Below are 72,089 nucleotides of genomic sequence, written 5' to 3'. Positions count from 1 at the left end.
TAAGAGTTCAGATTTTCCCCTTGTTTGTTTTGTAGGCAGAGTTAAACTAAAATTTATTGGCAGCACATGGTATGTATATGTAGTTTGTAAGAGTCTAGGAGCAAGGACTGTATCTTATCTTCTCATTACCAAGCACACCAATAATCTGTATATATTGCAATACTATAGCATATAATATAATATTTCAATATAAATGTGTAATTGCTGTATATGCAGTCTATTGGTGTGCATTGTGATAGGCAGATGAAAAAGAAGATGCTGTCATTGCTCCAAGAACCTGACAATTGTAACTCTACCTGTAAAGAGATTTTCAAATTAGTAGCTAGATATTATAAGACCAGTCTGTTTACTTTATCCAAGAGAAAGGTAAGACACGACTTGATCATGGTGTTAAGTACCTACATGGTGAGAAGACACCAAAGCACAGAGCTTTTTAGCAAACAAAGGCAGAACAAGATCCAATGACTGGAAACTGAAGCCGGACAAATTCAGACTGGAAATAAAGTGACCGTTTTTACAGTGGGGGTAACTAACCATTGGTACAGTTTACTGAAGGATCTGATGGATTCTCCACCAACCAAAGTATTAAAATTAAGACTGGATGAAATTCTACTTCCTGTGATATGAAGGAGGTCAGCCTAGATGGATCAGAATGGTCCCTTCTGGCCTTAAATTCTGTTAATCTATTTTAAGGCAGTAAATACCGTAACTACCTCATTTGTATGAAGAAAAAACATTAATCACCATTGTAATGTTTTCACAACCCCCTCCCCCCAGCCTCCTTCAAGGATAGAAATCCTGGAAATCACATATTAAAGTGACAATTAAAGCAGGGGAAATTAGAAAGCTCTCCTGATGTGGAATGATCAACACTGCATAACAAATTACATCTTCAGTAGGGTAAAACACAGGGCACAAAAAAGCATGATTCTTGCTGGTATCTTTACAGCAAGTATCTACGCTGTGTTTTGGCCAGACAGCTTGGCAGAAATCTGAATAGCTGGTGAGAGGTGGCTGTACACATACATCATCACTATCGTGTTATAATGTTATTCCTTCTTTTATTTACAAAGTTGCCACACTCAGAACTCCTTAGCAAAAGTATTTCCAGTCAGAGCCAAAAATGCTTCTTCTCTCTCGTCTAAGCCACTTAATTTCTCTCTGCCTCTGCCCTTGTTTATTCTTTGCTCTGCAAAGTGTTTGGGATGATGCAGTTATGTCTACACAAGATAAAATTGTGTAATATTGCTTGTTTTTTAAACTTTCTGTCATGAGATTGATGACTGCTGGCACCAGAGGGCGCCAATGACACATGAAATGTATGTGACACAAAGGCCATGGCTTTTGAGAGAATCAGTTTAGATGCCAATCAAATTCTGTCACTATTTATATAAATTCTCATAACTCATAAATAAACATAACTCACCCAAACTGAAGGCTGACTGAGGGCTGAGTGAATGTAGTGGATTGTTCCCCGGTATCCTCAGCAATGATTTCTGCTTGGTCATTAACATCAGCCCCAAATAGGAGACTGCAGCAAGAGAAGAGAAAACAGCCCTACTCCCTTACATTTCCCTTTTCTTGTTTCATTTCAGTGCCGGTTTCCATCCCGCCCTCTATGCCGACCAGATGGGGAGTGCAATTCATTGTGCCCTGGACCAGAGGCTCCCTTCCATAGGCACTGGCCAGTGGGCAGATAAGGGCACTGGACTGGCCTGCTTCCTGTGATTCACACTGGCTGGTGCAGACCCAGATTCGCGTGATAGAACACCAGGCAGGAGAGCTGCACAAGCCCAGCAGTTTTTGAGATTTGCTTAGATTAATCCTAAAAGTCTGATTCCTAGGCCAGGTCTCCACTACAGACCTATATCGGTATAAGTACGTCGCTCAGGGGTGTGAAAAATCCATTTCTGAGTGACATAGTTATAGGACCTAACCCCCTGTGTAGACAGCGCTATGTTGACGGGAGAGCTTCTCCTCACACAGCTACTCCTCTCAGGGAGGTGTATTATCTACACCAATGGGAGAACTCCCTCCCGTTGGTTTACAGCATCTTCTTTAAAGTGCTACAGAGGGGCAGCTGCACTGATGCAGCGTTTTAAATGTAGACTTGCCCCTCGAAGCCTTTTCTGGTCTCCTTTCTCATCCCCAGATCCTCAGCAGGGCTCACAACTCCCTGACCATTTAATTCCCTCCCTCCTCCCCCCACATAACACAGGCCCCATAATTAACACATTTCCCTTTGGCAACAGTCACATACCTTGTCAGACCAATAAAATTGATTTAGACTGAAACTGTAGATCACAAGTCTGGGACTTTCTCTGCTTAGCTTTGGTCAACTGCATACTGGGCCAGAAATACCCCAGAGTTCACTGCTCCCTGCATCCCAGCACTCACAAGATTAGAAAACAGCACCAACCATAAAAGACTGCTGCTCTTCCTAAAGCCCAAGGTAGATTTCAGCCAAGGATGCACTAAAGATGCTGCAGGGTGGAGGATCTTTCATGTGATGGATGCATTGGTCGCTGGGGGTTGCAGTTTTGTTTAGCTTTATATAGCATGTACACTAACATCTCCCACAGCAGGATCTTTGCTGCAGGACACAATTATCAGGGATCAGATATGTGGGGCAGTTACCTCACTCCTTTGCTTTCCAATGGGAATGTCACACCTACACCACAGAGTCTGCTTCTGGACCTGCGTTTCCTTTTATCAGCACTGTGTTGCAATGAACATCAGAGCTGATGCCAAGAATGTGGCTGATGACTCCCCAAGCTGGATTTCTATTTGTTTGGAGCCCAGGATGCTGCGGGGTTTGCTCCTGGCTATGCTAGTGCACTGTGTATGGAAACTCCAGGACTGTAAACGTGGGCAACTATCAAATATTCTTGTGTAAATAGCTGCTTAAATAAAACCTAAAAAATTGTGAACTCTGCTGTGGAAGCAGAATGCAATATTTGTATTTGAACCATGATAGTAAATTCCAGCATATTTGTATCTGTTACATGTGGGAGGTGATGCTTTGATGTTATTGATTCAAATAGTTAATTCTGGAAATTCAACAAAATAGTCTACTTTAGTATTCCCTGAGCTTTGTTCTGTTCATGGCTAGTACCCCTACCTCAGTTCAGAGCCTCTGTTCCAAGACACAGTACAATTGCAGCTATAAGGAGTAGAGCAATGGGACTACATTAATGTGTTTCATGTTGAAGTTTTTAGGTTAAGCGCTGCTGAAGTAGGATGTTCGGTGACTTCCTGCTGGGCTACTTTGAATATGGTTTAGACCGAGAATGCTGCAAAAATGGCTTAATCATCACATTTCATGAAATGACTTGGAAGAAAAATAATTGTAAGAGGATTGCACTAAATCCACATCAAATCATCTCTAACAAACTTTGCTAATATTTTCTAAAGGCCAAATATCAAAGATATTGTAGCTCTTGTGGCCAAGTATGTTACTGATCCTTCTGGACGCAATAAAAGTATTGACATAAAATAATTTGCAATAAATGATTGAGAAAAGCTGCCACACAGAAGAGAAGAGTATTAAACTGGAGCAGCATGTTGGCCACACTTATTTGGAGTAGTTAATTGGAATGTTAATAACAGAGCACAACTTTCATGTTATATTTAAAACCTGTTCAGCCAGATTTCAGCCACTGTTAGAATTATGTAACAAGAAGGGTTATTTTTTTAATTAGGACTGAAAGCCCAGGTCCTAAAGCATTAGAGGGAAAGGACAAGAGTTCACACAATGTGACAGAAGCTAGAGGTGTAAAATTCTCATTAAGGAATATCCATTCTGTCCTCTTTCAGCCAATACAAGATTGTTCCAAGATTTGCTGCTGGTTTAGGTGTCCAAAGGGGCATTCAGTTCCCTTGAAGGGCTTATTCTACTGCCTAATCCATCTAACTGTCAGGAAGATTTTCTTAATATTCAAACTAATTTACCTTTTATAAATTAAATGCCTATTTGGCAGAATCATGATAAGCATATATTGAGGCTTTCTAAACAAATGATTATTTTTTACATGATACATTATTGGGGTAAATGCCATTTCTGTGGACACTATTAGCCAGGATGGGTAAGGAATGGTGTCCCTAGACTCTGTTTGTCAGAGGGTGGAGATGGACGGCAGGAGAGAGATCACTTGATCATTACCTGTTAGGTTCACACCCTCTGGGGCACCTGGCATTGGCCACTGTCGGTAGACAGGATATTGGGCTAGATGGACCTTTGGTCTGACACAGTACTGCCGTTCTTATGTTCTTACATAACACAATGGACCTGGTAGGCCAAAAGAATTTAGCAAAGAGGAAGGCAATGTTGTTCTCTACAGTGATACTGAAAGCATACATTCTTCAGCACCAAAACACTGTTCTTCATGATGCAAAGCTGTGATGAGGAGCTCATTAATAAACAGTTTTGGACTCAGTCACACACATCTTCAGAAGTGCCTGATCTGGAGATGAAATGAGGCAGTATGCAATAAATATCCTTAATCCTGCGAAGATCAGTCAGAGTGATTGTATCACCTACATTCACTGACCCTTTTTTCCATTGCATCACATTCAAACTTCTTGTTCTCAAAGTCCTTCATAACTTTGCCTCTCCTTAGTTATCCATTCTTGTCTTGTTACATTAACCCCACACCCTCTCCTCTCTACCAGCGGTGTCAGCCTCATTGGCCCATTGTCTGCTTTTCCCAAAAGTGTCTTCATAGTTTCTTCCCATGCCATCCTTTACATATGGAACGCCTTTCCTGAATTAATCTACATGGCCACTACTCGTTCCCTCAAATTTTTCCTCAAGACCCATTTCTGCCATGATGCTTATGGGAACTCTGCTAACTATGGCTAGGGTGAGAGGCAATCCACGATCGCTTATATTTATTATGATTCAGAGCCATCAAGTTGTGCACAAAGCTGTGTGCTGTGTGTTACTCTCATCCTCCCTCCTCCTTCCCTACTGTTGGTTGTATCACTCACTCATCATGGCTTGTCTTAAATTAGGTCCTGATCCGAAGCTCACTGTAGTCAATGAGAGTCTTTCTCTTGACTTCAGTGGCCACTAGATCAGGATGTTAGACTGTAAGTTCTTGGGGGCTGGGGCTGTGTCTTCCTGTTTGTCCTGATTGGGGCATCCTAAATTATATATATGTCCTAAATTATAATAACATAAACTTGATCTAAAAACATGCCTCTAAGCTCAACCTTTGTGCATCCACTTAAAACGTGCCTCTAAGATCAACCTTTGTGCATCCACTTATCAAGCTGGCAAAATTTGACATTCAAAAGCAGCCCTTACAGAAGACAGACATACTGCAGTGCTGGGAGGTGCCTCTCTAGGGTGCACAGTATCAGAGCTTAACAAATAAATAAGTACAAACAATAATGTCCTTTGTACAGACTGCATCTTTCTAGTGGCAGGACATGCTCCCTCTTGCTCTATTAGACCTTTCAGGAGACAGGTGTCTAGTCTTCCTTCTGCAAGGAAAAACTTGGGAAAATTAGAGAAAGAAAGGCAGTTGTTGTAGCAGCAAACGCAATAAAGAACAGAACTGCTGTGAGTTCAGACTGTAAGATAGAGACATTAGCTTTTTTTCATTGCTCGCCTGAGCAATCCACCAGGTGTGTTGCTATGAAACACTGGGCCCTAGGACTGTTTTCCAACATCAGCTTCTTCTCAGCATATTCATAGCTTAGAGGCAGCTCTCTGCTCAAGCCAAGTAAATACAACTCAGCTGAGAAGTGTGGTGTAATTGCTAACATCCAAAGTATCAAAGCCAAAGACTTAGTTATAGTCACTGAAAAGGAGTTTCCTATTATGACTCAAAAAGTGCATCCCTGACTTGTAACAATGAATAAAGACACAAAGCACTCTGGGTATGTTTAAATTTAGTGCTGTCGACCAGACTGCAATGGAATCTGTTCTATAAATATCAGATAAAGGATCTTGTCGAACGCATGTGTTAACTGTAAACAATCTACAGCCAGAGGAAAATGAGGCTTTCCTCCTCGAGGAAATCATGAACCTTATCATTTCATCTGGATGTTTCTCTTCCTCAGCCTGTGTTTGAGTGGGATGGGTATGATCTCTCTCTCAGAATACAGGAAACTAGCCCAAGCAAACCTTTGGCAAACAATGGAACAAGGAAGAAAATGAAAATAGAGCCAGTTGTTGGTAGTGTCCTTTTCATTAGTGAGATGGGTATGAGCCCTGCATCAGACCAGAATTACCACTCATCCTGCAGCAGCAAAAACTGTGGCTGCACAGGATTAAAATTCTCCAGGGCAATGGAATTGGGCCCACAAAATCAGAGCTGAATGTGGCCCCACCTTTCCATCTTGTATAGCGTGCAGCAGTATTACTAGGTGCTGAATCTTTGGGCTTGTCTACACTTGCCAGAGGATCAACATTGCGGCGATTGGCGCATCGGCAGTCGATTTAGTGGGTCTAGTGAAGACCTGCTAAATCAACTGCCGATTGCTCTCCCGTCGACTTCTGTACTCCATCTGAGGAGAAGAATAAGGGCAGTCGATGGGAGAGCGTCTCCTGTCGACGTCACGTAGTGTGGACCCCGTGGTAAGTAGATATAACCTATGTTGATATGAGTTACGCTGTTCACATAACTCAAATTGCGTAGCTTAGATCGACTTTTCCCTTTAGTGTAGACAAGGCCTAGGTCTAAACAAGAAAGATGTGACATTTCCATTAGTTCCCATCAGGACTGGTAGCACAAAGGAGACGCTGGTTTTACCCAGCAGAAGCTCCCGTCTGCTCAGGTCCTTCCTTGCTCATATATAGGGCCCTACCAAATTCATGGTCATGAAAAACATGTCATAGACCATGAAATCTGGTCTTCCCCTATGAAATCTGGTCTTTTCTGTGCTTTTACCTTATACTATACAGATTTCACAAAGGAGACCAGCATTTCTCAAATTGGGGGTCCTGACCCAAAAGGGAATTGCAGGGGGGGGTCACAAGGTTATTTTAGGCTGCTATATATTAGCCACCACTCTCCAGCTGCCCAGCTCTGAAGGCAGTGCCGCCTCCAGCAGCAGCACAGAAGTAAGGGTAGCAGTACCACAACCCCCCCTACAATAACCTTGCAAGTTGCAATCCCACACACACAACTCTTTTTTGGGTCAGGTCCCCTACAATTTCAACACTGTGAAATTTCAGATTTAAATAGCTGAAATCATGAATTTACGATTTTTAAAATCCTATGACCATGAAATTGACCAAAATGGACCATGAATTTAGTAGGGCCCTACTCATATGTGCTGTTTGTGCCACTCCTTGAGGCAGCAGCTGAGTATTCTTCCAGAGTTGAGAACCCTGAGTTGGGGTAGGGTTGGCATAGCCTCTCCTATCCCCTTCCTCTGGTGTTCTGGGTTAGGCTGGGGTCTTGTCAGAAGTGAGGGGGGGCAGGCTGCAATGTAATGTGCTCCAGTGACCCTTGACAGCACAATAGCCTCTTGTCAGCTGATATTTGCTGGCTCAAGTTATGAAGCTACTCGAACTTGTGCCAAGGGCGGGTACAGCCTCCAGGATTGGGAAGTCCAAAAGATGGTGTGAAGCACTCGTGCCTCCCGCACAAGGCATGCACCACAGAGCCACCTATGGTCCCCTCCCCAGCATGCATCGTAAAGATACCTCTGGCCCCAGAGGCACATTTGGGGATCTAGCCCTCGGCCACAAGCTTTAACCTGAGGAGAGAATTTTATTTTAGCCATTACTTCTCCCAGTCCAATATCAGTGCCAGAGGGATGTTCCTGGACCGCGGGTGAGCTGATAACCGAGGGATTCTGGAGTCTATGGAGCTGGGAACATTTTACTACTTGTATTGCATAGCATGATGCAGAGCTGCTAGCACAGGCAGTAGCTCTTATGTTACTGTTTCAGAACTGTGCTGAAGAGCTGGCTGCATGGAATGAGACCTGCCTTTGTTGCAATATATTTACCACATAAGCCTTTCACCACTGTCTTGGTCACAAGTTAAATGAGTTTGCTGGCTCTCATCCTATCCCTACCTGTGCACATCACAAAACCATCAGACAATGTGGTGCCTTCAAGGCTGCTTCCCCACTCTGAACTTTAGGGTACAGATGTGGGGGCCTGCATGAAAACTTCTAAGCTTAACTACCAGCTTAGATCTGGTCCGCTGCCACCACTCTCGATGCTAATTCCCTTCCCTGGGTAGCCTTGAGAGACTCTTCACCAATTCCCTGGTGAATACAGATCCAAACCCCTTGGATCTTAAAACAAGGAGAAATTAACCATCCCCCCTCCTCCCTTCCACCAACTCCTGGTGGATCAAGATCCAACCCCCTTGGATCTAAAAACAAGGAAAATCAATCAGGTTCTTAAAAAGAAGGCTTTTAATTAAAGAAAAAGGTAAAAAATCATCTCTGTAAAATCAGGATGGAAAATAACTTTACAGGGTAATCAAACTTAAAGAGCCCAGAGGACCCCCCTCTAGCCTTAGGTTCAAAGTTACAGCAAACAGAGGTAAACACCCTAGTAAAAGGTACATTTACAAGTTGAGAAAACAAAGGTAAACTAACACGCCTTGCCTGGCTGTTTACTTACAAGTTTGAAATATGACAGACTTATTCAGAAAGATGTGGAGAGCCTGGATTGATGTCTGGTCCCTCTTAGTCCCAAGAGCGAACAACCCCCAAAACAAAGAGCACAAACAAAAGCCTTCCCCCCCCCCAAGATTTGAAAGTATCTTGTCCCCTTATTGGTCCTTTGGGTCAGGTGTCAGCCAGGTTACCTGAGCTTCTTAACCCTTTACAGGTAAAAGGATTTTGGAGTCTCTGGCCAGGAGGGATTTTATAGTACTGTACACAGGAGAGCTGTTACCCTTCCCTTTATAGTTATGACAGGTGCATATGGCAGAAGGCTAGGACAGAAACAGCTGGAGGGTTGATGCATGGGAAAAGCAGTGCAGGGTAGATTGGGTTCCAGAATTGAAATACGAAAGGGGGACTGCAGGTCAGGATCTACGTGTGATGGCAAAGCTGTGGGGGGATACAAGGATTGGCGTAAAGGATTTATATGGAATGGGACAAGTATCTTTTCTTTTTGCAAAGGGAGAGGAGATGAAAATACAAGATTCGTCCCAAATAAAAATTCAAGAAAAACTCCAAAAGGAGCATTATCCTTCCGAAGCCGTATGACAGCTGCAGGACCCTCCCCCACTGGCAGTAACACCACAATGCTTGCCTGATAGCTGTAGTAAAGTGTAAACTACAGAGGCTTTGATTTAAAGGCATTGATTCTTTAATCCAGGTCCTTCTCCTATATCACAGAGCCCCTCTTTAATGTACCATGTGTTCAATTTTTCAGTATTGTTCCATTAAATTTGCAGATATTGCACAAAATAAATTAAGCTTTTATTCATACTTCAGATGCTATTTTATTAATCCTCTCACCCAGCCTGCGCTTCAAGGAGAAAATCCAAGCCCCAGTGGGAAACTTCTGGGTAGGAAAGTGGACATTGAGTTCTAAGCATCAACATTACAATCACCACACAAGACTGTATGCAGCACACAGTGAGAACTGTGTTATTAGCTGGCAGCTGCCTTGATAGCTTTACTCTTGATGCCTATTAAGGTAAAGTGTAACTGACTTAGTTCATGGAAAGTTTTCAGCACAACCTTCTTTCACAATATTTTTTTAGAGAAACAAGTATTAGTCTTTCTGCTGTGCACGACTTAATTCTTTCACGAAGCTGAAACATGGAGCATTTATCACCAGAATGATTTTATATTTATGTTTTCATTTATGCATTGCTTAAGCAGACAGAATCATCCTGTATAACTGAGTCTTTTTTACTATCTGAAAGGCTTCTGCTTCTCTACATCAGAATGGAAATGAATGATGACAAGCTGAATTAAGGCAGCAAATCACTTAAGCACATGCTTAATTTTGAGCACGAGTAGTCCCGTAGGCTTCAATGGGGCTATTCACATGCTCAACATTAAGCCCATGCTGGAGTGCTTTGCTGGATCAGGTCATAAGATATGTCTAGGGTCAGACTCAATCGAAAAGAAGGAAAGTTGTGAGTAAGACTGAAGCTTCCTCCTTAATTGCCTTGTTTTTAATAGTGACAGAAACACTCCTGGACCAACCCCGCCATGGGTCACTTCTTGGTCACTTAGAGCAGCAGAGGGAGGTAATGTGTTTTTTTTCTTTTTGTGTCACAAACTATATTGGATGTTTTTATGAGATTTTGTTTTAATTCTGTGTCTGCTTCATTGCTAATGAAACAGCAGATCCCTGATCAAATGTCTGCAGTCACAATTCAAATCAGAGGAAGGGTTTCCCTAGATAGTTGCCAGGCTCTAAAGTAGCCAAAAATAAACACTGAAAAATAGTAAAAACAGAAACCAAACCCCAGAATCCATCCCTAGGTTGTCATGTCACAAAATAGGTTTATTGCATTCAGTACACACACAAGTAAACAGGCCCTTGTTTCCCCCTTTATCTCTCATTTGTACATAAGTTCCATATCTCTCTGTCTTGAGAAGCTACACTACATTAACCTCTCGAGGGATCTCAGCAGGGAGGCATCTCAGAAATGGAGGCACTAAATGCAAAAGCAAACTAGATGGGTGAAGTCTCCAAATAAAGCTATTTTATTACAACATGAAATGGAAAATAAACACTTGACACATTAAATGTTTGGATAAAATGTTTAATATTAAGGATCCTATTCTCAAAAACGTCTACCTCACCTTGTGGCCTCCGGCAGAGGTCCACAAAGCAGTCTCAGTCTCTGACATGTTCCTTCTCAAAGCTGCTGTGGGTGACGGAAGAGCTGCTGAAAAGCCTGTCAGAGCCACATGGAAGAGACTTGAACAATATACCATACATGCACTGTAATCAGAGGAGAACCACACATGCAGGGCCGGCTCTAGGCACCAGCCCTCCAAGCATGTGCTTGGGGCGGCACTTTCAAAGAGGCGGCACTCCAGCCCTCTTTTTTTTTTTTTTTTTTTTTTGCAGTGAGCTGCGGTGGGGCGGGGCAGGGCAGGGGAGGGCTGCAGGAAGTAACCCGCGGGGGGGGGCAGAGGAAACAGCTCCCCCCCAGCTCACCTCTGCTCCACTGCCGCCTGCTCCCCCGGGCGCGCTGCCGCTCCGCTTCTCCCCGCTCCCTCCCAGGCTTGCCATGCGAATCAGCTGTTTTGCGGCAAGCCTGGGGAGGAGCGGAGCGGCAGCGCGCTCGGGGCAGGAGGCGGCGGTGAGCTGGGGGGGGGGGGAGCGGTTCCTCTGGCCCCCCCCCCAGGGTTACTTCCTCGCCCTCCCCGCGCCCCCCTGAGCGCGCCGCTGCTGCTCCACTTCTCCCCCCTCCCTCCCAGGCTTGCCGCAAAACAGCTGATTCGCGCGGCAAGCCTGGGAGGGAGGGGGAAGAAGCGGAGCGGCGGTGGCAGGCTCAGGGGAGCAGGCGGAGCGGAGGTGAGCTGCGGCAGTGGGGGGCACGGGCAGGGCCGGCTCCAGGCACCAGGCAACCAAGCTGGTGCTTGGGGCGGCACCTGGAGGGGGGCGGCGCGGCGCTCGGGCCTCCGGGGAGAGCGGGGCCACAGCCGGGCTCGCCGCCCTCCTCCCAGGGCTCCGGCCGCCCTCCCCCCGGCCGCCGGGGGGAGAGCGGAGCCCCCGCCGGGGCTCGCCGCCCTCCCCCCCGGCGCCCTGCCCCCGGCCGCCGGGGCTCGCCACCCTCGCCCCGGGGCTCCGGCCGCCCTCCCCCCGGCGGGAGAGCGGAGCCCCCGCCGGGGCTCGCCGCCCCCCCCCGGGCTCCGCCCCCCCCCCGCGGAGGGGGGGGGCGGCGGAGGCTTTTTTGCCTGGGGCGGCAAAAAAGCCAGAGCCGGCCCTGGGCACGGGGAGGGCCGCAGGAAGTAACGGGGGGTAGAGGAATTGCTCCCCACCAGCTTACCTCCACCTCCTCCCCCGAGCGCACCCCCGCTCCACTTCAGCCCTTGCCTGGGAGGGAGGGGTAGGAGGGGAAATGCAGCGCGCCCTGGGGAGGAGGCAGGGCTGGGGATTTGGGAAAGGGGTTGGAATGGGGCGGGGAAGGGGCGGAGCCGGGGGGCGCCGGAAATGTTTTTTTGCTTGGGGCAGCAAAAAACTTGGAGCCGGCCCTGCACACATGTATTACACTTAGGAAGGAATAAGCAATTGCACAAAAATACAAAAATGGGAAATGATTGCCTTGGAAGGAATACTGCAGAAAAGGATCTAGAGTTATAACGGCTCATCACAAACAGTGTCAAGAATGTAATACTGCTCAAAAAAAGCACTTCATTCTGGGATGTATTAGCAGGAGTGTTGTAAGCCAAGCAGAAGTAATTATTCTACCCTACTCACTGATAAGGCCTCAACTAGAGTACTGTGTCCAGTTCTGTGCACCACACTGTGGGAAAGATGTGGACAAACTGGAGAAAGTCCAGAAGAGAGCAACAAAAATGATTGACGTTCTAGAAAACGTGATTCATGAGGAAAGATTGAAAAAAATGGGTTTGTTTAGTCTGGAGAAGAGAAGACTGAGGGGAGACACGATAACAGTCTTCAAGTATATAAAGGGAAGGGTGATAAATTGTTCTCCTTATCCAATGAGGCCAGGGCAAGAAGTAATGGATTTAAATTGCAGCAAGGGAGATTGAGGACAGACATTAGGAAAAATTTTCTGTCAGGGTAGTTAAACACTGGAACAAATTACCTAAGAAGGTTGTGGAATCTCCATCATTGGAGGTTTTTAAGACTAGGTTAGACAAACACCTGTCAAGGATAGTCAAGATCAGAAGTTCTCAAACTAGGGGTAGGCCCCCCTGGGGGGGCACGGAATGTATTCTGGGAGGGCATAAGACACTTTAGGGGAAAAAACCTTATTCTCCCTTTTTACCCACAGCAATGAATAACTAGCAAAGTGGATTCCTCCGGACGTATCAGGTCCTCAGCGCTGTGTATTTTGATGGATTTCTGCTAAGCTTGTGTAGCATTATTCAAAGTTGTTGCCATCTATATTTTGATGCAGTTGCTATGACGAAGTGTGCAAATTTACTTGTAAGCATCGACCACAATCGCAGTTTTGCTTTTGCTCTTATTACAATTGATAATTGGCTCCGTTTGAATCAATGCCTTATTGTTTTTAATATTTAGTAATAGCTGCATGTTGATTTTTTTAACTGGTATATTTACTTATGTGGCAGGTGGGGGCATTAACTCCTACAGTTGCAAAGAAGGAAGGGTGAGAACCACTGGTCTAGATCGGGGTAGGCAACTTATGGCATGCGTGCTGCTGATTTTCAGTGACACTCACACTACCTGGGTCCTGGCCACCGGTCCGGGGGACTCTGCATTTTAATTTAATTTTAAATGAAGCATCTTAAACATTTTAAAAAACTTATTTACTTTACATACAACAATAGTGTCGTTATATATTATAGACTTATAGAAAGAGACCTTCTAAAAACGTTAAGTGTATTACTGGCACGCGAAACCTTAAATCAGAGTGAATAAATGAAAACTCGACACATCACTTCTGAAAGGTTGCCGACCCCTGGTCTAGATAATAGTTTGAGACTGGACTAGATGACCTACTGAGGTCCCTTCCAGTCCTACATTTCTATGACTCTATGTCATGGCCCATTAAGGCTCCATCCCTATATAAGCCTCTTCTTTCCCCCTTACTATGTGTACAACTCCTGGATCCTTGACACTGAACGTTGCATTTTCATGCAAATCCCAGAAAGCAAAAGTCTGAGCAGCTAGGATTGGGAAAGTATCTTTAACATTTCCCCCTTTAGAAATGTTCTGTTCTTGAGTTTCATGGCGTGAACTCCCCCAGCAACAAAGCACAACCACCCCCCTCACCATCTCTGCTCCAAGTGCGGGGCACCCTTCTCTGCGTGCCCTCTCTGCTAGGAACACAGAGCAGCGTATGTATTAAAAACAAAACCCCCTCCCTGCCTAACCACCATCTGGGGCGCACACACTGCTCCCCCGGAGGTCAGACGGCATTAAGGACATGCACAAGCTCCGGCCACCGCCAGGCTATGTCAGGGAGGTGCTGGGATCCTGCAGTGAAGGAGGGAGGGGCAGCAGCCTAGAGAGAACCGGGGAGAAGGAAGGGGGCTGCTCAGGGAGTCCCTGGGAGCGTCCCCCAGCTGCCCGCCCGGACAGGCCAGTGGCTGAGAGGATGCAGATGGGAAGCTAGAGCCTTTTCTTTGCAATCCACCCCAAACGGCTGCCGAGGAGCCCGGCCCAGGGCGGCCCCGGCTGCGGGCCAGGCTGGCTGTAGCCGCCGCGCACCGGCAGGGGGGAGTCGCGGCAAAGCCCTAACCAGCCCCAGCACCGCCGCCGGCTGCACGGCACCAGGGGCGGGGTCTGCTCCTGCCCGCCCCCGCCGGGCCAGGCCCCCTCCTCCTTCCCCTGCACCTGCCTCCCGCCGCGCCCCGACTCGCCGGCAGCTCCCGGGGCGCGGAGCCGGAGCCCACCATGGGCCACCTGCGGGGCGGGATGCGCTGCATCAAGTTCCTGCTCTTCGCCTTCAACTTCGTCTTCTGGGTCAGTGGGGCCGGGGCCGGGGCCGGGCCGGGGGCCGCGCTGCCGCCAGAGCCTGGGGCTGCTCCGCGCTCCCCTGATGGCCACAGCAGGTTGGGGCGGGTGGGGGCCCTGCGGAGCTGGGGGCCGGGGTCTCTGTGGGGCGGGAGCTGGGAGGCTCTTGCGGGGCTCGCTTGTCTCGTGCTGCTCGCCCTGCGGGCAGGACTGGCACCCACCTCGGCTCGTCTGCTTCTCACAAACCCCCGGACCCGGGGAACCCCTTCCCGAGCTGCTCCCTCCCAACACCCCCTTCTCCAGGGACACCTACAAGCCATCAGCCAGGCGGGGAGGGGGTCGCTGGGCGGCGCCCGCTGGAGCCTGCTGGATCGCTGACCTCCAGGTGGTTAATCAGAATGAAAAGGGAATGTACATTTGACTGTTATATGTTCTACTTGGTTTTGGGGGGGGATCCCTTTCCTCCACCCTTCACATGGTTTTCACCGCCCCAGTCCCCAGGAGCAGATGCCACAGCTGTGCACCCATTGGGACACATTTCAGCCTGGCCTTACCCTGGATTTTGGTTTGGTGCTTGCAATTTTGCAGGCACAAATAATTATGGATGCTGTTTACATCACTTATGGATGCTGTTTACAGGTATTTAGGCATCTACAGATCAGGAGGAAATCTTGCCCATTCTATTTAAAGCATGCACTTGCACAGTAACAATATTTGTAGGTATGTTCATTGGGGGTGCTAAAATGTTGTCTTTTAGAATGCAGTCTTCCTTCATAGAAACAACCCTTAATTTCAGCATCCCCACAATCACATGCTGAGGGAGTAGTCACCAAGCCCTAGGTGCAGTTTTGGGTACACAAGTTGACTAATAGGCTTGCATAGTGTCGTTAGCAGTTTGGCTTAAGCTTCTCAAACTCTGCTCTTGATCTTGTAAACATTCTGTTCTGTGAGGCTCATTAGCAAGAATATTTCTTCGGGAGTGATGTTAATCGCTGAACTCCAAAAAAAAAAAAAAAGCCAAATTAATTTCTGATACTCTTTGCTTTTGACATAAAGCACACACACTCTGCTCCCCCAGTTCTAAATACCTACCAATGTTACCAGCAGCTAGAACAAAATAGCTAGTGATCTGTAGTGAAAGAGTATATGTGGGGTTTTGCCCAACCATACAGCAATAGAAATAAATAACTTCATCTATACAGTAACTCCTCGCTTAACGTTGTAGTTATGTTCCTGAAAAATGCAACTTTAAGCAAAAGGATGTTAAGCGAATCCAATTTCCCCATAAGAATTAATGTAAATAGGGGGGGTTAGGTTCCAGGGAAATTTTTTTCACCAGACAAAAGACATACATATATACATACACACACAGTATAAGTTTTAAACAATTTAATACTGTACACCGCGATGATGATTGTGAAGCTTGGTTGAGGTGGTGAAGTCAGAGGGTGGAAGAGGGTGGGATATTTCCCAGGGAATGCCTCACTGCTAAATGATGAACTTGCTTTTGGCTGAGCCCTCAGGGGTTAACCCACTGTTGTTAATGTAGCCTCACACTCTACAAGGCAGCAGGAATGGAGGGAGGGGAGACAGCATGGCAGACAGAGACACATACCCTGTGTGAGAGAGAGAGAGATGGGCATTGCTCCTTTAAGTACGCTGGCCGCACTCTAAGTACATTGCCTTGTTAAGTAGATCAGCAAGTTGAGACAGCAGCTGCTCCCAGGAAGCTCCCTCCATCCTGAGCCCTGTCGTGTCGTCCCCGCCCCCCCCCCCCCCCGGAGATGGGATAAGCAGGGTGCAGGAGCAGTGGAGAGGGGGACACACTGACATTAGCCTCCCCTTCCCCCCCCCCCCCCCCCCCAGCAAGCAGGAGGCTCCCAGGAGCAGCTCCAGGCAGAGGGCAGGAGCAGCACAGGGCAGTGGGGGGAGGGAGGGACAGCTGAACTGCTGGACAACTGGTAGCCTGCTGGGTGGCTGCTGCACAGGGAACTGAGGGGAGCAGGGAGCTGATGGGGGGCTGCCGGTCCACCCTGGTTCCAAGCCCCCACCAGCTAGCTGCAAAGGGCTGCTCTTCCTGCAAGCAGTGGACAAAGCAGGCGGCTGTGACGTTATAAGGGAGCATTGCACAACCTTAAACAAGCGTGTTCCCTAATTGATCAGCAACGTAACAATGAAACAACATTAACCGGGACGACTTTAAGTGAGGAGTTACTGTACATATTGGTTTAACAAAAATCATAGGAGCTGTTTATTCCTTGGCATCTGGAAATTGGTATTTTCCCAGTACTGTGCTGGTATCTGGGCTTGGGCAGTGCCGATAATCATGAATCGAAAGGGAAACAAAACCATCCATTGTTGGAAACCATGGTTCTAAATGTGGAAATATTTCCACAATTATGTAAAATTGCTTATTTGGATGTTTTGTCCAGTGTAGTTCTCATGTGGAGCTTTATTAAGCCTCCATGTTAGACTGTGAGAGCGTGGACCTGTGGCCTTCCAGCTGATACACCTTGTCTTGGTGATGTGGTAATAGGAGATGCTCTTGTTTTACACATAACCAAGACAGGAAAGAAGGATAAGTATCTCACCCAGTTGCAACAGTCACAGGATATGTTTGTTTCAGCACTGTGACTTTGCTCTAACATTGTGGGAAGCAAACTTCTTGGCAGTGCACATATATATCAAAAGAAAGCTATATAATTTATGTATTACTTCAAATTTAACTTTTAAAATACAGTATGCCTATCCAGTGCCCTGGGCTGCTTCCTTTTTGTTGTTGTTGTTTTGTTTTTTATAAACCTTAGGAAACGCCTCATCACGGAACAAAAAAATTCTTGATACAAAGAGAGGCAGAACTCAGCTGAGACAGCATCTTTCTTTAAAAATATAAAAGGGACATAGTGAACTTTCAGAGGTGCCCAGTTCTCCCCAGTCAACCAGTAAATCCACAAGCCAAGACATCCCACGCATTCCAGCAGCAAGCTCTCGTGACCCGAGCCTATGAACCTGGCATCTGCTGCTTTTTCAAGTTCACCTTATGCAGTGATGAGCTCCCAAAATCCTAATAACTGGTTCCCTACCGGGTCCTCGGCGGCACTTCGGCAGCGGGGGGGGCCTTCACTCGCTCCGGGATTTCGGCGGCTGGTCCTTCACCCGGAGTGAGTGAAGACACACACACACACATCCCGCCGCCGAAGACCCGGTAGGGAGCCGCGCGGTGAGTACAAGCCCCACGTGCCTGTCTCTTCCCCCCCCCATCCGACCCCAACCCACTTCCTGCCCCCGACTGCCCCCCTCAGAACCTGCAACCCATCAACCCCCCCGCTCCTTGTCCCCTGACCACCCCCTCCCGAGATCCCCCAACCCTAACTGCCCCCCAGGACCCTACCCCCTACCCAACTCGCCCCGCTCCCTGTCCCCTGACTGCCCCGACCCCATCCACCACCACCCCGACAGACCCCCGGAACTCCCACGCCTACCCAACCCCCCCGTTCCCCATCCCCTGACCGCCCTCCCAGAACCTCCGCCCCCTCCAACTGCTCCCTGCCCCTTATCCAACCCCTCCTCCCAGCCCCAGCCCCCTTACCATGCTGCTCAAAGCCGCAGGAGCTGCCGAGCTGCCCAGAGCACTGGCGCCAGAGGTGCGGCGTGCTGGGGCTCTGCGGGGGGGGGGGAGCGGGGGAGGGGCCGGGGGAGCCTCCACAGTTGGGAGCTCAGGCGGGCCGGACAGGACGGTCCTGCGGGCCGGAGTTTGCCCACCCACTGGCCCCTTTACAACCGGTTCTACACCGGCTTGTAAATTTAACAACCGGTTCTTGCGAACCAGCTCCAGCTCACCACTGACCTTATGAGACAAATGCTTTCCATCACAGTGTGGTCAGTTCATTGAACAACATCCTGATATGGTGATGAAACATCATTCCATTGCAGCACCATACTGATATGGGATGATGTTGCACCAGCCCTCAAAACTTGAGACCCTCTAATGGTCACTGGAAGGAAAGCGTAGCACAGTCTGTATTCTCGGGGCCTGCTCAAAATTAGAAGGCCCAGCTGTGAGCAGGCTCCTTCAGTGTACAGATATGTGTACATACCTACCGTGTTTGCTCACTAGGGGTGACTAGGCATTCAGGGACTTCTCTACATGCACACACAAACACGCTCTGTGTATCATCAATGAGAGTAACTGGGCTTCCCACACATACATTCCATTTCATATAGGTACTTTTTAGTGCCCTCATCACCATAGTATGTGAGTGCCTTCCAGTAGTGCATTAGATGGTGAGACTAGTATCCGTCATCCGTGCTTCATTCCATCTCCCCATCACACAGCACAAAGAATAAATAATAATAATGTGTGTCAGGGCAGGGCCCAGGAGCCCCCGGCATGGACCAGGACCCCATCGAGCTAGGTGCTGTACAAAGACAGAACCAAAAAAGGTCCCTTCCCCAAGGAGCTTACTGCCTAAGTAAAAGACAGGAGACAACAGGTGGATACAGACCGATGTGAATAAAAGGAAACAATGAGACAGTATTGGTCAGTATGACAAGCAGTGGTCTCAGCACATCTGCATGAGAGCGACCTGATGCTCTTCAGATGCACACTCAGTTCACACCATATGCTGCCAGTTGAGTTTTGGTCACTTCCGATAGTAATCAAAACATCAGATGGTTCATCTAAAGTTATAGAAGATAAATATGTTCCCTTAGCACTTGTGTGTACTTTAAACATCACTGGCTTTGTAAGTGCTTTATTGAGTGGCTTGTAAGTTTCTAGCAAAATTATCTTTGGGGCTGAATTTTCTCATTTTTCTTTTCAGTGGTTCTTTTAAAATTATTATGCAGGTATTTTGAAATGGAGTGAGGGGGATTTCTGCTCTTTTAAAGATAAAATCCTACTTGTGCCTTTCTCTGCCTGGATAACTCAAAGCCAGTTTGGACAAAAGTTGCCATCTATGTCATCCTGTGCACCCACATGGCACAAGTGCAGATGTTCTAGAGATGCAGTAGATACATAGATTAGATAGAGAGGGGTGTGGGTTTGCTAAGTCTGCAAAAAAACAAAAACAGCTTCAAAGATAAAGAAGTTACAAACAGGTGAAAACAGCATCCCTCATGTACCAGTGGGTGGTATGTCATTTGCCTACCAGAAAAGGCAGCGCAGTTTTCCACATACAGTCAAACATTGCAAGAGACTTAAAGTACCCCAAAGTACTGCCAAACATACTAATAAAATTCTGCTCCCCATGTATTACTAAGACCTTCTGTTTAGCAACAGATCGTTGTCAGTCACTGGAGTGGTCTTTTCAGGCAGGGTATGTACAGGGTCCTCGAGAGTCTTTGCATACACCAGACGTGGCAAGAGTTCCCCTGTCTTTGAGATGGCCGTGTAAGGAGCACGATTGTGTTTGGAGTCTTTCTGGATGTCAGTGCTCTAGAGGTCATGGAGTGGGACTCCGAAGCAAACGTGCAATGTAACAATGCATGTTGGGGCTTGCTGTTAGTACCGCTTCCAAGGCTGAGGTTTTATTTGCGCAGAAGTCAGGAAATACAAGGAGCTGGTTCCCACAAATGTACTTCAGCTGCGAGGGGGCTTAGTTATTGTTGCTGTGGGAGCCGTCACCTCGAATCCCTGCCTTTAGTGTGTTTAATATCTTATCCTTATTGCATCAGTCTAGTTTTTGCCTTTTAATATAATTTTCTTAGCAGGAGTTTGTGCAGGGTGCCAGTGCACAATTTAAGACACACAGTGAGGTATCTATCATAGTTTTAACAACAGGGCCAGTTCTGGTGATGTCTAGTTGAATACGAGCTAAAGGAAACTCTGTAATAATACAGCTATTAGCGATAGTATTAGGCTGAAAGGCCCTTTCCCAGGGCACCCTTTGACCTCTCAGCCGGAATCACACCTGTTGCTCATTGCCCCAGTGTCCAATAGCCCAGGGGCCACACCTCTCACTCACTCCCCCAGTGCCCAGGTCCTGCCCTGCTTGGGGGCTGCACCTGTCACTTATCCTAGGCACATCCTGGCCTGTTGGCTGTGCAGGGAGCCAGTAGCCCATTTCCTTTCTCAGTGCTAATCCTCCTTGGAGCTGCCACTTGAGCAGAAGGAGGTTAGTGGTAGGATTGCTTTGATATTTACAAACACAAGATGGCTTAGATTTTCCACTGCTGGAAAGCAGGGAGAGGAATCAAAGTCTGCTAACCAACACCATGGCTTAACAACTTCTGACAGCCCCTGGAGATGTTGGCTATACACACAGGACCTCAGCTCCCATAATTGCAAAACAATACAGCAGGGTTTAATGGTGGTGTTAATAGGGATGTAAATACCGTTTAAAAAGTTAACCATTTAAACAAAATATTTTTAACCGTTTAACGGTTAACCAATTAAAGCATCGGTGGCTGGGGCTGATCCGGTCGCTGGGATTGGGGCCGCTCCGGCTGGCGCGGGGCTGCTGGGGCCAGCCAGCCAGCCTGGGGGTTAACGGTTAGGCACATTAACTGGTAAGACTAATGTTAACATTTTACATCCCTAGTTGTTATCAACAGTGTAGTTACAGCTCTTTGCCAGATATCCAAGCTCTCAGGGAGAGCTGCTCTAGATAAAATTGCCTGGGGTAATATTTATTTTCCAGTTTGATTAGTGATAATATAAAAGGATTTCTTTGCCATCAGCAATTTCTGTCTCTTGTAGGCAAATGATTTCCTAGAATTATACCATTAGCATGACCTGCATGTTGTAAAAGTGTTCAGTACGACAGGGCAGGGCCATTGGGTACCTAGAGAAGTGATTTTAGGAAGCTGTTGTATATTTGTAGCCTTTAATGTGAGAAGTGTTTGTCCATTTAAAAAAAAATAGTCACAGAGGCTGGTCCAGCTCCGCATTTCATCTCTCCTCACATCCACTATGTTTCTCAGCTGGAAACAAGAAGGAGAACCAGCACCAGGTCACCAGGCAGCTCTCTGTGCACTTTGAATAATTAAACCCAAGTTACATTCTCAGCAGAAAGTATGTGATATTGTAACACTGACCCTATATAAAACCCATTCATAGCTCCCTGCCTCTGTACACCAGGGGAGAGAATGCTAAATAGGACACAATTCTCTATGTTCTCGCCCACTGCTAACTCTCCAAGTCTGCAGAGCTTTCTTGCGACTGAAGTTCTAGCCAGTATGAAACATGCCATTGTCAGTACGGAAAATATTTGATCTCATTCAAACAGCCTTCTGCCTCTTTAGCAGTTCAGTGGGGCTTGCCCAGAGCTACCTCCATCAGTACCTAGTAGAAAATGTGTATATATAATACTTTGGATTCAGAATACCTGTAATTTTCCCCATGAATTTATGTTGTAAATAACCCCTCCTAGGTTATTCTGACAGAAGGGCTGTAACCTGTTAGTCAGCTGATCGGTATGTATCCTTGTACCTTCTCCTCTGGTACTGCTTAAAAGCCTTCTGGAAACACAGACTTGCTCTGATCGCTGCTTTGTATCCTGAGCAGGGAGATTCAGACTAAATATGGTCAGAAGGGTGCAGACTATGGAACCCAAACTTGTTAAACAACTAAAGGATGATAAAGGCATTTTCTTTCATAGTATCACTTTTGGGGGGGCAGTCTTGCTATCACTGTATTTACGTCTCACACCTAACAGTCCCCCTTCGGCGAGGTTTCCCATAAAGGAAGGAAAGAAGAAATCTGTTGTGACTGATGGAGCCACACTGGCAACTAAATGATACAGCTTTGGCTGGCAGGCACGCTTAAAGGGAATATCTGAGTTTGCCTGTAGTAGCTCTCCTATTGAAATTGCTTCTCAGTTAAGAGCCTTTACAGTCGTACTCAATGAAAGACATGCAACCCAGTCTGACTGGATGAATGTTTCCTAGGCAAGTCTGGGGTCCCTTCAGCCAGCTATGGGTCATTTAGGAAAAGTTGATTCCATAGAGACATTTCTACCATATATGCCATTTGCAGTTTCATACTCTGCAGTTTTCCTGAAGTATGTTTAACTACTGAAAGTCTAGCAGGCCCAATTCATGGCATAAATGACACCGAAAACACACATTTCCAGGGCAATACATTAACATCTTAATAGAATTATTTAAAAGGACACACATACTTTTTAAATAGCTTTTCACTCTTTCCCCCTTCTTTTGCATACTCTGTCAGAAGCTGACCGTTTCAGCCTTTTCTTTTAGGCAAATGTAGGTGGGGTATTTTCCCCTTTACCTTGTAGGTTTTGAATAAGGTTAAACTGAACACAGCTCCTTTTTTGTTTAAGTGCCACAGTTCCAATGGATACAGTGCCAATGTGCACAGTGCACTGGGAGTGCTGGCACTCAGCTGCAGCTGTGAATCCAACAGGACCAGGACAAAGCTTTGTGTTCTGTGATTTCATGAAAATAATGGCTATTGTGTCTTGTTTAATGTATTGAGAAAGAAGACAGGTTTCAATCGCTCTGTTCCTGATTGGCTGGGAAGTTGCTTTACATGCACACAGCTCTGACACTATCAAAACTTGGCTGAACCTAGAAGGCACATGTAGCCCAAGTAAACCTGAATTTCCCAATAACTCCTACTGGTGACCCTAATAATCCTAAGGCTAGCCCATGAGTCTGGCTCAGGAGTCTCTGGCAGTATGATCGGGGCACTGGGGGACACTTGGCTTGTGTACAATGATGAAGTTCACTCCAGTCCATTTGCTTAGGGAAGGCTGTCACTGTGTAGGTAGAGTTAAGCCAGGCCCCAGAGCCAGGCCAACAGTTTGCTTTCTTCCCTGTTGCTCCCTTTCAGCCCATCCCCTCAAGTGCTGCTTCCAGTTTGTGCTGAATTCACTTGCACCAGTACTGAACAGGTGCCCAGTAGGACGAGAGAGACCCAGACAGACCCATCTTTGGCATCTACTGTCAGATAGATGCCAAAGATGTGATGAAGCAGTGGGCTTCCCCACCCTCCTCCAGGTTGGGCAGCGGCTGCAGATTTTGGCTCTGGACTCGGTCAACAGCGTTTGTTCTGTTCTGTGTTGGCTTCATCTTTACCTAAATTAGCTTTGTGGGATGAAAGCTGTTGGTATTGGCCCTGAGCTCTGGTTTGCAGGGTCATTCTGAAGCAGCCTCCAGTCCCCACATTGGTGGAGCCCTGGCAGAATTTCCCTTAACAGCCAGGCTGATGTCTATGGTTTTCATGGTCCTCTTTGAAGTGTCTGGATTTGATCCATGCTGATGTGACCGGTTCAGACAGATAACCTAGAAGGTATTTTTGCCCTTATCTACCATAGGAGTGTCCTTTGCGGAGCACCAGGAAATCGGCCATTTCTGCATTGACAGTGCACTTAAATGCTCTGCACTCAATTCCTCTAGGGGAGGATTGGGTCTGATCCTGCAAAGTGCTGAACACCTCTACCCCAATAACATTAGTGGGAGCTGGGGGACTCCTCAGCTCCCAGAAGAGGCTTAGCACTTTGCAGAACTGGGCTCATTATCTAAACATTTCTCCTGAGCTGACATTCCATTGCACTGGGTTTGTATTTGTATCAAATGGGATTCTTCTTGATGTTTGAAAAAACGGATACCTTCTTTGCTAGACACGCGTATGGTCAGAGTGTCCCTCATTGGGACAGTGCCCCTAACTCCCTGCTGGGGCTCTTGGTTCAGTAGTGAAGACTGTCCTGTACTAAAAGGCCACTATTACTCCCTGAAGCACTAGGGTTGTCCTTGGTGGCATCCCCTCCAAGGGCTGATCAGGCCTAGCCCTGCTTAACTTCAGCACATTCCCCCCAGTGAAGTATGATCCTTTTTCTGAATCTTTTTTTCCTGGTTTGAACGTGCCCCTAATCAGAATCTGGCGTGTCTCATGTGGACAATGCCATTTGGCAGCTTGACCTCCTGAAACAGAGAGACCCTCATTTATAACGGAGGTGGGGGAGGAGTGTGTGCCCTGGCCTCATCTTCCTCAGAGATTCAGAGCAGCCACAGGCTGGGCCCATTGCATCCGTGCTCCTCCTGACCATGCAGCAGGGCCAGCGACACACTGGCAGGGGACTCGCCCGGCTCTAGTGTCTGTTTATTCAGCTTCACAACGGCCACAAGATTTTGGTTGAAAAACAGTCAGTGAAGTTATTCCTCTCCCAGTAGCTCTGTCTGTGTGAAGCCAGCGTGGGCCGGCACCACCATCTCAGCTCCTGGACATGCACCAATTCCAGAGACCTCAGACTTATGTTCTGGGCTTAGAGTAAGCTGGGTTGGCCTGCCTTCAAATTACCTCGGTTGGGTAACTGTGGTGGTCAGGAGCGGAATGGGGAGTGGCTGTGGGGCTAGGAGGGAATGAAGACACAAGAGAGGAAAATGAGATTTTCCCATTAGGGAACTTTCCAATCGGTGTTTGAACACCACCAGGATACACCCAAGTAACAGCACATTGGGCGAATTCTCCAAATTCTGCCTGTTTGGACTTGCGGGAACTAGCTGTGGTAGCCTGAGCACTGGCGCCCTTCCCCTATGCCTCTGGTTGGGCCCTATCATTTTGTGTGGCACTCAGAACCTACAAGGCTGTTTGGGGCCATTTTGATGAATGGATGAGGTTGGTTCTTTATAATGTTTGAAAGTCATGTTTGAAATGGGTTGAAAAGCACTGTGGTGTTAAAGAGTCAGAGGAGAGGATAAGGCCAGTTGTTCTGTAACAGAAATTCATTGGTATCCAATATTGGGAGGGGCCTGCTGAGTTCTGCGACTTTATAATCCTGCAGTTTTGGAGTTTCCAGGAAGCACAAGGAGTCACCCGTTGCAACTCTTTGGCATGTTCCAGCTCTTTCCGGCCCTTTGCAGTTCAGTTATTAACTGGCCTGTTTGCTTTCCAGCTGGCAGGGTTGGCTGTCATTGCCTTTGGACTATGGCTGCGATTTGGTGGGGTCCTGGGAGACTTAACTTCGGAGGAAAAATCCCCAGAGTACTTCTACATGGGTAAGTTAAGGCGCTTAGACTTTGGCTGTATCTCCAACCTCAGTTTCACCAGCAGGTACGATCCCAAACACTACTTTACACGACACATACAAAAATGGTGCTTAAAAGGTCTGACAGGTGAATGGCACGAACCTTGTCTCCTGCCCTTCCATGCCACATCAAGTGACAGCCTCTCTCAATTCTCTCCTTGGCAACAACTTTTGCAGACCTGAATTAATTCCTAAATATGATTTCATAGTTGAATTTTTCTGTAATGCTGGTGCTTATGAAACAGAAACTGGGAAGGATTGCGCACTCATTCAGGTCTGCCCACCACAGCACCCTTTGAGGCCTTTCCTTTCCGGTGCTAGCCAGCAGCGTGGTGAAATTGGAGTGATCCATATCCTGCCACATTAGAAACAGTGGCAAGAACATGTTTCCATGAGGTTGCCACAAGATCATTTCTGCATATTTCTGGTACAGCTCCAAACACAAGGGGAGGACTTACTGCTCATCGCTTCTTCTTGCCCCTGCACACACAGACCCCCAGTGTTGTCTCAGTGGAATTGGAACAAATCCTGCCATGATTGAAAAGTAGAATTGCACTGTCGTCACCTCCAGAATTGTTCCCCCAACCTGAGCAGTGACTAGCCCAGCTCCTCAGCCCTAGGGCACTTTACTTGGTCTTATGTAAATGTAAAGATGTAATTTTTCCAGAGTTCCAGATGTGCTTTTCAAGCGCTGTTGGGGTGTTCTGGGGGCTCCAGATGTTACATGTATATTATGTGCCTAATTGGTTATTGTGCATTGGCTGCCTGTGGTTTCATACTTCCCATTTCTTCATCCATCCATTGTCAATTGTGAGACGTCTCCCATGCCCTTGATTTGTTTCCCCTTTCCTCTGTGATCATATTAGGAGAAGTCAGATTCAGTCTATTTTAAGCTTTAAGCGGGTTCATTCAGTGCAATCTGATTATCACAGTCATTTCATCCTTGTCCAATGCCAAGTGCAGAACAGCAGCTGAGGAGCTCCAGAGAGAGAGAAAATCCTGGCTGCTAGTGTAAGAGTATTAAATATGAATCACTGGAGGAGTTGAATGCCTGCCAGAAGTGAAAGCTGACCCAGAGGCAGTGCACGGCACCAGTTATTTCTACCCTGGAATCTTAGTCCAAGTTTAACCCTTTCGCCAGTTACCTTTAAATGTCCATTGTACAGTTAAGAATTGACCCTAACCCCAGTCTCTTGGTGGGTCAAATGACACTATATCTGTCATTTAGAAGTTGTTATTTGACCGTAGTGCTCCTGCAAGTGAGGGCCTCAAGGTTTTGCCTACAGCCTGGCATCTTGCAAACTTCACTTGCTCAACTCTCCTAATGCACATCCATCCTGGCCTGTAGAACTCTTGCTACTCCAGTCCTGGGCCCCATTCATCTCAGTTCTGATCCATAGCAATTCTGTCTTAAACAATGCAGCCAGAGGCTCACAGCTCACTATGCAATAGTTTAGAAACAGGAAGGGAGGAATACTATGTCCCGTTAAAACTGAAGTGGACATTTAAGGAGGCAGACTGCAATTATTCAGATTGGAATTTGGCCAGGACACCAGGTCAACACCCCTTCACTGCAAAATGTCCCACAGGATTTTTAATGAATTGATCTCTCCTACAAAAGATGTTACCTCCAGCAGAACATACTCTTTGCAGCATGCTGGGGCATCATTCTGAGCCCGTTGTGAAATGATACCTGGTGAATTGCCCACACCATGTCCTGGAGGTCTTCCCCTCCCCATGTGTTTCTGAAAGGCCTAAGAGACCTGAGGAGACACAAAGTTATTCTGTTCATCACAATCAATTACTGCTGGTTCATTTATAGCCAGTATGAAATGGATAGATGGCTAAACCCTGACAAACAGCCTGTGATATGCATTAAGGGATGCAGTGATGTTCACAACCTCTTAATATCAGAGGGGTAGCCGTGTTAGTCTGTATCCACAAAAACAACGAGGAGTCCAGTGGCACCTGAAAGACTAACAGATTTATTTGGGCATAAGCTTCCTTGGGTTAAAAACCCACTTCAGATGCGTGGAGTGAAAATTACAGATACAGGCATAAATATATATTGACACATGAAGTAGAGTGCCTGGCTCACTACAAAGGCAATTTTCTCTCTCTTGGTATTGACACTTCCTCATCAATTATTGGGAATGAACCACATCCACCCTGACTAAATTGGCCTTCAACATTGGTTCTCCACTTGTAAGGTAACTCCCTTCCCTTCATGTGCCAAAATAAACCTCTTAATGTAGATTCCATCATCCTTGCTATGCAAAAAGTCGTTTCCTCTGGCGAATGTCTAATGGGATCTCTGAAAAGTTTAAGCTGCTGCTGTAGCCTTAAATGGAAATGCCGAGTGTTTAGATTTTGATCTTTTGAACAGAGGCTTTGAGAATGTCCTTGTAAAAGTTCAGCCGTATCTCCTGATCCAAAACTGGATTTAATTTCTGCCATGCTAATTTTCTTTGTCTGGGTATCTGTAGAACCCTGACACTGCAGAACCTATCTGCTAAGAGGGGAAGTTGAGGAACAGGACAGAAATGTACTGGGAAACCCTTTGAACCTACACTGTTGACTACACAGTGTCCAGTCAAATCCCAGCTGAATAGTACTGTGGCCTTTGGGCAGTTTGGCAGGACTGTGCTATTAGCAAAGATGTTAGCACCTTCTACATCATGAAGAGCTAGGAAGAGAGTCAGTGTTTCTCTGTGCAGCAGGTTGTTCTGTTCAGGTGCTTGAACCTCACCCATTGCTGAGGTGCCCCAAGCACTTGACTCTCATAACTGTCAGGTATGAGTCACCCCTCCCATTTTGTCCACTGGGGCCTATTCAGAGAGTCCAGGAGTCTCATTTTTCCAGGGAGTGCACAGGAGCTGTGTATGTATCTTCTGTTCCAGACAAACTGGCCCCTTCGTGCTGACAGCCAGGATTTTACAGCACCGAGTCCTAGTGCAGTGTGTGTTTGTGCGATGGAAGGGGCTGCCGCTCAAGGGCACTGCTGTCATCAATGTGACAGGGAGATATAAATATGTTTGGTTATATTAAAAATCTTTCCTCCAGCCTGTTTATAATGGCAGCTCTGCAGCCACTTTCTCCAAGCCTGAGGATCCAGATCCTCACGTGTAATCATATCCACTCCGAGGCAGTGCTGGGACCTGCATTAGAGCTGCTTTCAGAGTCTGCTTTGTAGCTATGTTGGAGGTAGCTTTTGCACCATTCTGTCCTTTTGGCATGCTCCACGTGGCTGGGAAAGGTGAGCAGCAAGGAACAGCTTAGCAATATGCACACTTGACATAGGGGAGACTCTAGAGAACCAGGAAGAGAAAACAATCTATTCTACTGAAAAGGATAACAAAACCAAGAGGAAAGCATTAGAGCAGTGAGTGTAACATCTGCTGTGGGACATCCTGGGAGAGCTCCTGGGGACTCCAGTCTGATCAGCATAGGACTGTTCTACACTCCTTTTTTGTACCACTAAAACTATATCAGTTTAGAAAGAGGGATGGCTAAAGCGGTGCAACTCGCTAGTGTGGACAGTCATACTGGCATAAAGGTGCTTCAAAATGAACTATACTGATAAAAGGACCTTTACACTTGTATAACTGCATCCACACTAGGGAGCTACACTGCTTTCAACCATTTCCAAACCAGTTTATAGAAGTAAAAAAATGGGGTGTAGACCAGCTCATAAACTCAGTCATGGAATTCATGTTGAACTTGGCTGCGTGAGGCTTGTTCTCTGAGGAGATATCTGCCACAGAAGAGAAGGGTTGTGCAGAGGGAGTGTTACACTTAGTTTTAGGGCACTGGCCGTAATCTCCTTCTGGAGGAGCATGGATTGAAGGACATGGTTAAAACCGGGCAGATGGAATGTAGTTAACAGGCCGAATGGACTGTGCTGTGGTGGGTTCTAAGGCCACTCAGACTGGCCTTCAACATTGGTTCTCCACTTGTAAGGTAACTCCCTTCTCTTCATGTGCCAAAGGGAGACACATTCTGCTCATATGGTACCTGATTTGAACTGGTTTCCCTCTCACACTTATTTATGGTGGGGTTTTTTTCCTGCATCTGAAATATTTTTTACTTTAACATGATTGATAATATACCCCTGTATTTTCCATTTGGCTGGCATGAACCACCCCAATAGCCTTGTCCCTCACCAGCAATCAGGCATCTTCTTTGCCCCCTGGATTTAGTCCTGGCTGCACTTGCCAAGCAGTCCAGCCAACTTTTCCACTCACTGAAATATTCCTCTTGGTTGGAGACCGACTGGGAATTTTGACATAGGCCGATTTCTGTGTCAGAGGCTCAGGGCCATCTCTGGTTTGGCTTTTTGTTGGTGGTCTCATTACAGTTCACAAGAGCAGGATTGGCAGGAAGGGTATATTTTAGCACCATAGTAATCAAATCCTTTGACCCCTGCAGTCTCTCACCCCATATCAGTGGGCGTGACACATGCTGAAATTGAGGTTAAGGTTCCAACTGTTTATAAATGTATACACAGAGCAAGAGGAGGCGAGGCAGCCATCCTAAGCCTTAGCGAACTGCACACACTGCCTAAACTGAGGTTCTCGCACCTGATAGCAGAAATGCCAGTGCCTCTGTTTTACACCATTTAACAGCATGTGTTTTATGTCTCTGCTGTAAGCAGTGAGATATAATGGCAGCATTTGTGCCAGCTGTGATTATGCTCTCAAACAGTGATTTTTTTCCCATTAGATTTCATGATGAATCTTCAAAGTCTCTTTCCTTTAATTATCTTCTTTCTGGGATATGGTTACAGTGCTGGGCCACTACTATGCAGACACATCTCGTTTGTGTTGTCTGCACTGGTCGAAGGGAACAAAGATCTGCAGGAAGAGGGAACTCCTTTTGATTGTTTCTTTCCTGGGACCATCATGCCAAGAAATCTGAAATTAAGTGGCTTGCTTTCTTTGGGAAGGAAAGTGAGCCTGGTTCATGTGCGCCACACTAAAGGGGATAGTGACACCTGGGTGAACCCAAGATTTTAGTTGAGTGCATTTCATTGTCTCTGTTTGGTAATTTCCCATTCCTGAATGAACTTCTCATGCTGGTAGGGATGTTACCTGTGGGGCCACTGCTTTTAAATTTAAAATGCTAAAGCCCAAAATGAAGACAATATGATCCTGTCAAACAGGACGTTAAGTTTGTGATGTGAGAACTGACATGGGGAAGCTTCTATAGCAGGGAGTTAAAGCAACAATACGTGACACTCCAGCACAAGGGCTCCCAGACCAGCCCTCTCATCCGCCCGCAGAGTCAAGTTAGAATTCCCTGTGTGGCGCTCTGAGGAATCTCTCTTCCCTGTGGCAGTTGGGGTGTTCAGCCCCACGGGTCCTAGACTTTCCCAGGTGGGGGCTGGGAACAAAGCCTTCTCCTAGGCTCTGGACGTCACTTTTCCACTTGTCTGTTAGAACTTGAGTCTGTTGGTGTTTATGGGCCAGTTCAAGACCCAGCTCTTTCCTCCAGCGTTGGCTGGGCAGAAGGGGAAGGTCTGTGTTCTGGCCCCACAGAGCAGGCTGAAGGGCACTCACTGTATATCTCCTAGCAAGTAAAATATTAAACCACAGCATTGTCAGTTTCAGTTTATATTTTACTGTATGTATCCAGTCCATGTTGCCTTGAAATGTACTAGGAAAACTGATCTGTGTGAATGAATCAGCCTGGATGATAGCTCCCTGCAGCACACTCGGCTCAGAAGCGCAGCACTCCCTTCACATTACAAGTTCTTCACCACTTTATGACGTTGTACTTTCTCCACCCCAGTTATATAATCTGATCGTTTGTGGGGGCTAGAGTGGCTGTGGTTGGAAATACAGTGAAGGCTGGGGCTCTCCTTTCAGATCACTGAGGAGGCTGAATGATCCTGCTAGCTTTGAGTGGCTATAACGAGACAGTGCATGCTTTAGGATATGAAGTCATGTCTGCAGCAGAAGGATATTAGCAGCTTTTCTCCATAGTGGTGGGTGCCCACGCAAACAGGAGCAGCCCAGCAGCATGACACCATATGAACTGCAGCTGTCTACTCCTGTGCTCAGACCATTTTCAGTGCCACCTAGATGTGTGTTTTGGGTCAGGCACCATATCCTGAGTCAGCACTTTAAAAAGTCCTGTTCAGTCTCTTCCGAATCCACAAGCCCATCAAATTCCAGCAGGCCTTTAAAATTAGAACTGGAGGCAAAAGCAGCGTCTGCACAGAGAGGCACAATTCCACACCTGACACCTTCTGCCCAGGGACTGGGAATTGCTGGTGGCAATCATGCCATTGCACATCAACTCTTACCTTGCAGATACTTTTAACCCCCACCTTAGATTCAGGTGGTAAACTCGACTCTCTCTTCTCCTGCAGTCAGAGGAAGGTTTGTATAGAAAGGACCCTGAGTGGAAAATGAAAGCTACTGTACTGAAAGCCATTAAAGGAAAAACTGATTCAAAACTGAAACTGTTAGACGCTCCTCACCTTGCACTGGCTTTTATCACCTTCCGAGCGCTCCTGAGAGCCAGGACCCTTCCTGTGCTGGCATGGGGAGGTCAGGTAACCATGCAATAAGAGTTCAGACAACAAAAAGCTGTTTAAATACACTGATCATAGAATCATGGAACTGTAGGGCTGGAAGATCATCAAGTCCATCCCCCTGTGATGGGGCAGGACCAAGTAAACCTAGACCATCGCTGACCGATGTTTGTCTAATGTGTTCTTAAAAACCTCCTGTGATGAGGATTTTGCAACCACCCTTGGAACCTATTCTAGAACTTAATACCTTTATAGTTGGAAAGTTCTTCCTAATCTCTAATTTAAATCTCCCTTGCTGCAGATTAAGCCCCATTACTTCATATCCTTCCTCCAGTAGACCTGGAGAACAATTGATCCCCATCCTTTTTATAACAGCCCTTAACATATTTGAAGACTGTTCTCAGATCCCCCCTCAGCCTTCTGTTCTCAAGGCTAAACATGTCCAATCTTTTTAACCTTTCTTCAGAGGTCAGGTTTTCTAAACCTTTGATCATTTTTGTTGCTCTCCTCTGGACTGTATCAATTTATCCACCTTTTTGCCAGGAATTGTATGCAGTACTCCAGCTGAGGCTTCCCCAGTGCCAAGGGGAGTGAGACAATTACCTCCTCTGTCTTGCATGGGATATTTCAGTTAATACACCCCAGAATGATGATAGTCCTTTTTTTTGCAACTGCATCACCTACTCGACTCATTCAATTTATGATCCACTCTAATCCCCAGGTCCTTTTCACCAGTACTGCTAGGCAGTTATTCCCTATTTTGTAGTTGTGCATTTGATTTTTTTCCTTCTAAGTGTCGTACTTTGCACTTACCTTTTATTGAATTTTGTCTTGTTGATTTCAGACCTATTCTCCAATTTGTCAAGGTCATTTTGAATTCTAATCCTGTTCTCCAAAGTGCTTGCAACCACTTCCAGTTCGGTATCATCTGCCAATTTTATAAGCATACTCTCCACTCCATTATCCAAGTCATTAAGGAAAATATTGAAAAGTACCAGACCCAGAACTGACCATGTGTGACCCCACGTAGATACACCCCCAAGCTTGACGGTGCTGTATCTTCTCGGGTTTTACATTTTCCATATCCTCCGAATCGGGAGGCATTTAATGAGTATAATGAGCCCTTTAACCAAGAAAATACATTTTAAACTGATTTCTTTGTCTCTTGAAGAGATGCTGGGTGATGAATCTGCCTTCACTTTTCTTCTCTTTCCTTGCGTGGAGTTGCCATTTCTTGTAGGTCTCCCCCCTGCAGCAGCAGCTGTTTAACTTAGTTTCATTAATGCACCTGCTCTTTAACTCTGTAACTATGAATGACACATTTCCCTCCCCAGGCCTATGATTCTTTTATATAAAGCACTTACAGATCACCTTGGCACCTGCCATTGTGATTGTTGCTCTCCCCTATGACAACACCATTTAGCAACAGGCTGTCTGGGTCCCAGCTGCCCTACCCCCCTGTGATTCACTGAGCTGATTGAAAACTGATTCTGGGGTCAGGATCTAGTCAGACTACCAGAAGTTAGACTCCTAGCTGTACGGTTGTTCCTAGTCCAGACCCTGTCATCAAGACAATACTTGCCTTAATTCTAGAAGCAGACACCCTAAAGCACGTAATTCAGTTGACTGGGGATAATAAATTCCTGGTTGGCTATTAACAAATGAAGAACATTTTGCTGTGACCTTGCATGACAATACCTAAAGCCCAGGCACATATAGGTTTCTTAAATTAGATCCCTTATACGTCACACACCCTCTTCTATTTAGAATATCCCAGTTTTAGAATCAGCTCTCTAAAAAGGGATAGAAAATGGCTTATAGAAAAAGGAACAGCACAAAAAAACTGATTGTATCATGTGGAAAGTGTCCTACCATGTGTTACACTCTAACAGAGCTGGAAACACTCGCAATGGGACTATGCACTGGGAGTATCAAGAGGAGATTTTAATGGACACTTTAAAGAAGCCAGGATCCTCTCTAGCTTCTGCCCCATCTCAAATGACTCTGAGCACCAGGAGTGGCGCCAGAGTTTTTGCCGCCCTAGGCGGCAGCACTCCTCTGAGCATTCGGCGGCGGGGGTCCTTCTGCTCCGCATCTTCAGGGCCCTTTGGCGGCGGGTCTTGGAGCGAGTGAAGGACCCGCCGCCGAATTTCCGCCGAAGACCCGGAGCGGAAGGATCCCCCGCTGCCGAATTTCCGCCGAGGACGGCAAAATGCCGTCCCCCAAATCCTACCTAGGACCGCCTAGGGTCGCCTAGTGGAAGCGCCGGCCCTGCTGAGCACAGATGATAAGACAGATTTGGAGCAGAGACATGTTACGGCTGCAGATATTAAACTAGCAATTTATGCCAAAATCTTATAATTTCTCATCTGCCCAGTATGAGCTGTACTGCCAAGTTTATTAATGGACTGTATATACCAACAGTTTTACATGTGCTCCAAAAGCCAAGGTTGAGGCAGTTGATTTAAACAACCTGGAAGGGATGGTCCTCATTATTCTCTTCACTGTTGTGCACTTGCACCCAGAAATTCTCCATGTTTGCATTCAAACATCACAAGGGCAGTACACTTCGTAGTGCTGACATAACTACAGGTGCTGGGAGATAAACCTTTGAAGAGATTTACACAGCGGTAGGGAATATAACTTTTCTGTCACTAATCAAGCCGCATGTAATCTTGAAGTCTACTGGGACTGTTGAAGCTCCATTAAAAATTGTCTATCAGGTCTAATAGACTAGCATACACTGGTATCTTATTTAGATATTAGCTCAGTGTTTTATAGCACATGCGCCCTGCATACTACCTCCATGTTCTGGCATAGACAATGGCTGCACTATGTTAGTTTGTACATTCTTGCAACGTAATTATTTAGGGTTGTGAAAGTGATTTAAGATGGGGGAATAAGCAACAGTCAGGGTGGTTAAACACTGGAATAAATTGCCTAGGGAGGTTGTGGAATCTCCATCTCTGGAGATATTTAAGAGTAGGTTAGATAAATGTGTATCAGGGATGGTCTAGACAGTATTTGGTCCTGCCATGCGGGCAGGGGACTGGACTCGATGACCTCTCGAGGTCCCTTCCAGTCCTAGAATCTATGAATCTATGAACAGTAGTAGGCTAATTCTACTCTGAGCGTGTGTTGTACAGTGCCTAGCCAATGGGCCTCTAGACTCTAATGCAAATAAAAGAAACAAAGATTCTGTTTTCATGGAAATATCCTAACTAAGGGGGCGGAAATGCAGGATGGGCGGTTACATTGTAGTGGTGCTTACATTATAATTTCTGAATTTAATCCTAAAATATCAACAGAAGTACATGTACTGGTTGCTATGTGGAACACTCAAGTGATTCTGAAATCAGCAGCTCTCCAGTGCAACTTGAAATCACCATTTGGAGTGTGATCATCTCTTGTCAGTTACTCTCAACAATATCACAAAAAGCTTCATTTGCTTTAAATCGCTGTCTAAATATAACCTATTTGACAGTTACATTTTAAAAAGTTACAGGAAGGAAAAAAGGTAAATTAGGCAAATATTATAAAGAAGTAGTCAAATCTGTCATATCACTTTGTCAGTTGAAAGCAAACCTCATAACCACAAAGTAACTATTAACTTCACAGTAGTTACAGGGTGTGCTTATGGTTATCTGCTGTGCTCATAGGAAGTTGTGAGTGCCATCTCCCTCTGTTTGTAAATCCATAACTTCATTTCTCTCCAGTTGCTAACAGCAGTTGGTTGCTCTCCAGTTTTGTAAACCTATTGGATAGGAATATTTATAGTAAAAATCTGTGCACACCGAATAATGGGGCCAGATCCTCAGCTGTTGTAAATCGGTGTAGCTCTTTTGGAGACAATGGCACTTTGCCAGTTTACACCAGCTGAGAATATGGCCCATGATTTCCAACAACTCAAGCTTTGTGGCGGAAAAATTAGAAACACAAATGTGCACCTTTGGTTTCTCGGTGTCACCAAATGAAGCCTTGGGGTCTGAGAGCCCCTGTCACAGTTGTCAGCCCTTGCCAGGGAGAATAGGCAATTGCCTATGGGACTGTAGTTACTTGCAGTACCATAATAAGCCAGTAGCCATTCCCAGGAGTTTACTGAGAAGTTCAGTGGAAATCTCTTCCAGTCAAGTCTGGATGCTGGGATCTTCTGCCATCGCTGTCTCTGGCTGCATTATGCCAAGAATGGGGCTACTTGTTTTCTCAGTTAGTGGAGGCTGAACACTTGGCTGTGTGTGCAGTGTTGGCTTCTCAGCCCGGGAGAGAGAGGAGACCTATTTAAAATGGAAAAAATGCCCATGAAAATACAGAGAGCCAGGTAAATAAGAAACCCATGTGAAATAAGGCCACACAGAGACACTGTGCCCTTATCTCCCACTGCTCCATAGTGATGGACCTCGGACATGGGTCCATGTCTCAAAGCTGTGAGCAGGATTTTGGAGAAAACAGACCCTATGAATGAGTTTAACTCCTGGCAGGAGATGCTGCACAGAACTCGTGTGTACTCAAATCCCCAGTAAAACTTTGTCATGGGAAAGTAGTTGAGGAAGGCCATTGGTATGCATTATCTGGGAAGAGGCTTGCTTTATTACACAGACTAATGGGTTCCTGGTTCACTGGCTTGTGTTTTAATGTTTCTTCTCTACCTAGAACAGAATTTGAATTCCTATCCCTATCCATTGTGTGATCCTTCACAATGGAAGCAGAGATCAAGACTGGTTCTGAGGGTGCATTTTGTTACTTTGTCAACAGCTGGGATGTTTCTGGTACTGTGGGATTTCTGACATTAAGAACTGGTCACACACACAAGCAATCTTCCATTGAGGTTAATTAATGTGAAGTTGTGTTGTTTGTAGATTTGCATGTGTGTATAAGGGCTCAGAGGCAGCAAAGGAGCAGATCTCTCACAGAGCCTTTCATTCTGTCTCCGAAATGGGGGCCGTCTCTTGCCCCCAACACATGCTCAAACATGCCCCAGTTTGCAGCTGTAAAGTTCTGTCCTTTTTCCTTTTCCTAAACAATTCAGGGTGATAGAATTCTGCAGTCAGTGCTTAGGACAAATGTTCCATTCAGCTGTGGGTGTGGCACAAAATGCCCTTTATCCTTGTTACTAGATGCTGTTTCAGGCTGGATAGCTGTTGCCTCCTACCCATTCCCTGTCTTCCCTGTCCCAGAGCTTTATATCAGTAGCCAGGGAAGACTAATTTGCCCATTCCCATGCCTGAGCAGGACACATGCACTAGCGAGGAAGGCTAGAAAGTGCAATTTGAAGTGATTCTGTCTTGTGTGGGGGTTTTCCTCAGGCCACACAATTTTGTGGAGCTCCATGCTGTGAACATGTGGGGATCTAAACCTTACATCTGCATTTGCCCTCCTTCCCTGCTGGTGGCTGTAGGCCTCTCTGTCTGAGATTGCCATTGGCTCATTGTCGGTTGCCCTCATTAAGTGGGAATTGTCATTGGAAAAATCCCCATTTGAAATCTTCCCATTGGGAAATAATGGTTTTCCTATAGGAAAATTTGTACAGTTAAGGAAGTGGGGTCCAAACTACTTCTCCCCACTTCCTTTCAGTTTTGCAGCTTTTGCCAGTTGGAAAAGTCTAAAAAGTGGCTTCTTTTCCATTTTCTCCCACCTTCTCTTTTCTAACTGACAAAGAAGTCGAAGTGTTGTGTTGTTTTCTCACTTAAAGAGGAAGAATGTTATTGCTAAAAATGAAAGTGTTACTTCCTGTTTTTAACTTTAACATTTTTACCCACTTTTTTTAAGGGAGAGAACACAAAACAGTGAGGTGAGCATTTCCCCACAATTTCAAACTGAAAAATCTCCAAAAATATTGCAAACTTGAAGGGTTTCCCCCCCAAAAAAAGTTGTTTAAAAATGTAGTCAAAAATTAGATTTTTTCACAAAAATAATTGTCTTAGATGAGACCCCATTTTTTACCAGCTCTATTGCAAAGTGACACTTCTCCCCAGACCCTTCACAGCCAGCTCTCTGCCTAATAGCGATAGACTCAAGGAGCTCACTTTGTCTGGCTTAACAAAGAGAAGGTTAAGGGCAGAGTGGATTTGATTTAAATCACTAGTCAGGAAGACTCGATTTAATCATGGATTTCTACATAAAAGTGCATTCTTGTTGGTTGTTATAACCTTAATACATATTCTTCACAACTCAGAGAAAGATGTAGGTTTCATTTTTAGAAGGTACACACTGTACATTTTTAAGTGATTTATTTTGAAAACTTTTCAGATTAGTTTTACAGCTATATCAGACAATGATTGATTGTTTGGTTATTTCATTTACCAAAGGTAATTGAAGCAGATAGTTCACCTCCCACTGACTTCAAAAATATCTCCAATTCAACAGGTTAATCATTAATATTTGGAGGATTTTCTTGCCGTGCTGTATTAGGAGGAGAACATCACCAGACAGACATTTAAATTATTTTCGGATTTTTTCTTCAACAGCAAACGTATAATATTTTAACAAAACAAGCATATGAATATAGTTAAGCATATAGTTAAACATTCAAGTTTTTTAAATCAGGTTTGTTTTTGTTAAAATTGTTTTTAACTAAAATAGTTAAATGAAATATTTGTTTTAAAAAAACAAAAATTAAATCAACTGTGTCAGCCAGGTCAACATGAGAAACTTTAAATATTGGCTTCTGTAGCTAACTCGGTTGTCTTCACCTTAATTTTCCTGTTTGTTCATAATGTGGAAAAGAAAAACAAGCTTTCCTGCTTTTTCAGGTCCCAAACGATTTCTCAATTTGGAATGAATTAGTCCAAAGGAAGAAAATATTCTTTCTACACTGAAAGAAGAAGCTACTGCTGTTAAAAGTGAGATTATCACTTCAACAGTCTCTGAATCCAAGTGCTTAAGTCACTTCCACCAGTTCACTGGTGTGACTTTCTTTAAAACATTATCAGCAAACATATATTTCTTGAATGGTTCACCCTTAGCTCTGAAGTTTATTATAGTTGGCATTATGGAGGGATGATTGCTGGATGTCCATGTCATAGCCAACTCCTCTTCTTCATCAGTTAAGGTTTGACTCCGGTACCGAGTATTGAGAATATTTGCAAGAAAATGAGCTGGAGATAGTGCTTGTCCCATTCATTTTTTTTTTAATGCTTGTAATTTAAATTTTCATTGCTTATTTCTCTTTTTAAGATCTCACTCAGTTCCTTCCAAATTTCAACAGCATCAGCAATAAAACAGCTATTTCCCTACATTTTGTTCAAGGCTACAGAAATAGGCTTTAGGGCACTCTACAGGTGTTCAACATTTCTCTTAAGCCCAATGTTGAGAACTTTGGCTGTGACAGGGCTATCTATTTTTTCACTATTTCGTTCACAAATGGTCATCATATTAGGACAGTTTTTGATATAGTGCTCAAAACAGTCCACTACTGAGTTCCATCGCGTGTCTTGTGGGAGAGTTAGCTTGGTTCCTCCCACTTTTTTCAGAGCAGCTGCTGCAAAGTGGTTGTTACGGAAGTATTTTGCAATTTCAACAACATTAGCCTTTATTTCTGGAAAACTGAAGTCTTTGGCTAGGAGGTCCATCAAATGAGCACTGCAGCCGTATGTTATTAGCTTGGGATTCTCTTCACTCTCTTCTAAATAATTTCTTCTCATCTTGCATACATTTGCAGCATTGTCTGTAACCAAGCTGCATACTAGACATTTGAAATTTTTTTCACAGTTTGTTATAGCTTTTACTGCTACTTCTTGTAAGTGTTCTGCTGTGTGTGCATTTCCTGATGTATCAATTGTTTCTGTAAGGAAGACATTCCCTTCTTCAGTTGTCACACAAGCACATACAACAGGATCATTGTGGACATTGCTCCACCCATCAAGACTCAGGTTAACAATTTCACCCTCTAGACCTTTTGCACACTGCTCAATTTCTCTTTCATACACTTTGTCCAGCAATTTGCCTGTGACATCTGCTCTGTTGGGTGGACTGTATCCTGGTCTTAATGACTGAACCATGTTAATGAAATGTGGGTTCTCAATCATATGGAAAGGAGAGTTTGTTGCATAAACAAAGGGGGCAGTTTTTTTCATCAATTACCTGTTTTTGTAATCTGCTGGTTCTTATCACAAACTTATCTATGGTTGTTTCTGGATGATGGAGATTTTTTTTTCTTTTTGCTACAGGTGATATACTGTGGCTATGTGACATACATGATGTGACTGAAACACTATCATTGGCAGATAACTCTGAAACTATAGAAAATTATGGTGATCTTGAAGGTGGATAGTCTTCAGAATCCTGTAGGTTGAGGGTGGATTCTCCTAAATAAAATAAGGCAGTGCAGTTATTTAATTATTATTACCATACTGCTCATTTAGTATTACTCATTGCATTCACTGGCACTCAGTACTACTTTAAAGGTGAAATTGTAAAAGGAAGATCTGCCTATTTCAGCTATTTATTTTTTTTATCACAACTGCATCTAAAATGATAGTACCATAGAGTAACAACTATATATTTTTGCTCAAACATGGGAATTCAAGAATAGTCCAGAAGGAAAACCGGCAGTCCTTAAGAAAGAAGTATGAAATAAAAAAGTTTACCAACCTGAAGATCCTGCATGTTCAGACATGTTCCTTTCATCATCTTCAATGCAGCTTCCTCCTGAGAAGGAAAACTTCTCATGATGTTGTTTCATTTGGGCAACCAGGCCTTGCATTTCTTTGTTGCACTGTTTGCATTTTGCATGCATGCCTGTCTTACCTACAGGTAGAGGAACTTCATTAAAATATTCCCAAACTGGGTCTCTTTTACGGCCTGCTGCCATTATAGGATTTCTCTTCTAGTGAGATAATGGTATGGTAGATCTCAAATCAATGAAGGCTACACTCAGAAAGACCTCAAGACTTCTGGAATATGCTGCTCAAACAGTTTCACTTTTGTTTCTACTGCCTATCCCTCCCTTCTCACAATTATCTCAAGACTTCTCCTTGTCCAGATCTATTCTGCCCCCAACAATCTTCTATTCATTGAATTTTTTGAAACTTTGCACTTTTAGAGAGGTAAGGGATTGACTGTGTACACAAATTTGCAGAGGGACAATAGGGTTGAGGTCTGTTATATCTCACCTCTAAAAATTATTTATTTATTTAAAAACATTTTTGCTGTTAACAAGCATGTTATCTCTGGAGACACAAATCCACAGTTTTAGAACTGCAAAACTAAGCATCTCTGATGGTATCTTCTAGACTGAGCACTGAGTCCCATTGGGTAGATAGAAAGATTAACCTAAATAATCTATACAGAAGCCCCTGGAACCCCATGAGATTGGTCCCTAATCCATGAACTATTGGATCTCATTTACAAAACTTTTCTTAAACATTACATGAATATATTGTCTCATACTATAGAATTAGAATTTATAATCCCTATTCCATGAGGTGATATCTTTGAGCTATAATGTAGTTTTAATTAAAACTATCTTTAGATAGGTTTTTTTCCTCAAAAAGCATTTTATCAAAAAAATCCAATTTTTTATTTTTTTTTATTTTTTTTATTTTTAAATCCTTGATTTTTATCCACCCTGGTTAAGGGTGACTTGATCAGTCTATAAGTACCCACAGAGTACCTAGCAGAGAATGGTATCACACAATCCAATAGCTGAAGCTAGACAAATTCAGAGTGGAAATAAGGTGTATATTTGTAATGGTGAGAGTAATTAACCATTGGACCAAATTACCAAGTGTCATGGTGGATTCTCCATCAGTGACCATGTTTAAATCAAGATTAGATGTTTTTCTAAAAGGACAATTTTCTAGGAATTATTTTGGGGAAGTTCTGTGGCCTGTGTTATACAGGAGGTCAAACTAGAAGATCACAGTGGTCCCTTCTGGGCTTAAAATCTATAAATCTATGAATGTCCTTTTTGCCATAAAATCACACCAAGTAGTTTGTCTGTTAGGATTGTCCATATTGGGTTCAGTTACATGGGAGGTGCCTCATCATCCTGTCCCCAATGTATGGGCTGAGTGTACATGGTGGGTTGCTTTGCTAAATTGGAATGCATGAGGAGTTTGATGTGGTGAACTCCTAAGCTGTGAGGAGCTGCAGGCTGGGCCATTCAAATGGAAATTTTCTCCAAGTCTGTAATAAGGTCCCAGATTTGGCCTTCACACTCAATGTCACATTAACGTGGCCATATTCAGTACTTTCTCTTCATGCACGCATCTGCCCCCAGCATCCAAGGTAAAGCACTGAAGTGTACCATTGCACTGAACAAACAGCAAGGGACTCAAACCAGCGTGTGGACAGATCTGACCTTTCTGTCCCCAAAGCACTGACAGAGATTAGGGAACCAGAATATGTGTAGTTGCAAGAGGAGGTGGTGTGAACAGCCTGTCCTTGGAGTCCAAATAGGGTGACCAGATAGCAACTGTGAAAAAAACAGGACAGGGAGTGGGGGGTAATAGGCGCCTATATAAGAAAAAGTCCCAAAAAGGGTGACCAGATGTCCCGTTTTTAAAGGGACAGTCCCGTAAGTCCAAACAAAAGCTCTCGCTTACAGAACCCAAACAATGCTGGCTTCCTTTCCACCTGCAGTAGGGTGACCACATTTTCCAAAGGGAAAACGGGACACTGTGTGGGGTTAGTCCGAGCCCTCACCCCTTCCCCCATGCGAGGCTGCCCACTTTTGTCAAAAAAAGTCAGGACAGGGCTTAAAACGGGACATATTGTCACCCTAACCTGTAGAGACCATACTCAGCTGCAAACAAAAGGTATTTGTGGGAAGAGAAGTGGCTAAAACTTGTCAGACTGAAACTGGCCCCTTTTGCCTTGATCTGCCACTCACTCTCTTTTCACTTGCACCAGATTATTATTAAGAGGCTCTTTGCCTCAGTGTCTGTGGTAATCAAACACCCACCCCATGCACACATGCTCATGGTTTTTGCTCTTCCTCCTGCTCTGATGTGGGTGCCAGATTAGTGACCTCCAGGGCTTTGTGGCTCACAAGGGAAACAGCTCAGAGGCAGAAAACAGGGCCAGATTAACCCATAGGCTAATAAAGCTATAGCCTTAGGGCCTCCTAGTTTAGGCACTACTGTCGGCCCTCCGTTCCATATTGAAGTAACAGTTGAGCAACGGTAGTGGGGCATTAAGAATTTTTTTGTCTCATTAGATATTGCTTTGTACAAATTAATCCATCAAGATTGTGAATTCAATTTATGGTGGTTGTGATTTTGTCTTTGCGGGCTAAGTAAGTGTTTGTGGGTCCAAGCAATATTGAACTTCATACACGGTAGGCCTGCACTGGACAATAGAAACCATCTCGAAAAAAGGAGGATGGCAGAAAGTGAAGGAGGCCAAATAAAGACGGAAAAGACAAGATGCAGTGCTAGAAGGTACTCCTTCTCTCCTAACGTTTTTTCCTCCTGCTAAGTCTGGTGGTGAGGAAGTCCAGGTGAATACCAGACCAAGTGAACCTGCTGTGCCTGCACCAGATGAAAAGGAGCAGCCTCCTGTGACTTCTCTACCTGCAGTCTCACCCCACTCCTCTGAACACTTTCCCAGTGATAGTAATACAAAAATATCCTTCTCCAATGATCCAGGCGAGTGGGACATGACTTCTCAAGTTCTCATTGCATATTGGACTGAGAAGGACCCACAGAAATGCCAGACTCTAGATGCTGATTTTTCATTGACAAAGCGAGAGTACACCAATCAGAATCCTTATCTGATCAAATCAATGTTTGAATATGTGAAGCCTAGCAAACAGATTGGCAAGCGAGAATGGCTCATCTATTTGCCTACTAAGAAGAAAGTGTACTGTTTTTATTGCTGCCTGTTTTCTGATACCAAAAGGTGGGGAATGTTCTGTGAAGGCTTCAATGATTGGAAGAATACTGCATACATTACCAATCATGCAACGAGTGAGCAGTATACATTGTCAGTTAGCAGCTACTATGCCCAAAAGAAAGTTAGTGGCAGAATTGATACCCAAATGGAAAATCAGTTTTTGGAAGCCGGTGCTTATTGGAAGAACGTTCTCAGACACGTAGTTGAAACCATAGTTTTTCTTGCTGAGCGTGGTCTGCCATTCCGTGGCTCAGATGAGACTGTTTGATCGAAACACAATGGCAATTACCTTGGTGTTCTAGAGCTAATCGCAAAGTTCGACTCTTTCTTAGCTCAGCACATCAATGAACATGCAAATCGTGGAAAAGGCCATACATTGTATCTATCAGACTATTTGTGATGAATTTATTGCACTGCTAGCAAAGAAGACACTATCAGCCATTGTAGATGAGATTAAAGATGTGGGATATTTTTCAGTGTCTGTTGATTCAACACCGGATGTGTCACATAGGTCAGCTGACTGTCATCTTGCGTTATGTGCTACCCAGTGGACCAGTTGAGCATGTCATGATCTTCATAAACATCACCAGCCACACAAGGGAGAAACTTACCTCATACCTACTCGATTTCCTCACCGAAAATGGGATTGACATCAGCCTTTGTCATGGGCAAAGCTCTGACAGTGCAAGGAATATGAGTGGCAAATATTCAGGGATGCAGGCAAAGATAAAAGAGCGCAGTGCTTTGGTTGATTACATACCATGTGCTGCACACTCACTCAACCTTGCTGGCCAGTCTGCTATGGATTGTTGTGTTGAAACAGTTTCTTTTTTTTGGATTTGTCCAAGAATTGTACAGTTTTTTCTCTGCATCAACCAGTTGTTGGATGATTCTTAGAGATTCACTACCAAAGGGATGCCCAGTGCCCAAATCGTTCTCAGGGACACGGTGGAGTGCCAGCGCTGAAGCTGTGAATGCAGTTGTTCTGGGATACCCCAACATCCTTGAAGCGCTAGAGAGCATCATGGATGATGAACCTCAAAAATCAGCAACAAGAAAAGATGTGAAGATCCTGAGTGATGCAATGTGCACTTTGGAAACTGGTATTTTTTGTGAGCTCTGGAATGATATACTTCAGCCATTCCGCAGGTGCAATCTAAGCTTGCAAAGTGCTCAGATTGATCTTTCCACTGCTGTAAACCTAATGAGGAGTCTTGGAACTGTTCTTCAACAAATGCGGGATAGTTTTGATGAGTATGAAATTCAGGGGGCTGCAAGGACTGCTAACCATGAGTATAAGTCAGTCAAACACCACAAAAGACAAGACATGTGACGATGCAACTGCCCACTCATTCAGCGACAAGGAGGCCTTCAGAGTTAATACCTTCATCACAATCATCAACAAACTGAAGAGTTCATTAGAGCCTCGAGGCTTACAAAAATATTGACAAAACCTTTAGTGTACTGACAAATTTTTCGCCTAACATTTGAAGTTCCAAAGTCAGTGAAGGAATCAAACGTCTGTGTCAGAATTACCCAGATGATCTCCCAGTAGATTTTACTAAAGAATTTCTTCAATTTGTTGAATTCACATCACGCTCAGATATAGAGAGAAAAGATGGCAAAAGCAAATCTATTTGGATGTACCAAGTTATCACTGAATCCAATGTGACAGAATGTTTCCCAAATGTTGAAACTGCTTTACGGCTGTATTTGTCACTAATGATTACTAACTGTAGTGGAGAATGTTCCTTCTCTCTTCTAACAAGGGTCAAAAATGACCTCCGATCCACCATGACTCAAGAGCATCTCAGTGCTTTGTCCCTCTTGAGCATTGAGAATGAAATCGTCAGGTCTTTGAATTACGATGACATCATTCATTACTTTACCTCAGCTAAAGCTAGGGGAAAAAATTGGTTGTTTTTGAAGAATTGAGTGTAGTGAGAGTAGAATAAATTTGTTAATTTTACATAAATAAATAATATGTAAATATGTATGTAGATGTTTGATGATTTCATAATTTTTTTTGCAATATGTAGTTCATACTTAGGCCCTTCCCTCCCATTAGCTTTAGGCCCCTCATAACCCTAATCCGGCCCTGGCAGTAAGAGCTGAAGATGGAGGTGGTTCCCCATGCCTCCCAGCCTCTTTGAAGGGAATGAGCCTAACACAGGCCTCTGATTCTGGAGCTTAGGTTACTGATGACCCAGGGCTCCATGTTAGTGATTGTATTAGGATGACTGGAACGGATCCCTCATTGATCTTGTATGGGCCTAACTCCATTGAGTTCAGAGGGGATACTCCTGGTTATATCAAAGAAGATCTGAGTCCGAACCTGTGTCTCTACGCAGGGTTGTGAGGGGGATGGGGTCTGTACAATGCTATTTCCCATACTGCCAGTTGATTCAGTGGCAGCAGCTATCACATTCCCACACTCTCCCGCTGTCCTTCTACTTCACACAGAGTTCTTCTGCCTTGCTTTTTAGTGGGAATCTATTTCTGAGCTTGAGGCGGCCTCGCCCTCATACTTCTTTGTGTTTGGTGCAGGGACATATCTCTGTCTCCATTTCCATCACTTAGTCATAGGAAGGCACATCCTGTTCAGAGGAAAGGACCAGGTAACGAGTTGGTTTTCAGACAGTTTTTAGACTCCTAGACTTTAAGGCCAGAAAGGACCATTGTGATCATCTAGTCTGACTGCCTGCATATCGCAGGCCACAGAACCTCCCCCCACCCACTCCTCCATCCTGTAACGAAAGATTTGGTGTCTGTGCGCATGTGAGTTTGAAGAAGACATTTAAAACCTATTTCAGTTTTGGCTTTTTAAAAATCTCTTATTCATATTTTCCAGCTAGAGGCAGCAGTGTGTGTCAGGCATCAGCAATCCCTGAAAGAGCAGGGATGGGTTCTGGGATGAGATCTCTTGAATGGGAGATGTATGAAGGTAGCTTTTCTTGATTGGCACAGCCCCTTGCAGCCACCAGACCAGGCAGCCCACTCCGGGAGCTGACAGGTTTATTTAGCGAGTGCAGTGAGAGGCACTTCCTATAACACGCCTTAAAAGGGAAGCTCCGATGAGAGGTAGCAGTTTAGCTATGAGTCATGTGAGTAAAATGCTTAAAAGCCTTTGCCACTGAAGCAAGAGCAAATCCAAATGCAATTAGGACTCTTCAAAGTGGTCAGAGCCCCAGGCCCCAAAGGACCTCATCTGATCTAGCTAGAAGCAACATGAAGGGAAATAGGAAAGACCCTAGCGAAGATATTCAATAACTGATGAAGGAGGAGGCAGAAGGTAACCTACAAAGCAAAGTCCAGGAAATTTGCATCACTATTTACACTGCACTCATCACCATGGGAGCTGAGTGCCCCCTCAGAAAATGGCAGACGTGACATTGGGCGACATGATGAAAGATGTTCTTGAGGCATGTCAGATAATATGATTTACCCTCCTCATCCTATGCATGGAGATGAACTCTGATTCAGACCCATGTACATCCCCACCTTAAACCCAGTCAAAAACAGTCAAAAACCTCTTGCAACGTGCATTTACAATGGCATGAATTATGCTAAGACTCTAGGTAAATAATAAGCTGCATGGTGCTAAGATGCTGGTAAATTCAGAATCTTTGAACTGCAAGCACGTTCAGGAAATCCAACTTCTCTGGTGTAACAGCTGGTGCAGCTGCTCCTCCATTAACATTTCAGTCATTACCACAAAAATAACCTGGTTACTAGCTTTTAGCAGGATTTATATTGCACCAATTCTTGATATTGATACACCTCTACCCCGATATAATGCGAATTCGGATATAATGCGGTAAAGCAGAGCTCCGGGGGACGGGGCTGCTTTACCTCGTTATATCCGAATTCATGTTACCGCAAGCGGTTCCTCTGCGCCCCCCCCCCCATTACTTGCTGCGGCCCTCCCCAGGGCCCCCCACCCCGCCCCAGCTCACCTCCGTTCGCCTCCTCCCACGTGCGCACCGCAGCTCAGCTTCTCCCCCCTCCCTCCCAGGCTTGCCGTGCCAATCAGCTGTTTTGCGCGGCAAGCCTGGGAGGGAGGAGAAGCGGAGCTGCGGTGCGCACGTGGGAGGAGGCGAACGGAGGTGAGCTGGGGCGGGGTGGGGGGCCCTGGGGAGGGCCGCAGCAAGTAATGGGGGGGGGGGGCGCAGAGGAACCGCTTGCGGTAACATGAATTCGGATATAACGAGGTAAAGCAGCCCCGTCCCCCGGAGCTCTGCTTTACCGCATTATATCCGAATTCGCATTATATCGGGGTAGAGGTGTATCAATATCAAGAATTGGTGCAATATAAATCCTGCTAAAAGCTAGTAACCAGGTTATTTTTGTGGTAATGACTGAAATGTTAATGGAGGAGCAGCTGCACCAGCTGTTACACCAGAGAAGTTGGATTTCCTGAACGTGCTTGCAGTTCAAAGATTCTGAATTTACCAGCATCTTAGCACCATGCAGCTTATTATTTACCTAGAGTCTTAGCATAATTCATGCCATTGTAAATGCACGTTGCAAGAGGTTTTTGACTGTTTTTGACTGGGTTTAAGGTGGGGATGTACATGGGTCTGAATCAGAGTTCATCTCCATGCATAGGATGAGGAGGGTAAATCATATTATCTGACATGCCTCAAGAACATCTTTCATCATGTCGCCCAATGTCACGTCTGCCATTTTCTGAGGGGGCACTCAGCTCCCATGGTGATGAGTGCAGTGTAAATAGTGATGCAAATTTCCTGGACTTTGCTTTGTAGGTTACCTTCTGCCTCCTCCTTCATCAGTTATTGAATATCTTCGCTAGGGTCTTCGCTTGCGAATATCTTCGCAAGCGTGCCGCTCAGCTCCGCTTCTCCTCCCTTCCAGGCTTGCTGCGCGAAACAGCTGATTGGCGTGGCAAGCCTTGGAGGGAGGGGGGGAAGCGGAGCTGCGGCGCGCTCATGGGAGGAGACGGAACGGAGGTAAGCTGGGGCGGGGGGGCCGGGGAGGGCCGCAGCAAGCAATGGGGGGGCGCAGAGGAACCGCTCCCCGCTCCAGCTCATCTCCGCCTCCTCCCCTGAGCGCGCCGCTCCACTTCCCCCCCCCCCCCTTCCAGGCTTGCCAGGCCAAACAGCTGATTGGCATGGCAAGCCGGGGGTGGAGGGGGGGAAGCTGGGGCGGGGAGCGGTAAAAGCGGTTCCTCTCTCTACCCGGATGTAATGCGGACTCACCTATAACACGGTGAGTTTTTTTGGCTCCCGAGGACCGCGTTATATCGGGGTAGAGGTGTATTACAGAGGGAGAGAGACAGAAAAGCCATTGGGATTTTGGACCCTCCAGTGTGGCACTTTAATGACAGCAGTGGCATGGCAGTGAGATCGTCCCTTGCTACTGGACAAGCGGGTAGGAACTCTGCCATGGTTTGAGTAAACTGCAGTTCTGAGGCTGTCAGTATTGTAATAAGATTATGATGATATCTTATGGGACTGGATGAAAGTTTTTGTTAACATGTAACTATTTTCTGTAGAATTTTTGATGAAATATTTTCTATTTCTCGACTAGCTCTGCTATTTTGCCTAGCATCCCTCTGTGCTGAATATATTGTGCACAAATGCAGAGAGAGCCCCAAAGAACTTGTCCTCCAAAAGAGAGATGCCACGATGCACTGGGGAATGCAGAGGTTTTAACTATTATTTCCCTCTCAATTATTCCTACACCCTTCTGTGGGGTCTCTGTGCAGATTTGGATGCCGCAGGGCCTAGTGCGTATTCAATGCTGGCAGCTATGTGAATGATAAAGATTCGGGTCAATTTTAAAAAATAAAATGTTTAACATTAGAAAATAGTAAAAGTCTGAAAACGCACAGTGTACAGTTGACTCTGAAAGCAGGGCTGACTGTGCCCTCTAGTGGGACAACCGACCTTAGCATCCCCATCCCCCACATGCTAGTGGGATGGAAAGTGCTGCAGGCTCATTTTAGCATTTGATATGCATTAAGTATGTCTGAGTTCCCAGCCCCCATGCAAAGATGGCAAAGGCTGGAGTAGCAGGGTGCTGTGCTGGACAGCAGGCCTGTTTGTGGTCAGTGCTGTACCTGAGGACAAGGCATCATAGATTCCATCGAGTAATGCGCACCCTCCTTGCGCTCTGACTGAAAGCCTGCAGCCAGGCTGAATTATTATCCATTCATCATTAAACAATTTACAAATATAAATAAGATGTGATCTCTGCCTGGAAGAGGCAGCCCCCACCTGTCTCCCTCTCCCCCAGATAAAGTCTAGAACACAAAACCATGCAAGTGACCTCATGTCACTTAGAAGTGCACAGAGATGCTGGAGGTGGCAAAAGCTGAATAGCTCTCAGAGTGGGTCAGAAATGATCACTACAATATTTTCTATAGTACTGTACTTTGGCCAGTCTAGTTTTAAATGTATGGAGGTGCCAAGTCCCTCAGCGCTAGGGGCCTTTCTGTGGTCTCCCCTCTCCTCTCCCACCTGATCAGGCTCACCCCAGCCTGCTCCTGAGACACCTTGCAGTATCCACTAATACATTACATTTTATGATTGTCACTGTTTCTGATCAGTCTTCATGCCATGCAAATTCTGTACAGGCAAACCTCCTTTGGCCAGATGGCCCCAAGCTCTTCTGGGAACAAGTCCAAGAGAGAGGTTAGCCAGAGTTTCTGGACAGTACCCACGACTCCCAAGTTATCTCTGAAGCACTTAGCTGTGAACAGTCAGCCAGACTGTGGAGGCAATTCACAGTGTTCCCACCAGCTACTGCAGGGTCACTCGGACCGTGTCTGATGAAATCGAGGGCAGTATGAAATCTGGCTGGAGGCAACAGGCCCTGCAGGAGGTGCTGCCTGCAGTTCATATGAGAATCTTGGACTGTGAGTTTTAGGCTGCTTGCCCCTTTCATACATAACCACTTTACCAGACCATCTGACCATGGTTTGTCTCTCTTCCTTTATGACACTGCCTAGTATAACACATGCTGCTTGTGCTGGCAGCTTCTGTGGAAGAAAGTCCCTGGCCTTATGCTGATAACATGAGCCCCTCTCAGCTCTTGGTGTCTGACATTTTGGCATGTGTATCAATATGCTATAAGGGCATGTGTTAGGCACACTCCAGATCCATTAACTATCATACGAAGCACCAGTGTCCCTGCTACTTATTCCACAGGAAAGAAGCCATGCTCCAAATAGAGAAGCATCTCATGTATCCAGTGACCTACTGAGAGATGCCCCGTCTCTGTGAAAGGAGAGCTCACCATTGGGATTCACAGTGGCTGACCCTCAGCAGCTTCTTAGGGAACGTTGACTTTTTATTGCCAGTCTTTGTCCACAGGAGTTGTAATGTGATGGTCTCATTCCATTTCTCCTGAGGCATCAGTTTTCCAATAGGCCCCACACCTCGTGGTCCAGTAGCCAGCAGTATCCTCCAAAGCTGAAATACTGCTGCCATGGACAGTACCATGCAATAGAGCCTGTGCCTTCCCTTCTGGAGGAGACTGAGAGTGTCGTTAGCACGGTGCCCAGCCATCCCAGCAGCATGGTTCCGTGGGGCTTCCCAAACTCACCCCCTGCACAGCAATCCAGTGTGTTTCCCAACCACCCGCTGGGCCAGCTGGCAAAACCAAGCCCATAAGCTTTAGAAAAGCTATGGAGGTTTCTATGAGATGGGTCCCATTAGAGGCCGGGACAGGTGCTTCAGTGTCACAGGAATTCCGTGTGGCACAGGCTTTCTCCTCCACAGAGAACGTACACTCCAGGGAGACGTGATCCTGAGCAGTGCTGACTTTGGAGGATTGTATTTCCTGCTCCTTGTTCTGTGGTGACTAGCTATAAGACAATTCTATATGATGTGATGTATAAAACACAGTCCCTCTTGGGGGCAGTAGAATTCTTGCTGGACTTCGCAGGTTTCCATACTGGAGACCTGACAGATGGAACTCTTTTCATGCTGGCCTTTGTGGAGCTTCCTTAGGAGATCTAAGGAGGTGACTGGTTCCCTTTGGGGGACACAGCAGCCCTGCTGAGGAGCTGTAGAGATAGAGGGGACTGTCCCCTGGGGCACAAACACAGGACTGAGAATGGATGACAGGCTTCTTCCTGCCAAGAAAAGTGATGTAATGCCTGAAAGGCTGTTCTGGTTGAACTCTTCTGAGACTGACGGGTTCTGGTTTCCCCACAGGGCTGTATGTGCTCGTGGGAGCAGGGGCGTTGATGATGACAGTTGGATTTTTTGGGTGCTGTGGAGCAGTGCGGGAGTCTCAGTGCCTGCTTGGAGCGGTAAGTAACAGGCTTGATGGACCATCTCTCTGCTGGAGGTTATTCTGATAGAAATCTCCTTCAGGGGTGCACCATTTCATCACTGGTGGGAACAGCTCGTGGGTCAGAGATCAGTAACTTGATTTTACTCCTCATAATGAGCAGCTACTTTATTAACCCAACATTTCCAGCAGGTCCCATTCAAGAGCTTCCATGTGTGAAATTATCCCCTTGCTAGCTTGACTCAGCTGCTGCCTCCTGGGACTGCCTCCTCTGTCACTTCCACCATCTGGAGCCACCTCCTGGGGTCTATTTCTACCTCATCTGCCCTTTATCTCATTGAAAATCTAATCTGAAAAGACCACTCCTTCCCCCTTGCCTCTGCCTGCTAACACCCTCCTCCCTCTGCTGTTGTGTGTTATTGAGCCTTGTGGAATGATTTGGGATGCATAGTTTTGTATAAAGGGCCTTATGTAAAATAAACTAGTACCGATTCTGTTTCTCCTCTGCAGTTTTTTGCCTGCTTGCTGGTGATATTTGCTGCTGAAGTCACTGCTGGAGTGTTTGCATTTATAGGCAAAAAAGCGGTGAGTAGCAAGGTGATTCTGATGTTATGGACTGGGTTTGGATTCCTGCTGCTGACTGATCTGAAGAGCTCAGGTAAAGACCACATTTTAGGGAAGGATTCCACAGAAACAGGAGGACTCTGTGACCCTCTAGACACAGAGAGCTCATGTTGTCATGAGCCTGAGAAGCTGTGCTTCAGAATGGGACATAGTCTCCACTCCCACATATGAACAGAAAATCCAAAGGTATAAATAATCCCTGTATGTGAGAGTAACATCGACTTCAGAACTGCCTGGAGAGCTGTAGGGGAGTGGGTGACACTCTGGGGAGTTGTACATAATCAAAACAATGAACATCTCTTGTTAGTGAACGTCTCCTGGGTTCTGAGTGCCTGGCAGACATATAGTAAACAAGTGCTGTAGGGTTCTGCCCAAGTTCTCATTAGTCCCCAAGAGCCTGCTCTCCCAGAGCATCTCTATTACTATTTCAATCCACCAGATCGCTAGGGATAAAATAATGTAGAGGAGTCGCTCATGACTCTAGGGGCTGGAGAGGGAAGCCAGGGATCTATATTGGATTTGGAGTAGGATCTGTTAGGCCCCGAGTTGTCTCCAATTCAGTATGTCACTGGACTTGTCTGATTTCTGCAGGCAGTACAGGAGGTCCAGACCATCTATAAAGAAGCTTATGATGACTATGTGATGGACATGGGGAAGAGCAACAAAACTCTCATTCAGTTCCACACAGCTGTGAGTAACCCATGTGAGCTTAAACAGTGCTCACAGTGGTGGCGTCCTTCAAAAATCGAATGCCAGGGTTTGCAGAAGGGTGACTGCTTCCCACTGTCTGCGCCCTAAGGGAGTAGAATTGAGGGGTTTGTTTAAAGGTGACCTGGTGGCTCAAGTGTATGCTGCTTGCTTTAGGTGCCAGAAGTCCTGGGCTCAAATCGCAGGTAAGTACTAACCCTGGAAGTGAAAACTGCTAGACCTTCAATTTCTGAGTGAAATTCTGTGGGCTGCTTTATACAGGAGGTCAGACTAGATGACCATAATGATCCCTTGTGGCTTTAAAATCTATAAATATGCAAATATAAATATGAAAAAATCAGAATGGGCAGGAAATTTCTGAATCAAACTGCATTTAAAGGGCTGCATCAGCCCCAAAGGGCTCTCTTCAGCACCAGCTATCAAAGGGATTTTCTACATGGGGAGTTAATTAGGATTAACTGTTGCTAACTGTCATGCGTGGACAAGCCTTAAGGCCAAACTGGCCCCATGCCTCATTCACATACTTGAGGAAAGAATACCCTGTCGTGACAATACTGTGGCCTCCTGCCCCCCAAAGCAAGGAATGTTCCCCGTCGGTTTCTGAAGCTGTGTTTGGGCCAAGTTCTCCCTAGAGAAACTAATGGTGAATTAATAATGTCATCACCAGGGATCTGGACAATGACATTTGTTACCATAGAAATGAAGAGGCCACAACCAGGTGTGCAGTGCCAGTGATTTCTCTTGTACTTCAGTTTATCAATGTGTTTCCTCCAGCACAACATTACACATGCCCTTCCCCATCCATCCTGTTCCTTATAGCCATAGTGCTGAGTAACTCCAGTAACACACAACAGGGCACAGGCTTAAGAATAATCCGAGGGCAGTGGACTCCGTTCGCCTGAGTCCTGGGCAGATCTGGTCCCCAGTGCACTCGAGGTGTCATTTGCCCAACTAGAAAACAATCCGCAAAAGAATCTACAACAACCAGCTTTGGCTTCTCCAGCAGGGTCCACTCCAGCTCAACAAAGAAGCCTTTTTCCCACGCGATGCATCGTCACCTCTCTCTGTCAGACACCTGGGACAGTTAGCCCTCATGTCCCTTGCTCAAGAACTGAATGAGTTTGTGAGTGTCCCTGAAACTTAGCTGAACAGTAGCTGTACAGACACTAACTAATTACTCCCTTGTGAGAGTTCGTAAACCCGTCATGGTGGGGACTGAGTTCACCTCTGTCTGTATAGTGCCTAGCACAACGTCCTGCCCAGGGCCCCCACGCCCTACTGTGATGTAAACAGTATTAAAGGTAGGTCCTGTCATCATTCCCATTGTACAGCCAGGGAACCTGAAGCACAGAATGAGAGACTTGTCCCAGGCCACACAGCAAGTCAGCGACCAAGCCAAGATCAGAACTTAGAGTCCTACTTGCGCCCAAGTCTGTGTTCATTTCGTCAAGCCATGCTGCCTCCCATAGAGATCAAACCCTTTCTTTTGTCACTGTTATATCATTCCAGCATTCTTCATAACTAACATTTCACAACCTCTGAACCTCTTGTCCTTCTCCCATGCCTGTTAATTATGACCCAAAGAGGAATTCCAAGCATTTTCTCAGAGATGTGTCAACGGGAAAAACAAACCCACTGAAACATTCTGCTGATTTATCACTGGCCACAAACCCAACAGCATATTCTGTCTGTAATAAAGATTCTAGCGTATTCTGCTGCAGCTTCAGCATGGTGCCCACATTTCTACACATGCTGCTTGAACTATTTGTGTTTTCCTGGGTAAAGGGATTTAGAAACTGCTGGGCCCTCCATGGCAGAGATTTGTATTGCCTTGAACAGTCTGGTCTGTTTGTCAGACTATCTGAACTGGGCCATAAAGTCCCTTCCGGGAGCCTTTTTTTATGTACGTGTTTCTGGATGTTGGTATTTACTTGTCCATTGAGAATTCAGAAATTTGAAATTAAAGGAATTTTGAGAATTTGGGCCACATTCAATGTACATGAAAATCTACTCAAGGGAGTGGAGTTACCAAAGAGGGATAAATTTGTGCCCCTGTCTCTAGTCTTTCCTTTTAGTTACTGGCCCACTTGCTGCCATTGAATGCAGAGTCTCAGTAGGAAACTAGCCTGTAGTTTCTCCCTTTTTTGACTTTCTCTCTCTCTCTCTCTCTCTCTCTCAACTGCTTAGCTTCAGTGCTGTGGTAAAGAAAGTGAGATTCAGGTGAAGCCCACCTGTCCAGAGGGCATCCAGATGCCCAAGGTAAGTGTCTTCTGCGCTGATTGTTTTAATTACCTTTCACCACAGATATGTCAGTTTGAAACAGAAGTTTCTCTGACACACAAGGAGCAAAAATAGCACTAATGATGACACTGGGACTGACTGAGGTTTATAGCCCAGAGGACCTAGCTGGGGAGAGACTATGTCCACAGTCAGATCAGCAGGCTTCAGATGATTCAAATACCCTTTGTCCATATCCGAGTTATTTAAGATGAAATTGGAGAAATGTATAAGTAGAATCATATTTCAGGAAAGTCAGAGCTGCTATCTGCCTTGAATAGGCTCCAGCACCCTCTCGGCCATGGGAAGCTCTGTGCAGCTGAACGGCATGGAGGCAGAGGAGAGTGAGGGGTCAGAAATGTGAACACCCCCTGCTCTTGTTGTCTGCAGCCTCCCTACCACCTCCCCAGGTAGCTGTGGCAGTAATGTCACCGAGTCTGAAGAGCAGGGGCACTTAGATGTTGGTGTCTAGGAGTCTGAATGAAAGGCCTGGTGAAGGTTGAATTATGGCATGTGCCTGTCTTCACCATGCTCAGAGGACCCTGGCTAGGAATGTGGCCAATTAAAATGAGGGAAACACTCTCATTTCTAGTTTTTTGTGGCACCTGCCTGCAGTTGCATCATTATCCCAAAAGGCCATATTCCCCTGATTTAGTGTATCCGGACACATAGCTGGCTTTAACTTCTGGGGAAGCTATTAATGAAAAACCCACATGTGAATGCCGTTGAGATGGCACCTGGGTATACAAAGGAGTATGGTGAGGACAACAAAGGAGATGATTCCTGGCAGTGTAAAGCCTATTGATGGCTCAGATGAGGGGAGAGTAAGCTACCTAGTAGCAAGAAATGTCCAGGAGGGCACAAGGCATAGAGAGGCAGGTTAGCAGACAGGTCACTGTGTTAGCCTTTCTCCATGTACATGAAGGCAGAGGTTCAGGGAAATTATCTAGAAATATTTATCTAGGAGCTAAGTGGAACTTTCATTCTGTTTTTAATAGAACTGCCTGGATGAAATCCAGAATTTAATTAACTCTAATCTGCAGTTAGTTGGAATCGTTGGAATTGGAATTGCTGGCATCACAGTGAGTAAATACGTCATATCATTGTCTTTTCTGTCTATATGAAATCCCTGCACCCTCCCCTGAGTCCATATTTCCTGGGAGATGCTCTGCAGTAGCTTCTGGGGAGATTTCCATATGATACCAACTTTCCCTGACACTTTCAATGAGTCTTTTCTCTGAGAGTCACTCTACTCTCCACATACATTTTGGAGAGTCCCAGTTTTACTAGTTTATTTTTCGTCCCCATAGAGTGAATACAGACTATCTAGGAGAAATTCCACTTTGTTACTGTTGTAAATAAATATAAATTAATAACTTCAGCCAAAAAGGCTGAGTGTACTGAAAAGCAACCAGCTATCCTAAGCTTTCACCCATTCCAACCCATTGTTGGCACTGGTGTTTGTCCCTAAATATTTGGATCCAAGCTGTACACTCATAACGGATCTGAACATGAAGGAAGATGTGTGATTTAAGCAGTTGCTTGTAAGGAACTGATTTTCCCAGGTCACGCACACTAACAATCTGGTGAAGGAAAACCTGTGATATTGTGATAGATGTTCATGGCTTACCTGGAAGCTAGAAATCAGCACGTCCTCATTCCTCTGCCCATTGCTTTAACAGAACTGAATTTAAACTAAGCAGGTGGCTTCAGGATATATCCCTCTTCTAACTGCTAGGTATCCAGATTAAACAACACCATGTTGTCAGTGACTGATTCATCTAATCGTATCCCCAAAGCTTCTCACTTCATTTGTTTTAAACTCCATCTTCTCTTGCAAAGTCTGCTTTGCCATTTCCAAAAATCTGCGAGTTCATAATTGAGCTGTGTGGCCACTAGATGTCACAGTAGTGCATGAATCCAGCAGGAAGACCCATCAAACTGACAGGCTTGGAGATTAAAGCATTTTCCAGCCTGCATCTGCTGCGATCTGCTCCAGATTCAGCAGCCAATGACAGCCTGAAGACACAGGATGAAACCAGATTTCTGAGGAATTACACTCCCACCTGCTCTCTGGAGGAGGAAGTTAATGGAGTTACCTGGACTTTCCAAAGCTCACTGAGTTCAGATGTGGAGGGAGGGTTCATATATTTCAAACTAAAGAGCATAGTAATATGGTCACTACACCTGACCTGTGGGGATGGAGAGAGGCAGGGGGGTTTAAACATTCTCAGAAATACGGGGCGGTCATAACATCCAGTTAGCCACAGGCAACCTGAAATGTGACTTTTGTAAAATATAATGGCATGCATGGAAAATATGGCAAAGCAATCCAGATGGGACAGGGTCTCAATAACCAGGCTGTTCAGTGCCTAAGAGTGTGTGTACACTGCATACAGGGATCTAATCTTCATAACTTCCCATTGAGATGGGCACAGATACGGTAAGAGAGGATGTCAGATGCCACGCACTTGGGGTCCTGCATTAACTTGACAACTCTCAGGTATCTGGGCTGGAAGGAGAAGCAAGTGCTAGTCCGTTCCTCCCATGTGGTAAGACTGGCCAGCTGTCGCCCTTTGTTCCTGGGGGAGGGATTCAATGGTATAGCTTGCCTGTTTCTCATGACCATGGATGAAGTTTTTGCTTATTGCCTGTAAACTCTGTTCTGGAGGTAAAAACTGTGACTAGGAGGAATTACTAGAGACTCTAGCACCTTCCATTGGATTCCATTTTAACCTTCCGCTGCAGTTTCCTGTGCTTTAAGACTATGGATTCTACTTGCATGCGATTTATAAACTTGCCTCATGTACAGTAATTATTAAGAGTTTAGGTTTCTCTCTAAACCCACAGTATCCTGCAGCAATCCCATACGTTAGCCTGTCTTTACACCCAGAGCTCCGCTCTGCTCTTATTCAGAAGTACACATGATACTCCATGAACAGAGACCTCCTATAACCACGTTTCTGTGCTAGACTGAAATTCAAGTCCTCTGTTGCAGTGCTGGATTTGATACCAGTGATAGTGCTGATCTTGTGTCAGTGCAGACGACGTATCATTAATAGTATTAATGATCTCCCCAGTGATATTTGGGAAGGGGATTATGCTTGCAGAGCATTTAAAACATCTATGGCACTGCTATGGTCGTATCATCTTAGCTCTGAGTAATGGTGATGTCTCTTGCATGTTAACTGTCTTCTTTCCTGAGACTTGTAGAGAGGAACAGTCATCTGTGCCCGCTACCCCTCTGTGAAGATCATTAGATTGTTCTGAAATGACAGTTTTATAACTACGCCTACTTTTGTAAGAGGGGGCATCTCATGGAAATCTCTAAATCACATTCCTTCTCTTTTAGATCTTTGGCATGATATTCAGCATGGTTCTCTGCTGTGCTATCCGCAATACAAGAGACATGCTCTAAAACTCACTGCACCATTTCTATGCTCCGGGACTTCCAGACTAAACTTTACAAGATGCATTCTCTGAGTTTAATAATTGTAATATATTTTTGATTAGTGTTTTAACCAACTGAGAGGAAAAGGCCCCATTTGGTGAGTGTGACTTGCATTAATTGTGTTCAAACTTTTAAGTCAGAAAACTGAAATGAGTAAAATGAGGGTTTAAAATGTACTTTCTTAAAATGAAAAGGCAAAGGTGGTACCTAAAATTAAATTGTTTTTAAATATTTTTGCATATATACGGCTGAGTGCCTGCGCATCTATATACATTGGGTAAGCACCTGCCTGTCTCCACATACGGATCTGCAAGAGTGCACAAGTACAGATATCTGTGTATATATAGTACATTGTGTGGGTGAATGCATGCATATGACATATGTTGTGCGGGCACGTGCTTGCATGCACATTCCTGCACTTTCCCCACTCTGTGAGAGTGTGCATACAGCCCTGGCATATATCCAGGTTGAAACCCTTTCATAGTGAACCCCGTTGGCTAATAATCAGTGTAGGAGCAACTGCCATTTTTAAAATAAAACCTTTAATGTAGTTTTATCCAATCTCCCCAAAATTAAAAGGAAATACAATTAATAAATTGGATTTATTCAAATGAGCTGATATCTAAGGGCCTGTTCCTGGAAGTATATACTCCATGTGAGTAGTCCTGTTGACTTCAGTGTCACATGCAGGAGTGTTGGTAGGATTGGGCCCTACATCTGAACAAAGGCGGCTTCTTGGGGAGTCCTAGGACCAGACAAAAATGGGAGGGTTAAGAGAGAGATGGGAGGCCGATGGGTAATGCAGAGTCAGTTATACCAGGATAAAGTGTGCCTTGGCTTCCCAACCCAGTCTGTGTGACAAAATCACAGGTATGAGTTTGAAAAGTCTCTAAAATCCGATTAATTTTTAAAGCGGAGATTTCAAGAGAAAGGGCGGAAGAGAGTTGAAGCTGACAGTCCCACGCTGGGAGCAGCTAGCATGGACATATACCTGTACAAAGGCCAATTGACCCCAGCAGAACTCCACACAGCACAGAGGCTAGTGCAGGATTGGAGCCTTTATCCAGAAAAGCAGCAAAGTTGTGGGAGATCTTGTGGCCAAAGGCTTTGGCGAGCTGTGCTATAGGAGACACATAAATCGTGAAGACTGTTAGGGAGAAACAAAAGTGGCACTTTAATACCTTCATTTCTGCCTCTGCTCTGAACTACTGCGACTATCACCACTTCAGCAGGGCTTTTACCTCAAATCTCTCGCCCTCTCCTTTGGGTATAAGGGCAGGAAGTAAAGGCAGGACATTTTTACAGTCATAAAGAGTCATTTTCTTATTCGCAGTTATGCTTTGCGGGTAAGAGATGTAAGAATTACACTGTATCCTTGAAATACCTCAGGGCTTGAGTTTACATAGCTTGCTTCCATATTTTTATTTTTCTTATTTATTCACAATAGAATGTTCCTTTTAAAACATTCAACAGCCTGGAAGTATTCTCTCCATAACGGGAAAATAAAGTACATGAGAGACTAAGAGTTTTATATTTTTGGCTCATTTCATTTGGGAAAGCAGTCTCTTCCCCCTCTTCTCCCCCCCTCCCCCAAATGTTTCAGAAAGGGGGCTGTGCTAGAGATGTGCATGAACTCATGTAGCAACCCTGCCTCTCTGTCTATCCTATCCAGCTTTCTAATGCAATTGTGATTTGGTTTTCCTGGGTTCCAAATTAGAGAGTAAGTATAATAGAGAAGGGCTCGTCTCAACTGATATCTGAATGAATTGATCCCTGCTCTCCAACAATATGGTGCATTCACTATAATAGAGTCTTTGCTCCATTGAAACATACTGGAAGGATATAGGACTTCAAGAAATATTTGCTATATCAGAGCATTAATTCAAGCACTGCATGAACCTAAGTGCATGTGTTTGTATGTAATACATGTACCCCAGAGTGTGCTGCCCTCACAGTCCCAAGGAACCTCATATTTATACCACCTCAAGCTTATTTTGGTTGTGGAAATCATTCTAGTGTTATACCTTTTCTACAATTCATTTAATAATATTTGAGTGTCAGACCTGCCTGCCCTTTACATTTGCCATTTGTGATTTCTCATGAGCAGCATTTGAATGGCCATTGATATCCTAAGGCAGCTGTGTTCCACTAAAAGTAAAGCAGCTGGGCATGCACCATACTGCCATGCCAGGAATTTCTGGGCTTAGCCTCAGGCTCCCCAAGCCAACATGGAGACAGTGTAGCTGGCTCCAAGGAAGAGAGCTAGGTTTGCATCCTTCTGCAGTGACCTCACTGGAGGAGAGTCCTGTGGAAACACCTTGTGTAAAGGTAGGGACTGAGGAGGGTACTGCACGAGCCTATGGCCAGAACTTCAGGGCCTGACAAAATAGTTCACTTTTAGGAGAGCGTATGAGTCTCGAGACAAGGCATAGAGCCCTGTGGCAGTTATGTGGAGCTGGGAAATACCCTATAAAGAGAAGGCTGGCAAAAAATAGACATAGCTATACAGAAGCAGTTGTCTTAGCCTTTGCCGGTCAAATGAAAAGGTCTTTGCAGACCAGCAGGCTGTAAATAACACATTAGACAGACATGATGGCATTATTGATCTTTTATTAACTAAGACCTAACCTTATTGGCACTGTTCCTTTGTGAAAGGCCAGTCTGTACATTGCTGGCCTTATCGGGTCTCATGGTCTGGATAGTACAGATAACTGTAATGCTCACTGCATCCCATGCGGGAGGGCATTTGCCGTACAGGCAGATCCATCTCTCTCACCCACACTCTGGAATGAGTATTTTTTTTAAACACACACAAACACCCTTGCCATTTTTAAAAAAAATCACTGAATCTTGTTTGGCACCAGAACAGTAATAAATAGCCAGAGTTTGCTTCCTTTTTCACTTACAGCAACATGGAGTCAGTCTGGAGATGCCCACTTCTGCTTTTGAGATGCACCAGTACAAGGACTGGTGCTTGCAGAAACCTTTCTTGCTTGTTTACCTCGAAGTGCCTTTTAGAAACAGAGAAGAGTGCCAGTAAGAAAATATATTTCAATAAATTCAGACTTGAATCACCTTGCTTTCTAATGAAATAGTTTTTTTTTTCTATACAGTGTGTTCATATTTATATACGTAACAGTTATGTGTACTCTGGGTTCCAGTGCTATGCAGGAATATTGGATGCACTTTGTACTGAAGATCAGGAACATAATGATACCAGTTATTGGTTTAATTCTCTGGATTATGATTGTGCATCAGGCCAGGAAGCAGCATATTTAAAATGTCTATCAGTGCCTTTAACAGTGTGGCCTTCCCATCTCGCCATTTCATGCTGTTGTTTTGTAGACAGTATATTACTGCATTAGTAACAGTTTCCTCTATCCTGTATTAGCATTTGAAGGACATTTTACTCTTATCCAGTGGTTACTAGCAACAGAAGGTGAAATTACTATTCTCTCTGCCCCTTATAATAATTATTAGTATTCTTCTGTAGTGCTTTGCAATAACTAATTAGACCCTTCCTCGGCATTTCTGTGGCTAGACTGAGCAATCCTGTTTATAGTTCAGTTGTGGTTGAGCTATAAATCCAACCCTGACATCTGGGAAGAAAAGTACCCCCAGTTTCTGTGGAAATATTCCCCATTCATTGTGCTGCTTCCCCTTTGGTTTAAATCTGGCACTCTCATTTTATTCCCAAGCTCTGCACTTCTGCCAGATGGCCCAGCACTCTTCCCAACATGCTCCATCTGGCTGTGAGAAGGAAACTTTCTATGGCATCTGAATCAAAACCACCAAAAAATATAGTCTGTGCTAGAAAATCAGCACATCAGGACTGAATTCACTCAACCCAATTCTGTCCTCAGATACATACATGCACGAGAACATCCAAGGCGCCGATAAGATCAGGGCTCCTGCTAGACCAGTATCCTGTCTCTGACAGTGGCCAGTACCAGCTGCTTCAGAGGAAGGGGCCAGAAACATCTGTAGCAAGCAGCAGCCAGTAGGGGAAGTTTCTTCCTATTCCCATCAATTGGCTTATTATTCTCATTATTCATATAATTGTCTAACATTTTTTTAATTGTACTGAGCTCCTGAAATTCTCATTGACCTCTGTAGGAGCCACATGTGCATATTTGAGGGCAGAATTTGACTAGTTTTGGTAGCCTTCTGGGGCCAAGCAGGACCTGAGTGGAGTAGATCCCTGGAATATCCACGCAATAAAGAGCTGTGTTTCATTTCCAGTCGTCCCACTGGAAACAAGTGGGATTGTTTCATGGCAAAATATATTCTATCCCTACTGAAAAAGAAACAGCTGTTATCTGAACCCTTTTAAACCCACTTTTTGTGGCCTTTGGGAGACTAACTCCTTTAAATTTTATTCTTATAAAATGTACATTATAAACACAGCTCACCATCAAATCCTTTCCCCTTCTGTGTTGGTGCATTACAATGCTCCTCCCTGCTAGACCAGGATTGTCTGAGCCACCCATTTCCAATATCCAATGCTTCTTCCTGTATTCCAAGTGCTAACATTAGGCAGGACTGGGACATCATGTTATTGTTGTAGAGCCTATGAGGGCAAGAGCATTTGTCTGTATGAGAGTTTCCCTGAGTTGTAAATGTTGGTCAGGTGATTGTGCTGTTGCTGAAACTAGTTTTCATTTGACATGTTCTGAACTGGCTTTTATCGACTTTTCTGTACTGAATTTAAAGGTTCTAATAAAAAATAACCTGAAATAAAAGAGAAGTGGAGGAAACAAGTCTTTGAAGTCCAAGTTTTTGTGGCCTCAGAGGAGTTCTAACTGGGCCTGTCATTCACATACACACAATATATATTTCATCCTGCTTGGGAAACTTCCAGCTGTGGGACCCCCACAGTTCTTGTGTGAAGAACAAAATTCCAAACACTGCTGCCAGTGATGCACTGGAAATAGCCCTCGCCACCACGCTGAGCCCCTTTGCCCTCATTCTATGCACCTTGCAAGCCAGAACATCCTATGCCTTGTTTCTCGGTAACAAATCAGACAGCAGTACACCAGCCGAGAACCCAAGACACTAAGCGCCAGCTGTGTATTTAACAGTGGTGGGGTGTCCGTCTAACTGCAAAGCATGTTTTTCTGCTGTAACCCAGCATCATAGTAACTGAAGGGCACAAAGATCTCTGGGGGGAAAAACTGCTGTGATAAACTCTCTCTTTGTCTTTATACACTTTTTCCTAGTTCTTTCCCTTCCCTTTCATATCCTGGCCCCATTCTCCAGGTCTTTCCACACTCACATTGGTTGCTGAACATTCCCATTTACTCTGTGATCCCCGTCCTGTCTCGATCAAACCACAGCCCAATAAAGCTCTCATAGTTTGAACCATGCTCAGTGGCTTTTCAGTATTGTAGATGAACACAAGGAACAAAGTTGTATAGGGAAGGGATATGTATTAAATAAATCCTGGAATTGAGGTCCATCTGAATTGGGCTCATTCTTTTCACACATTATTTATTTGTATTACCACCATGCCTTAGTGATGTAGCAGGACCCCCATTATGCTAGGTGCTGTACAAACAGAACAAAAAGATAGGCCTTGGCCCAGAGCGTTTACAATCTAAGTATAAAACAGAAGGCAACAGAAGGATACAGACAGATGTAGGAGTACAAGGAAACAGTGAGACAATATTGGTTAGCATGCTAGGCAGGAGTATTCATTGTCAAGTGTTTTTGTAGCCAGCATGGCAAACAGAAGTTTTGAGGGATTTGGAGGGGGATAATGCGGTAGCTTTGCAGTGTTTACAGGTAGCTCCTCCCAAGCGTGAGGGGCAGAACCGGAGAAAGCATGAAGATGCTTGTTTGAAAAGATAAGAAATGGACAATGGGGACTGGCAATATTGGCCAGTTGGAAGTGGGAGTCAGCCTTCTTTCATGCCTCAGGAAGCTTGCTCTTCTCTGAACTCCCTGCAGTTTGTGGAGTATTCGATCATGTGGTGACCAGATCTGAATGCAGTATACCAGGTGTGGTCGGTCACACTAGACCTGTATAAAGAAGGTCACCTCCCTGCTTCATGACAGGATGATTATGTATATGGCCCAAAATTGGGGCTTTTTTGCAACCATATCACATTGCAAACTCAGATCTAATTATCTGTCACTATCTCCCCTAGCTCCTCTCATCAGTATTGCTTTCCATGTTTTTCCCTCTCATTGAAATATGTATTTTGAATCATTCCTCCCCCCCCCCCGCCCCCGTCCAGTGTATTAGCTGCATTCATCCAAGGGGAGCCTGTGACCCTATCTGTATGTATCCCCATGCAAGAGGGCCAGGGGATCACTGCTGTTAGCGAGTTTCAGTTCCAATTGATTGTCATAAACTGAATCTGATACATATCATGTAAGGTATCATTGGAAAACTAATAGCATACTGATCATTAATATTCTTGTGTGGTATATGTATGGTAAATGCCCAAGGGACATACAAATATGAAGGAAATGTGAAACTAAATATGTTTAGCAGGCAAGTCAGGCAGGGTAAACAGGTTCCTCTCAGGCAAAGGACAAGCTGACACCTCCAGCAGATGTAACCACAGTTGATTAGCAATGACATGTCAAGTGGCCATTTATTTGCATCAGAGAGGGCAGGAACAGATCAATTTGCATTTTAGCAAATACCAGCAGGGGAAGAAACCAGCATGGAACTTCCTTCACCACCAAACTCCATGTTGAACTTGAATAAACTTTATTTTGGGGGGGCAACTTTCAGAAGAATCCATTTCAAAAGTTCACGGAACTATAAAAGAAAGGAGCAAAGAACCCAAGTTATCTTTCACCTATGAAGATAAGGGGAACCAGCACCCTGTGCATCTGTGGAAGATCCTGACTGAGAGACAGTCAGCCATGCTGGACCAAGAGTGATTGGTGAATGAAACCATCTTAAACAAAGGCTGTACTTTGCTAGATTGTTTTAGACTTTTAGAAGCATGTTTTTTGCTTTTATTTGCTTGTAATCTTCTCTACCTTTATTTCTTTTACTTGACATGACTTACCCTATGTCCTGTTATTAATAAACTTATTAATATGCTGTATATGAATTGAAGTGATTGTTAACGCCAGTTAATGTGGCAAGCTGTTGGGTACTGACTTTTTAAAGGTGCAAACAAACCTTCTGAATGGTCCAGGAAAGGATTGGACATTTCAGGGCACATGGTTTGGGGAAAATTCAGGCCTGGAAATGTGTTTGAAGTTACTTGGATAGTAGTAACCGAGGCTGGTGGATACCAGTATGGCTGGGATGTAACAACAGCTCCCTGAGTCTAGCAGCCTGCTTAGCACACAGACTCTTAGTACTCGCTTGTCTAATGGCTATCGGTGTCCAGGCTGTGAGTCACAGCAGGAGAGCATTGAAGGCACCTAGCCCCTCACTGGTCTGGATAGGACAGAACCTCCTAAAATTTTCTGCCCTCATGCCCTACTTATATTTTTACTGTCCTCATTAATATTTGTAACTTGTCCCAGTTTGGGATTATCTGTGAATTTCATTAGCATGCTGTTTAATTCCTCCTCCAAATCCTTACTGAAGATATTATATAGGAATAGGCCTAACGTTAGTCCTTGTGGTACCCCAACACACAGTTCAATACTGGCCTTTGTCATTTCACATTACTTTTTTTCCTTTTAAATAGGTTTTCATTCCCCTGAGTGTTCTTAGCCAAACCAGTCTGAATTCATTTGAAATGATATTTTAAGAGACAGTATCAAATGCTTTACTATTCAATTTTATGCTAAGGTTTAATTTTTAGAACACACACCCCCAACACACACACCATGCTACTTATTGCTTAACATGTCATATGGCTGCTTCCCCACCAAACAACTCTCTGTACTGTATTCCATGTCACCCCTACACATGGAACACCTTTCCTCAGCTAGTCTGCGAGACCACCATTCTCCCCTCATTCAAATGCCTTCTGAGCCCCCTCTCCTCCCCACCCTGGTGATTTCAAGTGCTACAATGGTTTGGCTATATAGTTTCAGAACATGTGCATATATGTGTATAAATCATTATAGAAACTAACTAGTCTCATTAAAATTTGTGTTATCAGGACATGGACAATCATAACCTGGTCTCCTTACTAGTTGTTCCCACTTCCTCTAACTTCTGTATCCATTTACCCTTACTTTAGAGCGTTTGCTCTAAGTCTTCCAGTGTCTCATTAGTTAGTCATGATTTTTCAAAAGCAGCCAAGGGTGCAATAAATTCGCTGGCTATTCCCCTTGCCAGGGCCGTAGCAACAAAGAACGTGGCCCCCTCCGAACGGTGGCCCCCTCCGAACATATGTCCGGGCGGGGCCCCTTACAATGCAGAAACTGGAATGCGGTATTTATTTTGCCACTTTTAGGGGCCCCCTTCCTTGCGGGGCCCCCTCCGGTCGGAGGGTACGGAGGGCGCTCGCTACGCCTCTGCCCCTTGCTATCCTAGGACATATATAATCTGGACAGGCAGATTTTTACAACTGTGATTTTACCAAGTATTCCCTTTTCTTCTCTTTATAGTTATTTTTACTGGACCTGCCTTACTAATTTTTCAAACTTCTTTATATTTTGTGTATTGTTAACTGCTCCTTTTTAAGTTGCGTTTCAGTATCAGCCATTATTGAGTTTCCAATAATTTCATCCTCCCCCTTTACTAATTGAGCTTCATTCTCTTTAATATTTGTAGAAGCTGTTCTTATTCCCCTTATAATTAAAAAGGTACCATTTTTTTGCAGTGCTTATCTTTTCCCTGCAGCCCTGACTCACTATTTAAAAAATTTGGTTCTTAGAGTCAATCTTTCATGAAGCCAAACTGGCCACTTCTTGTTCCTTGAATGTTTCTTTTTCAGAGGATTTGTACCATAGTCTGTTATACCTTAATTATGGTGTCCTAAGCCTTATCCCATCATGGTGGTTTTTAATCCTGCCTACTACTGCACCTTACATGCTAGATTTGATGTCTTAACTCCCCACAATTTGCTTTTCTGAAATCATAATCTAAAAACATTCAAGTAACACAAAGAATATTCATCTGTGACACATACACGCATATGAAAACACTGTTGGAAGTGCACCGTTCTATCCTCCTCCCACTCCCCTTGTTCCCAACGCTTTTTCCTTTTTTCTGAACTGCTCTGTTGTGTGACCATTTCTGAAAATGTTTCTGCTGGAAAGCCAAGCAATCATAGGCAACGATGCTATTATTCCTCCTCACCCCCAGTTCCCTGTAGAGGTTTCTCAGAGTTCACAGAAGCAAACATGCAACACACTGTCACACACACTTCCCAATAACACTTTCTGCTGTAAAATGCCCATTTCTTAACACCAACTTGTTCTGCCCCCTTTTAATCACAAACAAGCTTCAAAAGAACAACACACACACAGGGCCGGCTCCAGCTTTTTTGCTGCCCCAAGCGGCAAAGGAAAAGAAGAAAAGGAGAAAAAAGATAAAGCCGTGATCGGCGGCACTTCGGCGGCAGCTGTACTGCGCCGCTCCAAGAGGGACTAAATGAGCAACACTCACAAAAACTACTCCATTTCCAACCCTGTTAGGAATTGCAGGACCATTTATGCTATCATTCTCCCATCATATCTTGAGATTAGTTGCTTCCTCCCTTTCTAGTGGCTCAACCAATCTCTGCCCATTCAGGCCCAAGTATTTATAGTATTTTAACATCAACATCACCCTACAAAAGCAATAGAATACTTCCTTTAGCCTGAAAAATCAAGAGATGGAGACTTGCCACTCATCCATGACTGCAGAGTAACTTTGTCATCGAAAACCTCAGGAGTAGTTTGTAACTGTTGACTATGGAATGAATTTAGACATAGACACGATCTACTAGATCAGCCTGTCTGTGCCACTTCAGGTTCAAGATACTGTCCTGCAACAGAGTGAATTGGGTATGGAATAAAAGAGTGAATTTTAAGACATTTTGGTAGATTTGACCCGGTTAATGGCAAATGTATTTGTTATAAGTAATAAATCATTGTAAAAATAACAGTTTTTACAAGCAGCCCCATTGGCTCCAGATAACTATTAATGATGTAGATAGCACCCTTACTATTTGTTAGTTGTTGAGAATATGCTTGGCCCTGTACAATATACAGAGACCTGGTTCCCCTGCCTGAGCTGCCAAGAGCACACAGATACTAGGACTCTAAGCATAGAGATAACCTCAGAAATGTGGTGAGGTGATGTAGCAATGGCATGAGATTGTGACATTTGGGAGCCTTGGGAAAGAACTGTGTTTTCAGAAGGATCTGAAAAGAAGGTGGGAACTGGTGCTAGGATAAGGACTGAGCTCTTCACACAGGGATGAGCAGTGGTCTTTTACATAGAAGACATTCCCTGCCCCAATGAGCTAAATTGAGCCTCTGTTTCCTAGATGATCCATGTACCATGTGTGCATATGACACTAGCCCAGAGCCTGCATAGGGTAGCACCAGGGCCGGCTTCAGCGTTTTTGCCGCCCCAAGCGGCCAAAAAAAAAAAAAGCCACGATTGGCGGCACTTCGGCGGCAGCTCGACCGCCGCCCCTTCATTCTTTGGCAGCAGGTCCTTCCTTCCGAGAGAAACAGAGGGACCCGCTGCCGAAGAGCAGGGCGTGCCGCCCCTTTCCGTTGGCCACCCCAAGCACCTGCTTGCTGCGCTGGTGCCTGGAGCCGGCCCTGGATAGCACCCTTGCCACAGGAGCAGCTGCAGTCAGTGCCATGCAGGACATGGAGTGCAGTCAGTGAATCCTCAGCCAAGACAGCATGGCAGAGCATAGCCTCAGCAGCTGCTGGCTTCACAATGAACTGCTACCAAGTGGTCGCGCAAAAAGCAGAAATGGGTGCAAACTGGAAAGAATTAATGTCTAAACAAATGCCTGGGTGAATCAGAGAATCAGTGTCCAGCTGCATGAGTGAATCAGAAACAAGTGTACAAATGAACAACTAGTCAGAGGGGGAGAGAATGAACATAAGAATGGCCATACTGGGTCAGACCAAAGGTCCATCTAGCCCAGTATCCTGTCTTCCAACAGTGGCCAATGCTAGGTGCCCCAGAGGGAATGAATAGAACAGGTGGTCATTAAGTGATCCATCCCATCGCTTATTCCCAGCTTCTGGCAAACAGAGACTAGGGACACCATCCCTGCCCATCCTGGCTAATAGCCATTGATGGACCTATCCTCCATGAACTTATCTAGTTCTTTTTTGAACCCTGTTCTAGTCTTGGCCTTCACATCATCCTCTGGCAAGGAGTTCCACAGATTGACCATGTGTTGTGTGAAAAAATACTTCCTTTTGTTTTAAACCTGCTACCTATTAATTTCATTTGGTGACCTCTAGTTCTTGTGTTATGAGGAGTAAAGAACACTTCTTTATTTACTTTCTCCACACCAGTCATGATTTTATAGACCTCTATCATATCCCCCCTTAGTCGTCTCTTTTCCAAGTTGAAATATCCCAGTCTTATTAATCTCTCCTCGTATGGCAGCTGTTCCATGTCCCTGGTACACAGTATTCAAGATGTGGGCATACCGTGGATTTATATAGTGGCAATATATTTTCTGTCTTATTTTCTATCCCTTTCGTAATGATTCCCAACATTCCATTCGCTTTTTTGACTGAGTGGATGTTTTCAGAGAACTAGCCACAATGACTCCAAGATCTCTTTCTTGAGTGTGTGAATGAGTCATAGGAACACAGGAATTGTCAGACTGGGTCAGACCTATGGGCCATCTAGTGTAGTATTTTGTCTCTGACACTAAACTACACTAGTTTCAGAGGAAGATACGATAGATACTCCGCATTCTACAAATTTGGGATATTCGGTCCCCTATGTTAGGTGTCCTCTAATAGTTAGAGATTGGCTTAAGCCTTGAAGCATGAGGGTGAACACCCCTTCCAAAATTGGTTAGCATCAACTACTGTAACTCTGGATATATGTTATCCATATAAATGTCCAATCTCTTTGAATCTCAGTTGGTTTCTGGCCTTGATAACTTCCTTTGACAATGAGTTCCACAGTTTAAGTATGCGCTGGGTGAAAAGTTATTTCATCCTTTTGATTTGTCTCGTTTCTGTTTGACTGTCCCCTTGTTCTTATATTAGGAGACAGAGAACAAGTTCCTGAGCTGCTTTCTGTAGACCAGGGGTTCTCAAACTTCATTGCACCACGACCCCCTTCTGACAACGAAAATTACTACACGACCCCAGGAGAGGGGGACTGAAGCCTGAGCCCACCCGTGTCCCACTGTTCCAGGCAGGAGGGGCCAAAGCCCAAGGGCTTCATCCCAGGGCAGATGGCCTATAACCTGAGGTGGTAGTTCTCAGGCTTCAGCCCTGGGCAGTGGGGCTCAGGCTTCAGCTTTGGCCCCAGGCCCCAGCCAGCCTAACACCAGCCCTGGTGAAATGGGGTCACAACCCAGTTTGAGAACTGCTGTGCTAGACCACATTTCTGTGTGTATATTTACCGTGTCCCCTCTTACCCATCCCCAGCCTGAGGTAACAAGCCCAGCCTTTTCCCTGTGAGAATGCCTGACTGAGTGCTGGGAACAAGAGAGCCAGGTTGGTGACAGACTGTTAGGGTGACCAGAATGAGAGGAAGTAAATATCAGGACACATGGGGGTCCGCTGGCGGAGCAGAAAAAAAAAGCAGAGTGCTGCCAGTGGAGAAAAAAAAAAAAACACCAGTGCTGCCGGCGAAGCGAAATATTGGGACAAATTGCGTCCCGACCCAACATCGGTCAGGACGCGGGACAAACACCTAAATATCGGGACGGTCCCGATTTTATCAGGACGTCTGGTCACCGTACAGACTGTGGGAAAGTGAGC

General features: G+C 45.1%; 1 protein-coding gene across 3 annotated transcripts; it reads left to right on the top strand.

Moving 5' to 3' along the window:
- Positions 1-14,506: 14,506 nt before the first annotated feature.
- TSPAN2 (tetraspanin 2) lies at positions 14,507-59,299 on the top strand. 3 transcript variants are annotated; one of them, XM_065403827.1, is made up of 8 exons: positions 14,507-14,575; positions 25,426-25,528; positions 52,114-52,211; positions 52,703-52,777; positions 53,408-53,506; positions 55,712-55,783; positions 56,800-56,883; positions 59,154-59,299. In XM_065403827.1, the coding sequence occupies exons 1-8, from the start codon at positions 14,507-14,509 to the stop codon at positions 59,217-59,219; spliced, it is 666 nt and encodes a 221-aa protein (XP_065259899.1). In that variant the 3' UTR covers positions 59,220-59,299. The 3 variants fall into 3 exon arrangements, with proteins under 3 accessions (XP_065259899.1, XP_065259901.1, XP_065259902.1); XM_065403829.1 differs by lacking the exon at positions 52,703-52,777; XM_065403830.1 differs by lacking the exon at positions 56,800-56,883.
- The last annotated feature ends 12,790 nt before the right edge of the window (positions 59,300-72,089 follow it).

The sequence above is a fragment of the Emys orbicularis genome, chromosome 4 (assembly GCF_028017835.1).
Source record: "Emys orbicularis isolate rEmyOrb1 chromosome 4, rEmyOrb1.hap1, whole genome shotgun sequence".
NCBI classification, from domain to species: Eukaryota; Metazoa; Chordata; order Testudines; family Emydidae; genus Emys; species Emys orbicularis.
Note: the sequence above shows the minus strand (reverse complement) of the source record. Positions and strands in the feature narration are given on the sequence as shown.

Coding starts and splice junctions, on each gene's coding strand:
- TSPAN2 (XM_065403827.1), top strand. CDS start 14,507: ATGGGCCACCTGCGGGGCGGGATGCGCTGCATCAAGTTCCTGCTCTTC. Junction 25,529..52,113: donor CCCAGAGTACTTCTACATGG/GTAAGTTAAGGC, acceptor GTTTCCCCACAG/GGCTGTATGTGCTCGTGGGA. Junction 52,778..53,407: donor CATTTATAGGCAAAAAAGCG/GTGAGTAGCAAG, acceptor TGATTTCTGCAG/GCAGTACAGGAGGTCCAGAC.